General features: G+C 53.8%; 2 protein-coding genes across 10 annotated transcripts in view; one reads left to right on the forward strand and one right to left on the reverse strand.

Moving 5' to 3' along the window:
- Nucleotides 1-4,380: 4,380 nt before the first annotated feature.
- Nucleotides 4,381-52,602, reverse strand: PDE4A (phosphodiesterase 4A). 9 transcript variants are annotated; one of them, XM_043466673.1, is made up of 17 exons: nucleotides 52,500-52,602; nucleotides 51,669-51,868; nucleotides 22,541-22,732; nucleotides 21,671-21,703; nucleotides 21,456-21,492; nucleotides 21,262-21,332; nucleotides 20,440-20,489; nucleotides 20,168-20,280; nucleotides 15,411-15,504; nucleotides 13,673-13,896; nucleotides 11,534-11,632; nucleotides 11,257-11,421; nucleotides 10,923-11,022; nucleotides 10,617-10,771; nucleotides 10,159-10,281; nucleotides 9,113-9,295; nucleotides 4,381-7,002 (listed from the first exon to the last, which is right to left on the reverse strand). In XM_043466673.1, the coding sequence occupies exons 1-17, from the start codon at nucleotides 52,545-52,547 to the stop codon at nucleotides 6,298-6,300; spliced, it is 2,592 nt and encodes an 863-aa protein (XP_043322608.1). In that variant the 5' UTR covers nucleotides 52,548-52,602; the 3' UTR covers nucleotides 4,381-6,297. The 9 variants fall into 9 exon arrangements, with proteins under 9 accessions (XP_043322608.1, XP_043322610.1, XP_043322606.1 ...); XM_043466675.1 differs by lacking the exon at nucleotides 21,671-21,703 and having other exon boundaries at nucleotides 52,500-52,595; XM_043466671.1 differs by lacking the exons at nucleotides 51,669-51,868; nucleotides 52,500-52,602 and adding an exon at nucleotides 48,230-48,778.
- A 7,924-nt stretch (nucleotides 52,603-60,526) lies between these two features.
- Nucleotides 60,527-70,051, forward strand: part of CDC37 (cell division cycle 37, HSP90 cochaperone) — an 11,269-nt gene continuing 1,744 nt past the window's right edge. Inside the window, exons 1-7 of the mRNA XM_043466680.1 lie at nucleotides 60,527-60,726; nucleotides 67,204-67,485; nucleotides 67,809-67,917; nucleotides 68,024-68,139; nucleotides 68,491-68,613; nucleotides 69,212-69,394; nucleotides 69,485-69,556. Coding sequence (XP_043322615.1) covers nucleotides 60,625-60,726; nucleotides 67,204-67,485; nucleotides 67,809-67,917; nucleotides 68,024-68,139; nucleotides 68,491-68,613; nucleotides 69,212-69,394; nucleotides 69,485-69,556 — 987 coding nt within the window. The 5' untranslated portion in view covers nucleotides 60,527-60,624. The remainder of the gene's footprint in view (nucleotides 60,727-67,203; nucleotides 67,486-67,808; nucleotides 67,918-68,023; nucleotides 68,140-68,490; nucleotides 68,614-69,211; nucleotides 69,395-69,484; nucleotides 69,557-70,051) is intronic.

Consider the following 70,051-nt stretch of genomic DNA (forward strand, 5'->3'; position numbering starts at 1 on the left):
TGCGAAAAGCTAAGCGGTCGTGCCACTCATTGGCTGATTTCTTGACTAATGAGAACTAGATAGTCAATCGAAGCGCGCGGGAAGAAAGCCTCCCGCGCGTCCTTGCTACACCGCCTACCCAGTCGGCGCGTGCGCCTTTCTGTCTGCTGTAGTTCCTCAGACCCACTCTGGGGGGCGCACGGGGGTTCTATTGTCCAGTCCCACCTCCGTCCTCGCCTGTGACCCATTTTATAACAGCACACACTTGGAAGGGCTGCTGCCAGTATTAAGTGCAATCATTTATGTAAAATAAACAGCGCCTGGCACAAAGTAATCGCCTGGCAAACCAATTATTATTTGCATTTTACAGCGAGGGAAACTGAGGCACAGAAAGAGTAAGTAATATACTCAAAACTAAGTCATTAACTGGCAGTGGCAACCAGAATCCAGTCTGTGTGCTTATCTACCATGCTTTCGTGGCTCCCTGATAACAAATACTGGCAATTTCTTTCCTCTAATTATGAAATAACTTCCTCTTGATTATAAAAGTAATACATGCCTATTGCAAAAATTCAGAAAATATCGAGGACTACACAACAGAAGACACTCCATCACTGGAGACACTTAATATTTTGATGAACAAACTGTCTTTTCTATGCACATACATAAGATGGTATGATGCAGAACATTTTGAAGCCTGCTCTTCTCACTGTGAACATCTTGTCATTTCAACAAATATAGACCCAACTCATTGTTTTTAATAAGTGCATATTACTCCATCATACAGGAAACACAATTTAATGACTTCCTAAGTTTGGACATCTGGATTTTTAATTCTTCACTCTTCTGATCAAAACAATAGAATGGGCATTTGGTACCTGCAATTTTAGGTACCAGTTGGTTCTTTAGGATAAGTATTTTTTAAAGTGCAACATCTGTGTTGAATGCATGCAGCTACGTTTTTGATAAATATTGTCAGACCACTCCCAGAAAGTTTTATGTGCCAATTTCTACCAGCACTAATGAGCTATGAAAGTGCTTCACCCACCCCCTGGATGGCCCATTTTTTCATTATTTGCCAATAAATGAAAAAAGAAAACTGTCTTCATTTTACTTTCTCATATTTTCTGTGCTGAGAAAGGGGGAAATATTACCCACACCTCAGGATTTTGTGCATGTGAACTAAAATAGCAATAATAATATAAAAGTACAATGCAGCTGGGTTTTCCCGGGTGGCACTAATGGTAAAGAACCTGTCTGCCAGTACAGGAGATGTAGAGACACAGGTTCAATCCCCGGGTCAGGAAGATCCCCTGAAGGAGGGCATGGCAAGCCACTCCAGTAATCTTGCCTGGAGAATCCCATGGACAGAGAAGCCTGGTGGGCTACAGTCAATGGGGTCTCAAAGAGTTGGACATGACTGCACACACCAGACAGCTATCGTTGTCAAACAGGCACTGGGTGAAGTAAGATCCCCACCTTATTTCCCCGAATTTTCTCAACACTGTGAGATCACGTCTCAGCCTCAGTTTCCTCATCAGCAAAATGACAGTGCGTATCTCAAGGACAGCTGGAAAACTGATAAAATAGTCTGAGTGACGAGTCGAGCACAAGGCAGGGCCCTCTAAAGTTTGGGCAAGGCAGAGCCATTTGCCCCAGAACCCTGTAGCCTGCAAGTGGCTGATGTCAACTTCAGAGAATGAACTGACTCCACCCCTTGCCAGGGCCCCTGTCCTGTTCAGATTACAGAGCTTCTCTGACCTTGCTCATCTTTCCCCAAGGAAAGATGAACTCCCCAACAGGAGAATTTTAAAAGAGGCAGCTGACAGTCACATGCTACCTCTGTCCTTTAACCCACATTCTCACACTGTCACCAAGTCCCAACTCGGAGGCATATGGAACATCACACCTACCCTTTTACACTTGGGAAAACTGAGGCCCGGTGCAATGAGGCCCAGCCAATTGCTAATTGCTGCAGGCTGGGATTAATACTGTCGCCTCCTGACCCCCAGCCTGACACCCTTTCCCCGACTCTGCTTGCCTTAGGAACACCCTCGGGAAAACATCCGTGTCTCCTCAATGCTTCTTGCGCAAAATCCAGATTCCCTGGCAACTTCTGCCTAGTTTTCCAGCTTTGTTCCTCCCCTCCGGGTCCAGGTTGGTCCCTGCTCCTCTGGGCCACAATATCGACACGAATCTTTAAGCCAAAGTCAAGCAGGCAAAGCTTTGTGTGCATTCCATCTTCTACATTAACTCTCTTGCTTAAGTGCCAATAAGGAACATTCAGATATAGTAGCCAGTAGCTGCATGTGGCTACTTAACGTAAAAGAATATTAAAACTCCAATTTGATTGCACTAGCCGCATTTCAACTCCTTAAGAGCCACCTGGGGCTTAGTGCCTGCCCTGTTAGATACCGCAGACACAGAACGTTTCCACCATCATGAAGTTTCACTGGATAGCTCTCTCTAGTCTGGAACTTTTGTCCTTCCCATTTTACAAATGAAGCAATTGAAGGTCAGAGAGATCACACCCAAGGTCACACAGCTAGAGCTGAGATTCAAGTTAATCCTTGGCCACTAGAGACAACTAGCAGAGTAGGTGGTCACGCGTGCATGCTCAGTCGTTCAGTCGTGTCCGCCTCTTTGTGAACCCATGGACTATAGCCCTCCAAGGCTCCTCTGTCCATGGAATTTTCCAGGCAAGAATAATGGAGCGGGTTGCCATTTCCTACTCCAAGGGATCTTCCCAACCCAGGAATTGAACCCAGTCTCTTGCATCTCCTGCACTGGCAGGCGGATTCTTTACCACTGAGCCACCAGGGACGCTGGTCGATCTTTCCTCAAATCCAGGGAAGCTGCCATCATTTTGTTTCCGAAGACTCATGCTGTGAATATATAATGATCCCACCGTGCTTAACGGCTTAAGCACTGTGTGTGTACGTGTGTTTATTACACACCAGAGGCAGCCAGTATTCTAACCTGAAAGCCTGCATCACAAACACTTCCTCTATCTTTATCCACAAGGGAAGTTTTGCTTGTTAGCATAATGAATGGCAGAAACTCTTGGTTTTACTTGTGAAATCGGGGCTTCTTAATTACCCTGATAAAGGTTGGAAAAATGGGCTCCCATGGGTGGGATTAACAGTATTCAAACGTGCATTGTTTAAAATATATCTGAGACTCACTCACTCCCAACCTTGTATGAAAACACTAGAAAAACAAGAGCTAAAATGTGGCAGCCTGGATGGGAGGGGAGTTTGGGGGAGGATGGATACATGTGTTATGTATGGCTGAGTCCCTGTGCTGTCGGCCTGAAACTATCACAACATTGGTAATAGGCTATACTCCAATGCAAAATAAAAAGTTAAAAAAACAAAAAAAGAGCTAAAATGCTGAGCCGGTCCTGTGTGAACTTGGGAGGATTCAGCTTGCCTGACACACAGCATAAGGTTCACAGGCTTTAGGGTATTAATTTTTGTTTTGTTTTGTTTTAATGCAATATTGAGAGGGGCTTCCTAGGTGGCACTAGTGGTAAAGAATCCACCTGTCAATGCAGAAGACATAAGAGACTCGGGTTCGATCCCTGAGTTGGGAAGATCCCCTGGAGAAGAGCATGGCAACCCACTCTAGTATTCTTGCCTGGAGAATCCCCATGGACAGAGGAGCCTGGCAGGCTACAGTCCATGGGGTTGCAGAGAGTCAGGCAAGACTGAAGTGACTTACCATAGCATTGATGGTTGCAACACCATAATGGCTAGAATTCATGAAACTTTCAGATGTCAATTCTCTTGTGCTGGTGCATCAAGTTTACTGTCTTCACAGCAGAATTTGACCCAAGATCTTTTATCATGACCTGGCCACCAGATGTTGGAGGCGTGGTCAATCAGATCCTCTCGGTTTCCAGGAATGACTTTGTGGTACCAGAAGAACCCGAGCTGTGTCAGATACGCTGCACGTTCAGAGAAACAAGGCTTACCTGGGTCTGTGTGCTCAGTCACATCCGACTCTTCTGTGACCCTATGGACTGTAGCCCACCAGGCTCCTCTGTCCATGTAACTCTCCAGGCAAGAATATTGGAGTGGGTTGCCATGCCCTCCTCCAGGGGATCTTCCTGACCCAGGGATCAAACACTTGTCTCTTATACTGGCAGGTGGATTCTTTACCTGGGTTTCCTAGCCTCCAAAAACTGTGTAGTCTGAACCCGCGCTTTATAACCCGCAGCAGTCCCTGTGTCTGGACCTGGCCCAGGCCTGGGGGCTGCCTCTTGCCAAGCTCTCAGAACCCCCTCAAGTTCTATCTGCCCAGCGAAGGGCAGGGACTGAGTCCATTCCTTACCCCTACCTGGCCCCAGACACACCTTGAGACATAGGATGGGAAAAGAAGCCACATCAGCCATGAAGATCGGTGAAAGCCTTGGTTTAATTGGAGACAAGATCGAAGGGTTGAGTATCGATCAGCGGACCGACTGACTGATCGTTAAACTGGACAACACTTGAGCAGCTCCCGGGGGGGTGGGGGTCATCCTGGGCTCCCCTCCCCTGGGTACCTGGGGACAAGGAGAGGGGCAGGTGCTGCCCAGCCCTCACCTCCCCCTCTGATCACATGACTCCCTGTTAAACAGCACTGACTCCACGCTTCTGGGGGTCTATGGTACAGTTTGTATAATACAGCAGGAATGGAGACTCCCCCTGGGAGACCCCCACCCCTCTTTCCCCTGACTGAGTCAGTGGAGGAAGGGCAAGTTTATTTTCCCTTTTTGCCTCTGTAGAATAATTTACAAACCAACCTTACAGTATGTACAAAACAAAACAAAACAAAAATAAAAGAGAAAGAAAGAGAACCAAAAGAAAAGGCCCCCTCCGGTCTCCGGCTGGGACTGAAACTACTTTCGCTACAAAAATGAACCCTGTACAGCATCTTGGGGGTGGGAATGGGCGGTACTCCCCACAGGGAAGGACAGACAGATGGAAGGCTGGGGGGAGCTGGGGGCTACAGTACCGTGTGCTCAGAATCGGAGGGGAGGAAGATGAGAGAGGCCGGTCCTGCCCCGCTGCAGAACCAAGCTGAGGGGCAGAGCGGATGGGGGAAGTGGGAGTCCTTCCTTCCAAATAGTCCCCCCATGGCTTGAAGAAAAATGGCCTTGCATCTGTCCGTCGTATTGCTCCAGGGAATAGCTAGGGGAAGACAGGGAGGCTTGGCAAGGTGGGGGATGAAAGGAGAAATGACTTTGATGCCAGGGTGGGGTGGGCTGCCCAGAAAGGGGATGTGGGTGTACACCGTTATTGCTTCCTCCTAGGGCAAAGAGTTGGGGGTGGGCAGGAGGATGCTGGGGAGGGGGCATACCCAGGACAGGAACTCTGGGCCTGGCCCCGCCCCACTCGAGGTGCAAGTGGGAGCCACTGCAACCCCCTCTCCTATGGCCGTGGGAATCATTAAGGCAGAAACAAGAGGAGAAGCAGCTGGAAGGAAGGGGGGTGGCTCCAAATCATCCCCCCTCTCCAAACGGAGAAAATTCAAACCAAAACCCAGAGTGGAAGAGGAAAGGGGTGATGGGTGGAGGGAAAGTGGGATCAGGCCCTCCTGAAACCTCAGACCCCAGGTTGGTGGTGTGAATGTCCCTCTGACACCCTCCCCTTGCCTCCTGAAGCCCCATGGCTCCCTCAAGTCAGTATTGCCAGGTTTGTGCAAAATGAGGCGGAAGACTTCTGGGGAGGGGAGGGCAGAAAGCCAGAGTAGGACTGGAGCTGGGGCCCCCGCTACATTGGGCGACCCCTCCCCACCCCCAGGGGCCCCATCCAGAATGGCTATTCCTGGCTGGGTTCTAGAGATCCTCCCAAAATTCAGAAGAAGTCTGGAGGGAGATTCTACACCAGGCAAAGAGCCCCAAGAGGCCGGAAGACTAAGCCTGGAACCTGGGCGACGGTGGTGAGGATTGGGGGCTGACGAGGTAGGGTTGGGGGGTGGTTGGAACTGGACAAGGGGAGCCGGGAACAGGAGCGTCTACAGTTGCTGTGTTTCATCCTGGTTTTTTTTTGTTTTTTTTTTTCTTTTTCTAAAAATGTAACAATTAAAATTCCAAAAATAAAATCACTTCCGGGACCTCAGCCCCTGGTTCCCCAGCCCCCACCTCCAAAAAGAGGCCCCTGGGTGGGGGTGGGGGGGAAAGAGGAAAAAAAGAAAAGAGAAAAAAAACCCACTTTTCTGTTTTCTTTTTTCTCAGGAGGCCCAAGAGTCTTTGAGGCAGTGGAGGAGGTCAGGGGGTGATGGTGGTGGCGGTGGCGGGTGGCACGGAGGCCCACCGGGTGCAGGGACTGACGCTCAGGTCGGGCCACCAGCTGACCCCCAGCCTCCGGGAGCTGGAAGTGCTCCAGGAGTGGGCTCCTCGCCGGATGTCCCCGTGCAGGCACAGCATGCCCTCTTGGCAGCCTGATGCTCTTTTTGGGCCCCCACCTCGGCTGCCATGGAGGGGAGGCCCAGAAGGCCCGGGTCGTCCTCTGGAGGGGGCGGTGTCCTCAAGGCAAGCGGAGCAAGGCTATTAGGAGACAGGGCAGGGATGCTGCGGCAGCAGCCCACGTAGACATCCACGGATGCGCCTCGGGGCATGGACACATCCTGGCCAGCTGCTGCCACACTACCTGTGGCGTCCACTCGCCGGGTCAAGTACATTTCCTCTATCTCCACCTCCGCAGACGGATCCTGGCCATCAAGCTCCAAAGGGCCTTCAGGCGGGGAGGCGTCCTGGGCCGTGTACAATTCCTGAACTGCAGCTGCGCCTGGGACACTGCACACCTCCTCCTCCTCTTCCTCGTCCAGCGTCAGCTCGAACTGGAACTTGTCTGGTGGTGGGGGGTGACCCGGTCCCCCAGGCTCCTCCTCGGGGGGTGGCGAGGGGCTTTGCCGAATGGCGCTGTAGTACCAGTCCCGGTTGTCCTCCAGAGTGTCCAGGATCTCTTGGGCGTCTGGGTGGACCAAGTCAGCCCACGTCTCCCACAGCGGGTGTACGATATAGTCGATGAAACCCACCTGAGGGAGCGGGAAGGAAGCAGAAACCAGAGATGGCACCACCGTGCTGCGGGATCTGATAAAATTTACAAGATGCTGGCGCAGGGAACTTCCCCGGTCATCCCAGTAAGGTTAGGACTCTGCACTTCCATGGCAGGTGGACAGGGTTCGATCCCTGATCTGGGAACTGAGATCCTGCATGCCATGCAGTGCAGCAAAAACTAAATAAAAGTAAGAGATACTGATGCCATTTGACCTAGCAAGTTTGCTTTTCCAGACCCACCCTGGAAAAACTCTTGTGTAAGTAAGGGGGAAAATAATCATATGAGATGTAAACAAAAACTGGAAACACCTCTATATACACCTCAGATGGGAATTAGTTTTTAAAAATGGTGGTAAGTCACAGATATTCATGAAAGCCCCCCCCTTTTTTTTGCCTCGCTGTGTGGCTTGCAGGATTTTAGTTCCCAGAATGCATGTGTTCTCAGTTGCTAAGTTGTGTCCAACTCTTTGAGACCCCATGGACTGTAGCCAGCCATGCTCCTCTGTTCATGGGATTTTCCCAGCAAGAATGAAAAAAAAAAAGAATATTGGAGTGGGTTGCCATTTCCTTCTCCAAGGGATCTTCCCAACTCAGGGATCAAACCCTTGTCTCCTGCATTGGCAGGCAGATTCTTTACCACTGAGCCACCTGGGAAGCCCATGGGAATACTACACAGCAGTGAAAAAGGATGAGCTTAATTTATGTGTAATAAGGTGGATAGATCTCCAAGTCACTGTTGGGAAGAAAAGGTAAGCTATATAAAAATAAGAATATACTGACACAGTTTATATTTTTAACAAAGCTAAGCCTACAAACTATTCCTATTAAGTTACCTGTGAATATAAATGCATGACAAAACAAATAAATCTGGTTTTCATCAGGCATTAGGGGGCTACGTGGATGACCAGGGGATATTTGGAAGTGCCTGGACACAGTTTCGGCTATTACCACAGGAAAGGGAGGGTGCTCCTCGCATCCCATGGGCAGAGGCCAAGGATACTGCTCAACACCTTACAATGTAGAAGGTGGGCCCACCACAGAGAATGAGCCATCCCCAAACTTCAATAGTGCTGAGGCTGGGTAACCCTGCATGGGAAACATACACACACCAAGACAGGAAGAGATCTCACCAGGGAAGAGGCTAGGAGCAGGAGGAGTGAGAAACTCTCATGCTCAGAAGCTTTATCCTTTTTATTTTTTTAGGCCAGCTGCACGGCATGTGGGTTCCTAATCCTCTGACCAGGGATGGAACCCATCCCCCCTGCACTGGGAGAATGGAATCTTAACCACTAGACTTCCAGGGAGGTCCCCTAAGTGTTGTCCTTTACAAGACCATCTTTCCGTCCCTTTTGTTAAACAGGCAGATGACAAAGCTGAGTCATTTCAGTTCCTTTCAAAATCCATCAGGACTTCCCTGGTGGCACAGTGGATAACAATCTGCCTGCCAATGCAGGGGATGTGGGTTCAATCCCTGGTTTGGGAAGACTCCATATGCCATGGAGCAAATAACCTGGTGCACCATAGCTTCTGAATCCATGGCTCTAGGGCCCATGAGCGGCAACTACTGAGCCTGTGTGCTGCAATTACTGAAGCCCACACGCCTAGAACCTGTGCTCCGCAACATGAGAAGCCCAGACACCTCAATGAAGAGTAGCCTCTGCTCACTGCAACTAAAGAAAGTCCGCAAGCAGCAACGAAGACCCGTGCGACAAGGAAAAAAAAAAAATCCATCAAAACTCAGGCCCAAAATGAGTGGCCAGATCATAGGGGAACCAAGAGGCTGAATAGACACGAGGTCTGTAACTAATGGTCAGATGAATATTATTACTGATGTTATGGCAGTCACAACAAATGAGTTAGAACTGTCTGGGTGCAAATCTACAAATTAAGGAGTTGGAGGTTCAGTTCAGTTGTTCTGTGGAGCAGAAAATGTTACCTATTTCTCATCATGATAGAGAAGGAAAAAAAAAAAAAAACCTCGACACTGTGGATGGGCAGCTTAGGGCCTCCTGGGGGCCTTGGAGCTCCAGGCCAGGATGTGAGGTAGGGGGGCTTTCCCTGCTCCCTCCCAGCACCCCAAGACTCTACCTGAGACTTCTCCACTGAGGCTGTGTGCTTGTCGCACATGGGACTGATCTCCATGCCTCGCTCACGTTCGCGGTCGCCCTGCTGGAAGAACTCGGCCATGATGCGGTCGGTCCACTGGCGGTAAAGCTCCAGCGGCTTGGTGGGGTTGCTCAGGTCTGCGCAGTGCACCATGTTCCGTAGAACCTGCGTGGGGTGGGGGGACCTTTAGAGGCCATGGTCCCGACCCAGTTTCAGGCCCCAGGCTTTCTTACTTTCCCTTTGGAAAGAGAGTAGGGGGTGGGGGGGTGGGTAAGGGGAGAGATGGATGGAGGAAGAGGAGGTGAGGGAAAAGGGAGATGAGTAGAGGAGAGAAGGGGAGAGATGAGAGGTGAGAGGTGGCTGATGAGCAAAGGGCAGTGGAGGGAAGGGAAAAGAGGCAGTGGGGGAGACAGAGGTGTGTGAGGAATGGAGACAGGGCTTGATGAAGAAAGGGAAAAGCGGGGCTTCCCTGGTGGCTCAGTGGTCAAGACTTCACCTGTCAGTGCACAAGACAGAGGTCTGATCCCTGGTCCGGGGAGACCCCACAAGCTGAAGGGCAACTGGGCCTGCGTGTCACAACTATTAAGCCTGTGCTCTAGAGTTCGGGAGCCTCAACTACTGAGTCCACAGGCCGCAGGAACTACTGAAGCCCGCGCACCCTAGAGCCTGTACCCTGCAACAAGAGAAGCCACCACAATGAGGAGTCTGTGCACTGCAACTAGAGAGTAGTTCCCGCTTGCCCCAACTAGAGAAAAACCTGTACAGCAATGAAGACCCAGCATGGCCATAAACAAATAAATACATAAAAATTAAAAAAAAAAACACATTATGTTAAAAAAAAGAAAGGGAAGAGGGAATTGGGTGAGATGGGGGAGATGGGAGTTGGAAAGAGTTAGATGGCAGAGGAGAGAAAAGACAAGGAAGATGGGCAACCTGGGAGCTGAGGGCAGAGTGAGGGACAGCAACCCAGACCTAAGGGAGGACAGGAGGGAAAGAGTCCTTATATGGTGTTTGTGTGGGGGGGGCACCTGGATGCGGTCGGAATAGTTATCCAGCAAGAGAACCCCCGAGCTGGTCACTTTCTTAGTCTCCACCATGGTCTTCAGGTCAGCCAGGAGGGTCATGTGCTTGGACATATCCGTGGCCAGCACCTGTAGGCAAGGAGTTGTCCTGGGGGCCCTCGAAGCCTGGCCACCCTCTGTACTCACCCAACCCAAGGTTTTCACAGAGCACAATCAGCCCGTGGAATTCCCTGGCAGACCAGCTTCCACTGAAGGGGGCACAGGTTTGATTCCCGGTCAAGGAACTAAGATCCCACCTTATGCAGGGGGTGGGGGGAAAAAAATCCAGCCCCCACAACCCCCTCCCAAAGGACGGCTCTCCTAACTCGGGGCCTGTCTATCCCAGACTCAGACCAGACCCTCCCCAAATTCCCCTCGGCCCAAAGGCGACCTTTCGCACTGTCCCCGCCCCTCGCCCCGCCCACCATGTCGATGACCATCTTGCGCAGGCTCTGCCGCTGGCGCTTGCCGAGGTTCTGGAAGATGTCACAGTTGTCTTCCTGCAGCAGCTTGAAGCCCACGGCCAGGTGGTGATTCTCCAGCACCGACTCGTCGTTGTACATGAGCGCCAGTTCCGAATCTGGGGCCCAGGTCAGGTTGGGGCAGTCAGAGGAAGAGACGACCCACCCAGGACGTCCCCCGCGGGGGAGGGACCATCGTAGGCCCCGCCCCCAACCCAGCGGGCCCCACCTCCAGCCCAGCAGGCCCCGCCCTCACAGAGGGCCACTCACTGGTGTTGATGAGGAACTGATTGGAGACTCCAGGGTGGTCCACGTCGTGGATGGCGGCCGCGAAGAGGGCAGCGAGAATCTCCAGGTCCGTGAACACGGCCTGGGGGCGGAGCAAGGGGGTCAGAGAAAGGCAGGGGTTAGAAAGATGGGCAGTCAGAGAGACAGGGTAAAAGAGAAATGGGAGAGTCAAGAAAGATGGGGGTCAGGAGAGAGAGGCACAGGATCAAAGAGAGATGAAGGTCAGGGACCCAGGGTCAGAGAGAGAAACAGGAGATTCAAGATGGGCAGTGGGGGAGGGGAGGCTGGAGAGACGGGGTGCCCAGGTGGTGCTCACATCCAACGCCGGTGTGGCCAGCAGCACATGGGTGGACTGCAGCACGTCGGCTGCATGCAGGCTGTTGTGGTAAGCCACATCCGGGTGGTAGTGGTCCTCTAGGGTCAGCATGTATGTCACCATAGTGTCCACCGGGATGCGGAACTTCTTCAGGAGGTCCCGCTCCTGCGGGCAGATGTCAGGGGACGGTGACCCTCCCTGGCCCTCAGCTCCTCACCCCTCCCCCTCCCTCACAGCTGGCCCCGCTCAGCCCGCCCTACCAGGAATCTCACCCTACCTGGAATATCGTGTACATGATGCAGCTGAGGGAACGGCCCCCAGCGTAATCTGACACGCGAAAGATGTTCAGGCCCCACTTGTTCAGGTTTTCCAGTTCCTGGTGGAGACGGAGGCCACAGGTCAGGAGCCCCTGAGGCCAGGACCCTCTAGACTCTTTTCTAGGAGTTCAGAGGTGTTAGGTGCTCTGTCGTGGCCAACTCTTTGCAACCCCATGGACTGTATGTAGCCAGCCAGGCTCCTCTATCCATGGAATTCTCCAGGCAAGCATACTGGAGTGGGTAGCCCTTCCCTCCTCCAGGGATCTTTCCTACCCAGGGATTGAACCCGGTTTCCTGTGTTGTAGGCAGATGCTTTACCGTCTGAGCCAGGTGTTCAGAACCCTGGTCTGAATAGTGGGACCATTATCACTCAACCAGTGGGTAGGTGTGCTCAGCAGTATAGAATTTACCACTCAGGTCCTACTGGGCCAGAAAATAAGAAAGCAACCCAGTGTCTACTGAGTGCCTATGAGCTACCCAGCATTGCACGAAGCGCTTGATTTCACATGGCAGGTGAAGGAACCCAAACTCCAAGCAGTGACAAGACTTACCCAAGACCTTACATCTCACAAGCGGCAAGGCTGGGATGTGAACCCAGTGTGACTGACCCAAAAGCACGGTTCAGCCTCAGTTAAACTGCTCTTGGGCACCGGGAGGAAAGGAACATGGGCTAGTTTTTCATGTCTTCCCAGAATTCAGAACAGTGCCAGGGACTTCCCTGGTGGTCCAGTGGATTCTGCACTTCCACTGCAGGATGCGTGGGTTCGATCCTTGGTCAGGGAACTAAGATCCCTCAGGCCCTACTGCATGGCCCCCCAAAAAAGTGCCAGTACACAGTAAGTGCTTAATAAACACTGGGTAACTGCATATAGCACTGGCCAGTGCTGGCACACGGAGGGTTACAAGAAAAGCCAGCTGAGGGAGCCGCTGAGCTTGTGTCAAGTCCATTGTACAAGTCAATGTGGGAGTCCTTTGGCCTAAGACTTCACAGAAGAGCCAGGAGGCAAATCCGGGTTTGGTCTGTAGTGGATGCTGTTGGATTCTATACAGATTCCTTCCACTGGTAAGCGTGTCCACCCCCCAGCTGCTGTAGCTGTCACACATTCTCACAGCTGTCCCTTCTCAACAACCTGCTCTGGGGGGAACACGAAGATCCCACATGCTGTGTGGTGTGGCCCCCCCCCCCAAAAAAAAACCCCTCCACAAAACTGCTCTTTCTGCACTACAGCTATGTAGAAGGGGTGAGGGCATTCACCCTGGGGACAGCCTCCAGTCTATGACAAAAGGCCAGTGCAGCCAGCACAAGACTTTCCTGGTGGTACAGTGGATAAGAGTCTGCTGCCAATCCTGGTTCGATCCCTGGTCTGGGAAGATCCCATCTGCCACAGAGCAACTAAGCCTGTGAGCCACAGCTGTGGAGATGGTGCTCTGGAGTCCGAGAGCTGCAACCACTGAACCCATGTGCCACAACTGCTGAGCCCCCGTGTCACAACTACTGAAGCCCGTGTGCCTAGAGCCTGTGCTCTTCAACAAGAGAAGCCACTGCCATGAGAAGCCCACGCCCCGCAACAAAGAGTAGCCCCCACTCACTGCAACTAGAGAAAGCCAGTGCACAGCAATGAAGACTCAGTGCAGCCAAAAATTAACTGATTAATTAAAAAAAAAAAAAGGCCAGCAGGCTTGCCTCAAGGTGGTTCAACTCAGTGGTGCTGTTCATACTCCAGAGCCTCGTTGATTCCAGCTGAGACCACCCACCTCTTTGCTCATTAGCTCCTTCCTATATTGCTTCCTGGACTTCCCAGATAGCACTAGTGGTAAAGAGCCCGCTTATCAATGCAGGAGATTCGGATTTGATCCCTGGGTGAGGAAGATCCCCTGGAGGAGGGCATGGCAACCCACTCCAGTATTCTTGCCTGGAGAACCCCATGGACAGGCACACAGCGCATACTGCTTCCTTCACTTCTCTCCTGAAAGTCTCAAAAGGCAGGTATACCGGAATCCTCATCTCAGTCTGACCCAAAGCCCAGTCCTTCCCTGCCCCCGCCCCCAGAACCCCGCCCCGCCCTCCCCAGCCACGCCCCCGCTGAGGCCCCACCCACTTGGGCCAGGAGCTCCTCTTGCTCAGTCTTCACCCCAAAGCGGGGGATGCTGGAATCACTGAGGCTGCTGCTGTGCATCAGCTTCTTCACCCCAGTGATCTGAGACATGGGCTGGAGCTGTGGCCCAGGGGCCGGGGGCTGCTGGCAAGGTCTCTGCCGTGGGGCTTGCTGTTTTTCCCGATCTTTGATCGTGGGTGATGGGATCTCCACTTCATTCCGCTTGTCTGCGGAAGATAGCGGAGAGGCAAGCATGATTACCCCACAGAAGCTCCCTCATTTGGCTCTCAGACCGTGCTGCCTTACCCCTCAAGCCCTGAAAATTCTCACCCAGGAGGGCAGACCTAGTCCTGGTGTCATGCTGTTGGTTGCTTATAGACTGGAAACCAGAGCGGAGGTAGGAATTCTTCTGGGAGGTGGTGGGCTGGAGTGGGGACCCCAGGGCCAGACGAGAGCTGTGGGGTAGTCCCAGTCCAAGCACCAAGTTAGGTGAGGGGGTGGCATGGGAAGTCAGGAGGCAGGGTGGGGGTGCTAGAGAGGGCCTCTGCCTGCCTCGGATAGGCAAGGACCCTTCTCGGGCTGGGAAGAGAGCCCCATGGTGACCCAGAGGGCTGGTGGGGATGGACAGCGCTGGGAGGTGGGAAGGAAGGGTGGTGTCTGGCTCCATGGGCCCACCCCTACCCTCTGGACATCAGCCTGCCTGGGGGCCAGCCCCAGAAGTCTCTTTTCCTGAGCTCTTTAGGCCTTCCAGAGTCCAGCCAGGGCCACCCATTGTGACCTGGGTCCCACCAGTCAATGACAGGGCCCAAGAGGGCTTATTTGCATGCTGTGCTCCTATTGGCTGGGTCTTTGGCATTCAGGCACTTCACACCCTCACTGGCAGGAATGTTTGAAACTCTGAAACCTTCTTTCCAGCTTGGTTGGGGGGGGGGAACAGGTAGCCTGAATTTGGGGAACTTTGGTGATCAATTCTGAAGGTGAAGTTACCCTGACTTTGTCAGGGATAGTCTCAGTAAAGGCTCTTGGCTTCAGGATGAGGGGGAGGCGGACCTTGGAGGTCCTTGTAGGCTGAAGGGTTCCAGTGAATCTTGGGTATTCTACCTTTAAGTTTCTGAGTTAAGGAATTCTCCAGAGTTTGGGGAATCACTGTATAGGTTTAAGCTAAGCAAGAGAATCCTATTGAATTTGGATATCTAAAGTTTGGGGGTCTACTGAATTTGTGGGGATTGTACCAAGTTTGAGCATTCTATTGAATTGGGAAGATTTCAGCTTGGAGGTTTTTAAAAACTTTGGGGGTCTTTATTGGCTTTTAAGGGCAGGAATTCCCTTAAATTTGAGAATCCCACTGAGTCCAGGCATCTCTCTTGAGTTTGAGGGGTCTTGTGAGTTTAGGGCAAGGAAATTCAAGGTTGGAGATTCTACTGAATTTTGGGAGACTTTGAGTTCTATTTGAGTTTGGGGGTTTCTTGGGGTCCTTGAGTTTGATAGTTCCAATGGGGTCCCACTGAGTTTGGAGGGACTTTTCAGCTTTCAATGTAGGGGTTCTACAGGAGTTGGGGTCTCATTAAATTGGAGGGTATTGGAGTGTAGGAACTTTTGAGTGTGGTGATTTTGACCTTTGGGGAGGTGAGTCAGGGTCCCTTGGAAAAAGTGTGCAACAAGACCCAGGGTCTGGGGTGCCCCCCAACAGTCCAGTTATGCATCCCCCCCCAACACACACACAATGCTGCCCTTCACTCACCCAGGAATGTGGTGGAGATGTACTCAGAGACCTGGTTTCCTGACCTGCTCATCTCTGACAGGTGTGTGAGTTCACGGTTTAGCATCCTCTTGAACTAAGGTGAAGGAGGCAAGAAGGAAGGCATGATAGGGTCACGGCAGGGGTTTGGGGGGATAAGGTCAAGCCTTCCCAAGAAACCCCTTAAGAACCCATAAGCCCCTCTCACTTCTCTGCTCAGCCAACACAGCCCTCAGCAGGCTGTGAGGGGGAGGGGTCAGTCCTTCCTCTCCTCCCAACTCTCGATGGAGGTCCCCAGGCTTGGGGAGTGTAGACCTCCCTCTCTGAGGAAGGGGGTTTCCTCTCACCATACTCCCTCTTTCTGCCCCCAAGGAGGAGCCAGAGGGGCACCTGTGGAAGGGAGGGGCTCCTGCTTAACAGGGAGCCAATGGGGTGTCAGGAGAATCCCGTCACCATGGTGATGGGAGTCTCCTTAGCAACTCCCCCTCCAACCAGCTGCTGAGCTGGGGAAAAGGGGGCAGGCCGTGGGCCCCTTAACCCCTGCCTTCCCAGAGCTACCCCTGGCCCAGGTCTTCCCAGACAGGGACCCCATATCCCAGGGTCCTGCCCCCCACCCCCCACCCCCAGCCCTCAGCCTAGTTTGGAAGGAAGGAATGCAGTCCTGAAATTCTGGGTGAAGATGTTTGGCTGGGGCAGGGAGAAGGGTGAGCAGAGGAAACCCTAGTTCAGTCACCAGGGGAGGGGGTGGTTCCCATCATAGACCCCTCTCCCCCAACCTCAGAGGGGTGGACAGATGCACAGACGGACAGGGGACGCCTAGAACCAGGCCTGGGGGCTCCTCTGGGTCTCCCTATCTCTCTTCACACAAGTGGCCGCTGTGACATTGTGCATGAGGAGAAAGGGCATCGGCTCCCCACCCCCAAGCTCCACCAAAGCGCCCCCTGAGCTGGAGCTGACTGTCCAGAGAGGCAGGAGGGACTCTTGGCAGGAAGGGTGAGCCCGCCCGGCCCACATCGGGAGGGGCACTCACTCCTCCCAGGGCTGCCAGAGGCCCCGGGCACCTATAGAGAGACACACATCCACACACAAGATGGACCCACAAAGTCACACAACCGCACACAGAGTCACAGACCTCCCACTTACACAGTGCTACACAGCCCCCAAACACACACATCAAGGAGCACACACAATAAAGCAGTCACTGAACCCGGGGTCACATGCCCCAGAAAAATCATGCAGCTCTGGGCTCATAAACATGGCCCAAAACACACCACCACAATCAGAACCGTGTGATCTCAGCCAGGGCCATCCCCCGGTCCATGACCCAGGCACATAAGCCCACGGGCCTCAGGCGACCCCCTACCACTCCAGACACACACACACACACACATGCACGCTGACGGTCACACCCAGAGAGAGACCCACACCCCCAGCCACCCACCTTCCACGCCCAGCCCCGGGCCACACACAGAGACACAGTCACCAGGCTTCATCTCCAGGCCACACACGTGCACAGATGCACACACAAGCCCAGACCGGGGGCTGGAGGGTGCGAGGTGGGAGGGCCAGAGCTGGGTCTCTTGCCCATCCTCCACCCTGAGTTCCCCTACCTGGTCCCACCAGCCCACCAGCCACGGCTTGGAGCAGGTCTCGCAGAAGAAATCCACCAAGGGCATCGTGGAGTCTTGGCCCCGCTCAGGGCTGCCGCACACAGAGGCTGGGCTTGGGGAGTCCCGGGGTTAGCAGCTATTGTGGCAGGGGGGCGGGGTGCTGGGCAGTGGAAGGGGGAGCCGCGGAGGGGCCCGGGCCGGCCCAGCAGGGCTGGGGGGCTCCCTTCCCCTCCGCGCTCCCGGCAGCAGCCCTGGTTACATGGTCCGCCTGCCGTGGGCTCCGCTGGGCCCCCCTGCGGCAGCAGCAGTGGCTGGAGGTGGCCGGGGACCCCTGCCCATGGGGGCAAGGTGCAGGGCGAGGGTCCCGGGAGGAGGCTTCGGAGGCTCTGGGCTCCGTGTGTTCGCCCGTATGTGTGCGTGTGCGTGCTCACTGCAGCACTGGCAGGCTGCATGCGATGTCAGGTGGTGCTGGGGGTGGGGGGGGCGTTAAAGGGGCACCGGAGCCCATGGGCCTCAGGCAGGACCCAGGTGAGGTTGCCAGGGACAGGCGGGGGGGCACACGCACCCGGCAGAGGGCATGCCCCCTCCCCTGTGGACACACCCAGCGACAGACACACACCCCCACATGCTCCACACACCGACACACAATCAGACACAAATTCCACCCCACACCACTACAGCCAGACACTTGGCACACCTGACCACACTCTGACCCCCAAATGCTTTCAGTCCTACGCTAACCACACAAACACACACACACAGTCACAACTCTGTTGTTCAACACATTTCTAGGTATAAAATTGGGCACACAGAGGTACAAATGCCTCCAGATACCCCTTCCCAGGATATGGATTCACAACCAGAAGTGCAGGCGCACACTAAGGGATAAACACCCAGATACTGGACACACTTGCAGACACACTCAACACACCCACAGACACACTTGTAAACAAACATGAATACCCGCATGGCCTCAGACACAAATGTGGCCTGACTAATCTATAAGGGAATACGCACACTCACACCCACGGCTCCACACGCACACACCCCATCGCAGAAATACACCCGCAGACCTTCATTCAGACACACAGTCACATTCTCAGATGCTCCACACATACCCTCAGGGACACAACTGCCCTCAGACTCACATGTTCCCAGACAAACCTCCACCCACGGGTGTGCGCACCCCCCAACACAGACGCCCCCACCTGCACATTCATTTCCTGACAGGCATCCTCCCCCCAAGCTGTACCACTCCAGGCGGCATCATTCACATTGCCTGCTTTCTGAATGGCGCCCCCTGGAGTTGTGCAGTGCACAGTCAGCACAACTGTACATCGATGCCTTGCACCCACTCCTGTGGCCTTGCAAGCACACACACACACACACACAGAGTCACAGACACATGGAGATACACACTCAGATTCACATCTGGACTAACTCACACCTCTAGAGATACACATCCCCCCGGCACAGCCCTCCACACTGACAGCCCCGCATTGTCAGCTGTGCATACTCTTACGTCCTCCATAGATACACTTGTGCATGCCACTCCTGACCGATCTTATTGGGATACCCCCCACTCCCCTCCCCTCCTCCCTGCCCAGCACTGCAATCGGGTAGCCAACAGACAGTCATATAGCCACAGATACACACTCATAGACCATACAAACATACAACCTGCTCCCCCCAGGAGAGAAGGTCGCCTAGGGACACACACACACACACATACACACACACCCCCACACACACACACACCATACACACACCCAGGTCTGTAGGAGATACAAAGTCAGATAACACACACCACTCACACACACACCCAGGTCTACAGGAGATACCAAGTCAGATAACACACACACACACAGAGACACACCACTCACACACACACACCCCCCCCACACACACCACACACACCCCAGGTCTACAGGAGATACAAAGTCAGATAACACACACCACTCACACACACACACACATCCCAGGTCTACAGGAGATACCAAGTCAGATCACACACACACACACACACACACACCCAGGTCTACACCCAGGTCTACAGGAGATACCAAGTCAGATCACACACACACACACACCCAGGTCTACAGGAGATACCAAGTCAGATCACACACACACACACACCCAGGTCTACAGGAGATACCAAGTCAGATAACACACACACACACATCCCAGGCCTACAGAGATACTCCAAGGTCAGATACACACCAAACACCAATTTACACACACACACAGCACACACAACACCACACCCAGGTTACAGGAGGGATACCCAAAGTCAGATCACACACCCCACACACAACCCAAGGTCTTACAGGAGATACCCGAAGTCAGAATCACATCACACACACACCACCAGGTCTACCAGGAGATACCAAGTCAGATAACACACAACACAACATCCGCATGGTTCTACAGAGATACAAGTCAGATAACACATCACTACACAGCCGCATTGAACCAGATGACACATCCAGGTCTACAGGAGAATGAGCCAAGTCCAGATAAGCACACACACACACACACACACACACACCCAGGTCTACAGGAGATACCAAGTCAGATCACACACACACACACACCCAGGTCTACAGGAGATACCAAGTCAGATCACACACACACACACATCCCAGGTCTACAGGAGATACCAAGTCAGATAACACACACACACACACCCAGGTCTACAGGAGATACCAAGTCAGATAACACACACCACTCACACACACACACACATCCCAGGTCTACAGGAGATACCAAGTCAGATAACACACACACACACACATCCCAGGTCTACAGGAGATACCAAGTCAGATAACACACTCACACACACACACACACACACACACAGACATACCACTCACACACACACACACACGCAGGTCTACAGGAGATACAAAGTCAGATAACATACACACACACACACACACACCCCCCAGGTCTACAGGAGATACAAAGTCAGATAACACACACACACACACACCCCCCCCCAGGTCTACAGGAGATACAAAGTCAGGTAGCTGACACCCAGGGTCTGACCCCACCCCACAGGCTCTAATCCCAGGTCGACCACGCCCACTGGCCACGCCCATAGCTAGCCCCGCCCCCAACCGATGGCTCCACCCCGCTGCTCCTACTCACCTTGTGGGAAGCCATCTCGCTGACGGAGCGGTAGGTCTGCATGGTTTCCAGCTGCTCCAGACACCAGTCCAGCTCCTCCAGTGTCTCCCGGGCCAACTGCTGACACGTCTCCTCTGGGGAAGGGGCAGCCGGGGCGGTGACTGCGAGGGTTCGCACGGAGACCCCCAGAGGTGATGGGGGCCCGTCAGGTGAGTAGGGTGCCGGGAAAGTGGGTGAGGGAGCCCGCACTGGGGCACCACGAGGGGCCTTTCTCGCGCCCCGGGCTTAGTTACCTGATAGCGTGGCCTTGCAGACGGGGGCTGGGCCGCCCAGTGGGGACCGCCTGCAAAAAATCGGGCCCCAACCTCAGCCTGGCCCTCCCTGCGTCTCTGCCTCCCTCTCTCCATGAAGAGTACTGACTTTCCTCTTTATGAGCCCTCTCTGTGTGTCCCGGGCATGCTGCATTTACTCTGCCCACTGCCTCTCACAGAGCCCCACAAAAACCCATTTTACAGATGAGAAAACTGAGGTTCACAAAGGTGGAGCCAGCTTCCTTAAGACTATCTGGCTGGTTAGGTCAGACCCCGTGTCTCCTGCTTCCCTGACCATCCCTTCCCTGAGTTCCTTGAACTCCAGGATAACTCTGCCCCGCCACTGGGCTCCCAGAGGAACCAGCGGCTCTCAGCCTCACCCCTGCCTCCAAATAAGAACTACTTCTATTCAGTGAGCACTTACTATGTGCTGGGCAATATTCTAGCACTTTCTATACATCACCTTCTCAACTTCTTACAGTGGTTATCCAGTTGACAGAGGCAACACAGGAGGCTAACTGCCTGGCAAGCTGGCATCACGGCCAGGAGTGGCCCAGAGGCTGGGGTGGCTGACCACTCATGACCTCAGCCTTGAGTGTCCATACCCCTCCATCTTTGTTTATATAAGTTTCCCCGACTTAAGAATTTGAATCACAATGGTTTACTGGCTCAGTGGCAGCTGTTGCCTAAACAGAGTCTCAGAGAGGTCAAGTGCCTGCCTGAGGTCACACAGCAGCTGTGAGAGTTGGACCCAGGTGTGTTGAGCCTCATGATCACAGACCCTGGGGCCCAGCCTCCACTTACTTGTTGCTGGGAATGGGCACATTGGTCAGGAGGGAGAAGTTGCTGCGAACGCTCCGGAGACTGGCCAGCACCTGGGTGGGGGAGCCAGGGTGAGGAGAGGGGTCCACCCAGAGTGGGGAGCTGGGGCTGGGCCCCTGTCCCCACGTGTGGGGGAGAGTCAGAGCCCCGTCCCTTCTTAGGGGAGGGGGTCTTACCTGGGCAAACGGCGTGACGATGAGGTCCTCTGCGTGCCTGCAAGGACAGGGGCAGGTCAGGGGTCCTCACAGTGGGGGCCCCAAGGGTCTGGGGTGGATTGGGGCTGGGGCTACCAGAAAAGCAAGTCCCTAGGGTGTCACTCTGGGGGGGGCTGAGCCCCCGGAGGCTGGTGGACAGGAAGGAGCTCTGTGGGGTAGGGGAGGGGTGCTTATACCTTACAAGGATGGTCACGCTGCAGGGGCTGGTTCTGAAGGAAACAGTCAGGGAGAAGGGTTCAGGTGGGGCAAGGAGGGAGGGGCGCGCAGAGACAAAAGGAGGGCAGTGAACACACCTCAGAGGCTGAGCTTAGAGAAACCAGTAGTGGGGAGGGGCGGAGGACAGGAGCTGGGGGGAAGGGGTGACAGGGATGCTTCACTGGATAGGGACAGGGCTGGAGGGTTCAGTGAGAAGGAAGAGGGCTGAGGAGATGGGGTGCTCACACCTCTATGCTGTTGTTGTTTCGTTGCTTCAGTTGTGTCCGACTCTTTGCGACCCCATGGACTGTAGCCCACTGGGCTCCTCTGTCCATGGGATTTCCCAGGCAAGAATACTGGAGTGGGTTGCCATTTCCTTCTCCACATACCTCTACAGGTGGTCATGATAAGGGGGGCTGGTTTAGGGAAGCCTAGACATGGGGAGGAAGAAGAGGGTCAGCCGAGGTGGACCCTCTGGAAGTGGTGGCCAGCAGGGGCTCAAGTGGGGTTCCCTTCTTGCTGGAGAGATGGGATAAGGTGGGGCCAGGCCCCTGAAACCAAGGGGTAGGAGTGGGCATGGGCAGGTTGGGTGGGTGGGCACTGTAGGGACATGGGTGGCGCTGGGCCTGGGCTCAGAGTGGCCGGGTGGCGGGGCAGAGACGGGGTGGGCACTCATACCTCACTGGGTGGGTACGCTATAAAGGGGTTGAGTCCTCGATAGGGAATAAGGGTGCTGTTTAGTTTTTGCTGAGGACCATGGGGTGGGGTGGGGGTTGGACAGCCCCTGCCCCCCCTTGCTGGGGCCAGGAGGCCTGGAAGAGCCAGCCAGGCGGGGGGTGGCGGGTGCTCACGCCTCGCTGGTGACCGACGAGTTCCGGGACATGGTCTTGGGTGACATGTCATAGTCGCTGTCCGAGCGGTAGAGGAAGGACTCCCGGCGCTGGCTGGTGGCCGCCCCGGCATGCAGCACAAGGCCCGGGCTCGCCTGCGAGTCCAGCGGGCTGCGGCCTGGCGACGGTGTCGGTCCATTCTCCGCCTCCAAGCTGCAAGGGGTGGGCGGGAAGAGGGGTCAGGGGGCTGAGGTGACATTGAGTGGGGGAGGTCAGGAGGAATGAGCGGACCCAGGAAATTCCTGACAAGAGAGACAGACACCTCAGAAAAGATGGGAGACAGGAAATGAGAGAGACCACCTTTGTACGCCTGGTCCTGCTGCCAGAGCTAAGGGACACAGCCGTGACCAAGACAGACTGTGATCTGTGCCCTTCACAGACAGGACACCGGGAGGGCTGGTCCAGAAGCAGGCTAACTGAGCTGCACTGCACACCCCCAGAAGTTGTGGGGTCCTCCTTGCTCTGTTCTTTCCCTTGCACCTCAAAGCAATCAAATCTACTCAAGGATAATCTGTCTGCTTCATACCCCTTCCTTGGCCAGCTCCCCATCATCACTTGCCTGGGCCGGGATGTTTGTCTTTGCTTTGGCCCCTAGCTTCTGTCTATACCCCTGTCTGCTTCCCTCAGCAGCCAGAGGGAGCCTGTGAATACCTGAGTTGGGTCACACCCCTCCTCTGTTTAGAACCTTCTATGGCTCCTAGTTCACTCAGAGCCAAAGCCAAAGTCCTCGCTGTGGCCCACAAGGCCCCACCCCCATGCCCACTCTGCCCTTCACGGACTCTGCTGCAGCCATAATTGCTATCTGGCTGTTCCCTAAATATTCCAGAAACATTCCTGCCTCAGGGCCTTTGCACAGGCTGTCTCCCTGGCCCAGATCTCCAGTGGCTCCCCCTTCACCTCCTTCAGGCCTCCTCTCAAATGTCGCCTCTTCAGGAAGGCCTCCCCCAACCAACCCATCTGAAATGTCATCCCCTGCCCTTATATTTCATATTTCCCTTCCTTAAAATAAATACTACTTACCCGACACATTCTATGTTTTACTTCTCCGCTGTTTGCCTTCCTTCTAGAACTCTGCAGAGCAAGTATTTTTGCCTGCTTTGTTCACTGCTGAATCTCTGGCTAAGAACATGGCCTGGACGCCCAATAAATGTTTACTATATGAATCAATCTATGAATGAATGAATGAATGAATATACGGGCTGGATGGTGCCATCCAAGGAATTAAAACTAGGTGGGTGGCTGAAAAGGTGATTTTTAGCTGCTGTGGTGGAGGCAGGTCTCTCTGAGGAGGTGGTATCTGAGCAGGGCCTGAAGGATGAGAAGGAGCAAGCCATGGGTCAGGAGGTGGGAGAAAGCACTCCAGGGTGAGGGAACAGTAAGTAAAAAGGCCCTGTGGCAGAATCTGGTTTTTGTTGGAGGACCAGCAAGGAAATTGGTGTCACTGGGGTGGAGATACAGATAGATAATAGAGACACAACTACACAGAGGATACAGCAGGACTCCATTCTGCTGGCACTGGCCAAGACAGAGCCTCTGGATGAGGCAGGGAAAAGCTGGCCATGCCACTTCCCAAGTGTACAACTTGGGGGAAAGACCGAATTTCAGTTTCCTCTTCTGCAGTATGGGGGCAACCACCGCCTGCCTCAGGTCATCCAGGTAACCGGAGTTAACACAGGTAACATGCTCAGGATGGTGCCTAGCATGGAGCTCAAGAAACACTGGCAGCTGTAAATCTATCAGCCCCCCAACTGTAAATCTGTCAGTATCCCTGGGGAGGGAACTCAGCTAGGCAATTGATATGAAGGTCTGAGGGTGAGCGTGGGGAGCTGTGTGCCTGTGACACGCTGTGTGACCTCAACAAGGTCACTGCCCTCTCTGGTCTGTGACTCCGTTAAAATGAGGGTGTTAGACTGGTCAGCAGATTTCAGGCTGTGCTCTGGTGAGTACAGAGGGTAGGGAGAGAGGAAATAGAATCCTCCCTGCACTTTCTGGTCCTACTATTGAATGTCGGTCTAAGATTTTATTTGAATGTTCCCTCTGCTAAGAAATAAATCTGAGGGAATTCTCTTGCGGTCCAGTGGTAAGGACCCTGCATTTCCACTGCAGGGGGCCCAGGTTCCATCCCTGGTCAGGGAACTAAGATCCCACATGCCATGTAGCCTGGTCAAAAAAAAAAAAATCTGAAATCTCCTAGACCAGGAAGGACAGCAATACCAGCTTCTATAAATGGACTCTTTTTCTTGGGCCAGCCCTGGGATGGGGGTGTGGAGGGTACTTCACTGCCTCCATTTTACACATGAAGAAACTAAGGTTCAGAGGGGATGATTGCTTCCAGGTCACACAGTAAGGTCATAGTGCAGTCAGAATTCCACCCCAAGTCTCAGATCAAAATGTTTTAACTGCTGCCCTCTGTTGACGACCCCCATCAGAGCACATTTCTCTCATTAGAGCAAATTTTTCCAGGGGCCAGGCAGCCGACACAAAAAGCAGAGTGGGGCTGGGGGCCCTGGGTTCCAATTTTAGGAAAGAAACCAGAAATTTTTAATAGTTGAAAACTCAAACGTCTTTTGAAAACAAACTTCAGAAAACATTTTAAAAACACTGAACACAGCTCTGCAAAAGACACTGTCAAGAGAATAAAAAGACAAGCCACAGACTGGGAGAAAATTTCTGACAAAAGACTGGTATCCAGAATACATAACGAACTCTGAAGATTTGATAATAAGAAGACAGACAACTTGGACTTCCCCGGTGGTGCAGTGGTTAAGACTCTGTCTGCCAATGCAGGGAACACAGGTTCGAACCCTGATCCGGGAAGATGCCACAAACCGCAGAGCAACTAAGCCCACGCGCTACAGCTACCAAGCCCAGGTGCCTAGAACCCGTCCGTGCTCCACAAGAGAAGCCACTGCAATGAGAAGCCCGCGCACTGCAACTAGAAAGAGCCCTTGTGTGGCAATGAAAACTCAGTGGAGCCAAAAATAGATAAATGAAAATTTAAAAAAAAGAAGACAACTCAATGAAAAAATGAGCAAAGTATGGACAGTTCACCAAAGAAGATACACAGATGGCGCATCAGCATAGGAAACATCATCCCTCCTTAGGGAAATGCAAATTAAAACCATAAACTATCCCTTCACACCCACTGGGATGCTAAGCAAACAAAAACTGACAAGGATACCAAGTGCCGATGACAAGGATTCAGAGAAACTGGAACTCCCATTCACTGCTGATGGGAATGCCAAGTGGTACAGCCACTCTGGAAGACAGTTGGTTAGTTTCTTATGAAATTGAGCACACCCTAATTGTACAATCTGACAACTGCACTTCTATATATTTACCCAAGATAAATGAAAACATGTCTGCTCAAAAACTTGCTGACTAGGGACTTCCCCAGTGGTCCAGCAGCTAGGACTCCACGTTCCCAAGGCAGGGGGCCCCGGTTCGATCCCTGGTCAGGGAACTAGATCCCACATGCTGCAACTAAGAGTTCGCATGCCATAACTTAAGATCCTGGATGCCACAACTAAGACCTGCCCAGCACAGCCAAAATGAATGTGTGTGTGTGTGTGTGTGTGTGTGTGTGTGTGTGTATGTATATAGGCCTGCTGACTAGTGTTTATAGCAGTTCTCTTCATAATCACCAAAAACTAGAAACAACCAAACCAAACATACATCAACAGACGAATGGATAAATGGTAACAGATCCATGCCATGGAATGTGTTTATGCTTAGTCGCTCAGTTGTGTCCAACTCTTGCGACCCCATAGACTGTAACCTGCTAGGCTCCTCTGTCCATGGGATTCTCCAGGCAAGAATACTGGAGTGGGTTGCCATTTCCTTCTCCAGGGGACCTTCCTGACCTAGGAATTGACCCCAGGTCTTATGCGTTGCAGGCAGACTCTTTACTGATTGAGCTACAGGGGTATTCAGCAATTTAAAAAAACACAAAAATAAACTACAGACCTTCTTTGACTTTTCTAAATGAGGTGTTTTATTAGTGGCTTGGACTAAGATGGTTGTGGTGAGTTACTGAGAAATGGTTGTATTTGGAACATATATTTAAAATAAAACCTAAGGGATTTATTTATGAATTATTTCTATAGGATGAAGGAGAGGAGTCAGTGATTTCCTTGACTTACGATAAAGTCCTGATAAACCCATCGTAAATTGAAAATATCCAGATAGCTGAGGGCTTCCCTGATTGTCCAGTGGTTGAGAATCTGCCTTGCAATGCAGGGGATCCCTGGTCTGGGAAGATCTCACATGCCACAGGACAACTGCACCCAACCACCACAACTACTGAGCCTGTATTCTTGAGCCCACAAGACTCAACTGTTGAGCTTCTGTGATGTGATTGTTGAAGTCCATGAGCCCTAGAGCATGTGCTCTGCAACGAGAAGCCACAAGGAGAAGCCCCATGCACTGCAATTAGAGAGTAGTTGCTGATTGCTGCAACAGGAGAAAGCTCTTGAGCAGCGACGAAGACCCAGTGCAGCCAAAAATAAATACATAAATATGAAAAGGATAGAGAGCCTAGAAATAAACCCTCACATCAGTTCAGTTCAGTTGCTCAGTCATGTCCAACTCTTTGGGATCCCATGAATCGCAGCACGCCAGGCCTCCCTGTCCATCACCAACTCCCGGAATTTACTCAAACTCATGCCCATCGAGTCGGTGATGCCATCCAACCATCTCATCCTCTGTCGTCCCCTTCTCCTCCTGCCCCCAATCCCTCCCAGCGTCAGGGTCTTTTCCAATGAGTCAGCTCTTCACATGAGGTGGCCAAAGTATTGGAGTTTCAGCTTCAGCATCAGGCCTTCCAATGAACACCCAGGACTGATCTCCTTTAGGATGGACTGGTTGGATCTCCTTGCAGTCCAGGGGACTCTCAAGAGTCTTCTCCAACACCACAGTTCAAAAGCATCAATTCTTCGGTGCTCAGCCTTCTTTATAGTCCAACTCTCACATCCATACATGACCACTGGAAAAACCATAGCCTTGACCAGCCAGACCTTTGTTGGCAAAGTAATGTCTCTGCTTTTCAATGTGCTGTCTAGGTTGGTCATAACTTCCTTCCAAAGAGTAGGCATCTTTTAATTTCATGGCTGCAATCACCATCTGCAGTGATTTGGAAGCCCAGAAAAATAAAGTCAGCCACTGTTTCCACTGTTTCCCCATCTATTTGCCATGAAGTGATGGGACCAGATGCCATGATCTTAGTTTCCTGAATGTTGAACTTTAAGCCAATTTTTTCACTCTCCTCTTTCACTTTCACCAAGAGGCTCTTTAGTTCTCCTTCACTTTCTGCCTTAAGGGTGGTGTCATCTGCATGTCTGAGGTTATTGATATTTCTCCCAGCAATCTTGATTCCAGCCTGTGCTTCTTCCAGCCCAGCGTTTCTCATGATGTACTCTGCATATAAGTTAAATAAGCAGGGTGACAACATACAGCCTTGACGTATTCCTTTTCCTATTTGAAACCAGTCTGTTGTTCCATGTCCATTTCTAACTGTTGCTTCCTGACCTGCATACAGGTTTCTCAAGAGGCAGGTCAGGTGGTCTGGTATTCCCATCTCTTTCAGAATTTTCCACAGTTTATTGTGATCCACACAGCTGAAGGCTTTGGCATAGTCAATAAAGCAAAAATAGATGTTTTTCTGGAACTCTTGCTTTTTCGATGATCCAGCAGATGTTGGCAATTTGATCTCTGGTTCGTCTGCCTTTTCTAAAACCAGCTTGAACATCTGGAAGTTCACAGTTCACGTACTGCTGAAGCCTGGCTTGGAGAATTTTGAGCATTACTTTACTAGTGTGTGAGATGAGTACAATTGTGTGGTAGTTTGAGCATTCTTTGGCATTGCCATTCTTAGGGATTGGAATGAAAACTGACCTTTTCCAGTCCTGTGGCCACTGCTGAGTTTTCCAAATTTGCTGGGATATTGAGTGCAGCACTTTAACAGCATCATCTTTCAGGATTTGAAATAGCTCAACTGGAATTCTATCATCTCCACTAGCTTTGTTTGTAGCGATGCTTTCTAAGGCCCACCTGACTTCACATTCCAGGATATCTGGCTCTAGGTGAGTGATCACACCATTGTGATTATCTGGGCCGTGAAGATCTTTTTTGTACAGTTCTTCTGTGTATTCTTGCCACCTCTTCTTAATATCTTCTGCTTCTGTTAGGTCCATACCATTTCTGTCCTTTATCGAACCCATCTCTGCATGAAATATTCCCTTGGTATCTCTAATTTTCTTGAAGAGATCTCTAGTCTTTCCCATTCTGTTGTTTTCCTCTATTTCTTTGCATTGATCCCTGAGGAAGGCTTTCTTTTCCCTCCTGGCTATTCTTTGGAACGCTGCATTCAAATGGGAATATCTTTCCTTTTCTCCTTTGCTTTTCACTTCTCTTCTTTTCACAGCTATTTGTAAGGCCTTCTCAGACAACCATTTTGCCGTTTTGCATTTCTTTTCCATGGGGGATGGTCTTGATCCCTGTCTCCTGTACAATGTCACGAACCTCCATCCATAGTTCATCAGGCTCTCTGTCTATCAGATCTAGTCCCTTAAATCTATTTCTCACTTCTACTGTATAGTCATAAGGGATTTGATTTAGGTCATACCTGAATGGTCTAGTGGTTTTCCCTGCTTTCTTCAGTTTAAGTCTGAATTTGGCAATAAGGAGTTCATGATTTGAGCCACAGTCAGCTCCCGGTCTTGTTTTTGCTGACTGTATAGAGCTTCTCCATCTTTGGCTGCAAAGAATATAATCAATCTGATTTCAGTGTCGACCATCTGGTGATGTCCATGTGTAGTCTTCTCTTGTGTTGTTGGAAGAGGGTGTTTGTTATGACCAGTGCGTTCGGCAGAATTCTATTAGCCTTTGCCCTGCTTCATTCCGTACTCCAAGGCCAAATTTGCCTGTTACTCCAGGTGTTTCTTGACTTCCTACTTTTACATTCCAGTCCCCCATAATGAGAAGGACATCTTTTTTGGGTGTTAGTTCTAAAAGGTCTTGTAGGTCTTCATAGAACCGTTCAACTTCAGCTTCTTCAGCATTACTGGTTGGGGCATAGGCTTGGATTACCGTGATATTGCATGGTTTGCCTTGGAAACGAACAGAGATCATTCTGTTGTTTTTGAGATTGCACCCAAGTACTGCATTTTGGACTCTTTTGTTGACCATGATGGCTACTCCATTTCTTCTAAGGGATTCCTGCCCACAGTAGTAGATATAATGGTCATCCGAGTTAAATTCACCCATTCCAGTCCATTTTAGTTCGCTGATTCCTAGAATGTCGACATTCACTCTTGCCATCTCCTGTTTGACCACTTCCAATTTGCCTTGATTCATGGACCTAACATTCCAGGTTCCTATGCAATATTGCTGTTTACAGCATCGGACCTTGCTTCTATCACCAATCACATCCACAACTAGGTATTGTTTTTGCTTTGGCTCCATCCCTTCATTCTTTCTGGAGTTATTTCTCCACTGATCTCCATTAGCACATTGGGCATCTACCAACCTGGGGAGTTCCTCTTTCAGTATCCTATCAATTTGCCTTTTCCTACTGTTTGTTGGAGCAGCTGTGAAGAGATACCCCACGTCCAAGGTAAGAGAAACCCAAGTAAGATGGTAGGTGTTGCAAGAGGGCATCAGAGGGCAGACACACTAAAACCATAATTACAGAAAACTAGCCAATCTGATCACAGGACCACAGCCTTGTCTAACTCAATGAAACTAAGCCATGCCGTGTGGGGCCACCCAAGACGGTCGGGTCATGGTGGAGAGGTCTGACAGAATGTGATCCACTGGAAAAGGGAATGGCAAACCACTTCAGAATTCTTGCCTTGAGAACCCCATGAACAGTAGGGAAAAAACCCTCACATATATGTGGTCAAATGATTGTCAACAAGGAAGCCAGGACCATTCAATGGAGAAAGGACAATCTTTTTAAAAGATGGTGCTGGGAAAACTAGTTTACCCACTTACAGAAGAATGAAGTGGGATTCTTACTTTATACCATATACAGAAATTAACCCCAGTAGATCAAAGATCTAAATATAAGGGCTAAAACCACAAAACTCTTAGAAGCTTCATGACATTGGATTTGGCAGTGATTTCTTGGACATGACATCAAAAGCACAGGCAACGAAAGAAAAAGTAAATTAGAGAGTTCATCAAAGTTAAAAACTTTCGTGCATCAAAAGACTATTCAGGGAGTACAAAGGCAATCTATAGGATGGGAGAATATTTTTTTAGTAGTCCTTTTTTTCTTTTTTCGGCTGCACCATGGGGCACATGAGATCTTAGTTCCCTGACCAGGGATTGAACCTGTGCCTCCTGCAGTGGAAACTTGGAGTCCTAACCACTGGACTGCAAGGGAATTTCTGGGAGAACATTTTTGCAAATAACATATTTGATAAGGGATTCATGTCTAGACTGGGCTTCCCCGATGATCCAGACTGTCAAGAATGCAATGCAACTCCTGCAATGCAGAAGACCTGAGTTCGATCCCTGCGTCGGGAAGAACCCCTGGAGAAGGAAATGGCAAGCTACTCCAGTATTCTTGCCTGGAGAATTCTATGGACAGAGGAGCCTGGTGGGCTACAGTCCATAGCATCACAGTTGGACCCGACTGAGCAACTAAGCATACACGCAATGTCCAGGCTATATAAAGGACTCCTAAAACTCAACAACAAAACAAACAACCTAATTAAAAAGTGGGAGGGAGTTCCCTGGTGGTCCAGTGGTTAGGATTTGGAGCTCTAACTTCTGATATCCTGGATTCATTCCCTGGTTGGGGAAATAAGATCTCACAAGTCATGGGCATGGCAAAAAAAAAAAAGGGTATAACCCTTAAACATTTCTTCAAAGAAGACATACATATGGACAATAAACAGACAAGAATTGAGTGATGCTCAACATCACTGGTCATTAGGGAAAGTGAAGTGAAGTCGCTCAGTCGTGTCTGACTCTTTGCAACCCCGTGGACTGTGGCCCACCAGCCTTCTCCGTCCATGGGATTCTCCAGGCAAGAATACTGGAGTGGGTTGCCAGTTCCTTCTCCAGGGGATCTTCCTGACCCAGGGATCGAACCCAGGTCTCTCACATTGCAGGCAGACGCTTTAACCTCTGAGCCACCAGGGAAGCCCCTAACATCACTGGTCATTAGGAAAATGCAAATAAGAACCCCAATGAGATACCACCCATCAGGATGGCTATTATTTAAAAAAAAAGGAAAAGGAAAATAACAAGTGTTGGCGTGCATGTGGAGAAACTAGAATACTTATACACTGCTGGTGAGAATATAAAAAGGTGCAGCCACAGTAGAAAAGAGTTTGATAGTTCTGCAAAAACTTTTTTTTTTCTGACACTGATACATTTTATTTTTTTTTAATTTTTTTTCCATTTATTTTTATTAGTTGGAGGCTAATTACTTTACAATATTGTAGTGGTTTTTGCCATACATTGACATGAATCAGCCATAGGATAGCTCTGCAAAGACTTTTAAGTCTAGAACTACCATGTGATCCAGCTATACGCCTTCCAAGTACATATACCCAAAAGAATTGAAAGCTGGGGACTTCCCTGGCCGTCCAGTGGCTATGACTCCACACTTCCAATGCAGGGGTCCTGGGTTCGATCCCTGTCAGGGAACTAAATCCCACATGTGGCAACTAAAAGACTCAGCATGTGGCAACTAAGAGCCAGCGCAGCCAAATAAATACTTTTTTAAAAAAGGAAATTCTGACACAGGCTACAACATGCATGAACCTTGAAAACATCACACTAAATGAAATGTCAGACACAAACGGACAATATTGTACAATTCCACTTACATGAGGTCCCTGGAGGAGTCAAATTCATAGAAAAAAGAAAGTAGTATGGTAGGGGCCGGAGACTGGGGGAGGGGAATGGGAGTGTGTTCCATGGGGACAGACTTTCAGTTTAGGAAGATGAAAGTGTCCTGGCAATGGATGGCGGGGGAACAGTTGCACAACAATGTGTGTGTACTTAATGACACTAAATTGTACAGTCAAGTTAAACTGGTAAATTTCATTACATATATTTTACCACAATTAAAAAAAAAACCTTTCATGCAACACATACTAAAAAGGTTGAATTTTGGAAATTCCCTGGTGGTCCAGGGGTTAGGACTCAGTACTTTCACTGCCGGGGACCTGGGTTCAATCCCTGGTCGGGGAACTAAAGATTCCACAAGGAGCAGGGCATGGCCAAAGGGGGGGAAAAAAAAAAAGTCGAATTTGAGTATATGTTAATTTTTTAAGTCAATTTAAAAAAAAAACAGGAGTAAAAATACTCTTCGATCATGACCTTGGGCCTTTGATGATAATGCCCATTTATTGAGCACCTGCTGTGTACTGAGTGCCAGGCTAGATCCTTTTAGATTTATAGGAACAATAAGGTGGTTGTTTAGTTGCTCAGTTGGTATCCGACTCTTTTTGCAACCCCCTGGACTACAGCCTGCCAAGCTCCTCTGTCCATGGGCTTTCCCAGGCAAGAATATTGGAGTGGGTGGCCACACCCTCCTCCAGGGGATCTTCCCCACCCAGAGATCGAACCAGCAGCACTTGGATTCTTTATCCCTGAGCCAACAGGGAAGCCCCAATAATAAGATACTCAGTATTGGCCTTGTGTCTGGTACTGTCTGTAATTTTGTGTGTTTGTCATTGATTTGCTTTTTATCTTCTGGCCACACCACATGGCATGTGGGGTCTTAGTTCCCTGACCAGTTCTTGAACCCATGTCCCCTGCCTTGGAAGCACGGGAGCTAATCTCTAGACAATCGGGGAAGTCCCCTCCTGGTACCATCGAAGTGCTTTGTACACATGAACTCAATCAGGTCTCCCACCAGTCCTGTGAGTTGGGTTCTATTAATGTCCTGGGTCACTATGGAGGCTGAGGTGCAGAGAGGGAGCGAGGGGCTGGTGGCCTTCCCTCCTGTGAACAAGGTCCCGTCTCCCAAGGCCCTGGCTGGATTTGGGGGCTCTGCTGAGTGCCATTGGGGAGGGGAGGAGACGGACACATACCTCCATCCTGAGGACCTCAGCCCCACCCCAGGAACTGAAGCTGCAGTTGGGGGAACTTGAGACCTAAGCCCAGAGGACACCCAGCTAGATTTGTGGGCAGATCCCACAGCCCCAGGGGGACTCGGCTCACGTAAGCAGGAGCCCAGAGGCTCAGATGGGAAGAAGAGGTTCTCTGGGGCCCTGCTGTTTGTGCTTCCAGGAGCAAATGTCCCCTGGGCTGTGGAAAGACAGAGGAGAGAAGATCAGGTGTGTTGAACAGCAGCCGGAGGGGGACAGAAAGTGTGTTTTGGGGGGCGGGCAGGTGTCTCAGCTACCCCTCAGAATCAGACCCAGAGCTGCCGGCACTCACTCCTCCCTGACCCGCCACTGCTCACGGTAGCCAGTCAGGCTGGAGGTGGGGCAGTGTCCCAGTGGGACCCAAAGCCGCAAACCAGAGTCAAGGGCAGCCAACAGGCCCTGACCTCACAGGCACATACCCAGACACTTCATCAGAAAGCAAACTGAAGGACTTCAGGGACTTCCCTGTTGGTCTGGTGGTTAAGACTTCCAATGCAGGGGGCGCAGGTTTGATCCCTGCTTGGGGAACTAACAGCCTACAAGCTGCACGGTGCGGCCAAAAAAAAAAAAAAAGGAAATGATTTGCCCAAGACTCTCCTTTGGACAGGCTGACCACTTGATGGCATTCAGATGGAGTTGCTACTTGCCTCTGCCTCTCTGAGGGCCCTGGGCCCGCCCACCTGGGCTCCTGGGGCATCAAATTGGGCCCCTGGAGGACTGGGCAGCCCAGGGACAGATCCAGGCTTCGGAGCTCTGCTGCACAGGCCGATACGAAACAAACAAGCGGTGAAGGTGGAGGGGGCAGGAGAGGGGACACATCCCTGTTGGTCAGTCTCACAGCAATCACAGTAGCCAAGTGCTATCAAATGTCACATGCTAGGCACTCTGGTACGCCCAGACGGGTCCTCATGCCCCATTTTCCAAGACAGAAACTGAGGCACAAATAGGGTAAGTAACTTGGCTCATGGTAAAGCACAGTTTGAACCAGGGCCACCGGGCTACAAGGCTGCTGCTCAGTAAATCACTGGGTGTCCATCTCCCCCAGGCAGGCCTGGCGTCTCCCCGGGCTCCCTGCCCCACTCCACCTGACTCCCTCACAAGAGGTGCCAGGCAGCCTTCATGGAAAGGCCTGGCATTTGCTTTGTGAAGGTCACACGGAGGTTGGGGGCGGGCGGCGGTGTGTGTCCGCCAGGCCGGCACACGGTGCCAGGTGACATCGCAGTTTGTGGGGCTGGTTTGCAAAGAGGGTCTGTATATGTGGGAATCCAGGGTGTGTGTGCGTGCTCTGGAGCCCCCATGTGCATACACTTGTCTGTGTGGATCTGTGTGTATGTGCGGGGTCTCTGTGCTGGAGTCTGCGTGGATCTGTGTGTCTAGGTGTGTGTGACCTTGGGAGAGGGTACTTGTCTGCTGCGTGTGTGTTGTGATTGTCCCCGACTCCTCAGGGGGTATGAGGCGTGAATGCTCCTGTGTGTAACAGAGAGCAGGTGGAAATCGGTCCTGAGTGTGTGCTGCAGTGCGAGTGTGCTCCTGCAGTCAGTGTAGTGAGTGCAAGGGGGTGTGAGACCTGGGTTTCTGTGGTGTGTTTGTCACCACGGCCACGGCTCACTTGTGCTCCATCAGCCAGAAGACAGACCTTGCACAGACCACACCAGGTGACCTCAGTTACCCTGTGTGGGGCTGTGTCTGTGTTTGTGTCTCATGTGGCTGCATTTGTGGACTGTGTGCATCCATGTGGGAGAACCTGTGTGTGTCTGGGTGTCTGAAGGGGTCGATTCAGTGGAGCCAGAACAAGACTGGAGTACTCTGAGAATTCTGAGAACCTAGAGACCACGTCTCTGCCCCAGTGCTGTCCAGCAGATTCTAAATGCCCCCCTACCCCAGGAGTTCCAGCAGGAACCTCCTCCCCACCCCCACCCAACTTGGTTTTCAAGCCTGGCAGCCCAGCAAGGAAGGAGAGAGGGTAAGGCTGGAGGCACTGAGCAGACGGGCCAGAGGGACCTGGCTTGAAGCCAGTGGCCTGGGAGTGGAGCCCAGGTGACGCGGGACACCCATATTTGCTGCCAGGGTGAATGCCAGAAGCCCAGGTTTAGGGGCACAAGGAGCGTGGAGGAATCCTGGGTAGGTGGGAAGCGGGCAGGACCCAGCACCCATTCTGGAGGCCACCACCTGCAGGAAGCCCTAGGCAACACCCAGACAGTTTAGGGCCAGAGAAAGAGGGTGAGGCTCCAGGCAGAAACTAAGAACCACTTTGGGGACTCCCCCAAGGCAGACTGCTCCCTGCACCCCTCCCCACACAAAACACTCCGAGCCCTCCAACGGCAAAGGAGGGGACTGGCCGCGGGCCACCCACCTGACAGATCTGCCTGGAGGGTACCAACAGGTGTCCTCTTCGCTGAAGGAGAAGTGGACCAGTGACTCGGGGCCCGCGGGAGGCAGTGCCAAGGCAGGGGGCCGGGGCCGGACCCGGGGTGCCGCACTGGAGCGCATGAGTACCAAGCGCCTTCGGCATGCGCATGGGGACTACCGCGCGAGGTGGCACGCACTGCTCGCCAGGCCCGAGGTGTTTGCGGCGGCTACTGCCGGCGCCGCCTCCACACCCGCCCTCCCGGTGACCCCCCCAGGGACGTCCCCGGGAGTTCGGGCGTCCCCTCGTCCACTGCTCCGGGGAGGGCTCCGCGCCTGCCTCCTCCCGCGGGGGGCCCTGCGGAACTCTGCGCATACTTCCCGCTTGTCTCCCTTCCCCCGGGCCTCGGAGGGTGCCCCAGGCTCCGGTTTCCCGGGCTCCGAGCCCGCCTCTGACCCCGCCTTCTCTCCCGCTTCCCTGACGTCGAGCTGGGCCCGCTGGAGGTCTCTGAACGCCGCGTGTCCCCGGGGGGGAAACGACTTGCTCGCGGGTGCAGGACGGGGTCCGGTGACCAAACCCGGGAGAGGGGCGATGGATGCGGGGGAGGAAAAGTTGGGGGCTTGGGGGCGGCGCAGAGGTGAAGATAGAGACACAGAGAGAAACCGGGAGACAGGCACTGATTGCCCCCACCACACCCTTTCCAACCCCAAGCTGGGCTGCCAGGGACCTCGACCCCCTCCTCCTAATCGTTCCCCGCCCCATCTCTTCCCCAAGTCCAGACGCCGGGCCACCTCCTGTCCCTGCGGTGTCCTCAGCCTGCGTCCCCGGACTCGGGTTCTAAACAAGTTGCAGGCCTGAGAGTAGGGAGGACGATGGGGGCTCAGGAGAAGCCCCCTAGAGTCAGCCCCGCGCCTACCTCCGCTGCCAATCTGCAGTTGCCAAGACAAATGGGACACCGGAGAGTCACACCGGATGTGGCCTCCCGGCTCCGCACCCCGCAGGCTTCCCGCCCCCGCGGCCCACCCTGGGTCTGGGTACAAGGGAACTTTCATTTGCTCTCTTTGTGCCTCTTGGCAAGACAGCTACTACAGGGCAGCGCTGGCCCCATTTCACAGGCCGTTCCACTAAGGATAACACAACCCAACGCACGCTCCCAGATCATCCTGGGTGGCAGGTGGGCTCCACTCGGCCCCAAAGCCCGACCACAACGTCAGGCCTGCACAGGAAGTGGGAGGCACGTGGCGTTTATTGAGCGCCTACTGCATGCCTTATCAGATGTCTCCACGGCAACCCTGACGGGGCAGAGATGATTTTTATCGCTGCCCTGTGACGGAAGAGGAAAAAGTGAGGCTGAGCGAGCTAGTTGCGAACCCCAGAACCCGCGGCTCGCGCCTGATGGCCAGGGTGGGGACTCGAACCCACAGCCACCGGCGCGCACTTACCCGGCCCACGCCTGGCGGCCCAAATCCTGAAAGCCACGGAGAAGTCGAAGGCGCCTGCGGAAAGTTGGGGACGGGCTGGCAAAGAAGACCGGCGAGGCAGGCGGAGAACGTGGGCGGCGGGGCGCGCGCGGGGCGAGGGGCTCGGGCAGGAACGCCTCGTCCTCGGTGGCTGCCGCTGCCGCCGCCGGGAAGGCCTCCAGCTGTCGTTCAGGGATGCGGCCCAGGCCGCGCGGCCGCGCCATGGCCTCGGGGGGCGCGGGGCGGCCCCGCCTCGGCGGGCGCTGGAGAGCAGCGCCGCCCGCCCCGCGCGGCCCACGCAGGCCGGCCGCCCTACCCCGGGGCCCACGGGCCCCTCCCCTCCCGGCCGCCTCGGCCCTTCCGGCTATGCGCTGGGGCCGCCCCTGGGGCGGGGCGGGCCAGGGGCCCCCACGCGGCCGCGACGGGGACACCCCACACACCCCGGGGGCCTCCGCAGTTCCCCTGACGTCCTTACAATCTCCGGAAGTGTCTATACAAACTCTGGGGATGCCCCCTAGATTTCTGGGGTGCGCTCGCACACCTTCCACGATGTTGAGAGGCCCCACAGACCTCAGGGGCCTGAGACTGAGAGCCCCAGTATCCCAGGGAGTGCCCCTACTATCCCTGAGATGTCCCCACACAACCCAGAGATACCCCCCAAATTCCTGGGTTCCCCCACAAAATCCAGAGATGACTCCCATAGACCCACAAACACATTCATAGCCCCCCTGATGTCTGTTCTTTGTTCATGAGACATCCCCACAACGCCCAGGGGCACCCCAAGAATCCCAGGATGCACCCACAAATATCAGAGGTGCTTTGAGAGCCCAGGAGAAACCCCTTCAGATCCCAGAACAATCTCTATGGTTCCTCAAATGCCCACCAAACCCCCTAGAGCATTCCCACCAACCCTGCGTCACGCCGAGACCCTCCAGACACCCCCAAGAAACCCCCACAGCTAGAGCATTCCCACAGATCCCCATGAAGGCCTCCCAAATCCCAGGGTCCCTCACAGACCCCAGGAATGTTTCCACAGTCCCTCAGATTTCCCACCCCCATAGCTCCACATCACCCTTGAGATGCCTCTAGTGCCAAGACCCCAACATAAACTCAGGGATGCCTTAGGATTCAGGGGATGTTTCCATAACCATGGGGATGCCACCAAAATCCTGGGGTTCCCCATGGACCCCAGGGGCACAAGTAGATTCCTCCATAGCTCCTAAGACAGTCCTGCAACCCTGTGCTACCCCTGGAATCCAAGATGTACCCACAATCCTTGGGGCAGCCCCAGAATATCCCGCACAGCCTCCGAGACATGCCTCATAACTCGTAAGACACCCCTCAGAAGCTCTGAGTGTGCTCACAGCCCCCAGACACTCCTAAGGCTCCCCCAGTCCTGCCACTCCTTAGACTCTCTGAGGTACTCTTTAGAATCAGGGCCCCCTCAGCTCATGAGGTGGCTCCAAGAACCTGACCTCCCCTCAGCAGTGACTTCTGTGGGGCCCAGTGGTGGTGGCTTTGCATGTGCAGTCACTGTGACTCTGTTGCGGTGGCATATTATCCCCTTTCACAGATGAGGAAACTGAGAGGTGAAGATTCTTGAATAAAGTCAGCTCCGCCTCTGCTCAGTCGCTTCAGCCATGTCCGACTGCGACTCCATGGACTATAGCTGCCAGGCTTGTCTGTCCATGGGATTCTCCAGGCAAGAATACTGGAGTGGGTTGCCATTTCCTTCTCCAGGAGATCTTCCCGGCCCAGGGATCAAACTCAGGTCTCCTGCATCTTCTGCATCGGCAGGTAGATTCTTTATATACTGAGCCATCTGGGAAGCTTGAAAATCAGCTAACTAGTTATAATTCCAATGCCTACCCGACCTGTCTGTGACTCTTTGGGGTTAGGGAAGGGGGAGAAGTTTGTTTAAAATAAGAAAATGGACATGAAAAGATGCTCAACATCACTCATTATCAGAAATGCAAATCAAAACCACAATGAGGTACCATTACACGCCAGTCAGGGTGGCTGCTATCCAAAAGTCTACAAGCTGGAGAGGGTGTGGAGAAAAGGGAACCCTCTTACACTGTTGGTGGGAATGCAAACTAATACAGCCGCTATGGAGAACAGTGTGGAGATTTCTTAAAAAAATGGAAATAGAACTGCCATATGACCCAGCAATCCCACTTCTGGGCATACACACCGAGGAAACCAGATCTGAAAGAGACACGTGCACCCCAATGTTCACCACAGCACTGTTTATAATAGCCAGGACATGGAAGCAACCTAGATGCCCATTGGTAGACGAATGGATAAGGAAGCTGTGGTATATATACACCATGGAATATTACTCAGCCATTAAAAAGAATTCATTTGAATCAGTTCTAATGAGTGGATGAAACTGGAGCCCATTATACAGAGTGAAGTAAGCCAGAAAGATAAAGACCATTACAGTATACTAACACATATATATGGAATTTAGAAAGATGGTAATGATAGCGCTATATGCAAAACAGAAAAAGAGACACAGATGTACAGAACAGACTTTTGGACTCTGTGGGAGAAGGCAAGGGTGGGATGTTTCGAGAGAACAGCCCCGAAACATGTATATTATCTAGGGTGAAACAGATCACCAGCCCAGGTTGGATGCATGAGACAGTGCTTGGGCCTGGTGCACTGGGAAGACCCAGCGGGATCAGGTAGAGAGGGAGGTGGGAGGGGGGATCGAGATGGGGAATACATGTAAATCCATGGCTGATTCATGTCAATGTATGACAAAAACCACTACAATATTGTAAAGTAATTAGCCTCCAACTAATAAAAATAAATGAAAAAATAAATTAAAAAAAAAAAAAGAAAATGGGGCAAATCTCTATTTTAAATCTAAATCATCTCTGTGAATCTCTCTCCTTTCTACCTGTTGGGTCCAAAGTCAAGGGGCCCAAAGCTGGACTACCTAGGCTTGAGTCTGGCCTCCAGTATTTCTTAATCACCTGATCTTGAGCCAGTCACTTCATTTCACTGAGCCTCAGTTTCCCCACCTGTAAAATGGGTTCAATAGCATGACACACCTCATGGATGGACATGTAAAAGGCTCAGAGAAGTGTCTGGACATAATAAGCACTAACTGAATGTTAGTTACCTTTTCTTTTTTAAAGTTTGCTCCAACTACAAAGCGCTGGGGCAGCTGGTGACACTTCAGGGAATTTTGAAGGGCTGATCCTCAGAACAAGTGGTCCTGGCAGCTGGTAGGGCCTTACCCGAAAATTCCTCCACCAGGGCAGCAAGGCTCATGACTGCCCACACCAAAATTTGTTCCCGAGTCCAAGCTTGGACTTCTCGTCACACAACAGGCCAGTAAATCAAGAGATGAGTTGTTGGGGCGAGAAATATTGACATTATTTGGAAAGTCAGCAGGCCAAGAGGATGGTGCTCTTGCCCCAAAGAACCATCTAGCAATGATTATTATTGGATAAACATTTATGGAGAGCTTATAATGTGTAAGCCGTGCATTAACCAGAGGATATAGACAATGGTTATGATGATAATGATGATATAGCAGCTAACCTTCAGAATGCTTTGTGTGCATTCACCGCCTCTAGCTATGATCTCATTTAATTTTCACAAAACGCCCATGAAGTGACACTAGTGTCCCATTTTATAGATGGGAAATCTCAGTCTTGGAGAAAAACAACCTGCTCAAAGTCACACACCCAATAAGTGGCTGAGCCAGGCTCTAGGTCAGTGGCTGTCTCTATTTCATGACTGCCCCCGAGTGCCTTTTTAATTATTTATATTTTTTTTTTTTTTTGCCATACTGCATAGCATGTGGGATCTTAGTTCCACAACCAGGAATTGAACCCATGCCACCTGTACTGGAAGCGTGGAGTCTTTTTTGCTGTTGCTGTTGCAGTCCTGGGGCTTCGTTGCCATGTACTGGCTTTCTTTACTTGCTGTCAGTGGGAGCTACTCTCTACTTGTGGTCACAGGTTTCTCCTTGTGGCGGCTTCTCTTGCTGGGGAGAGTGGGTTCTAGATCGCAGGCTCAGTAGTCGTGGCACACGGACTTAGCTGCTCTGCGGCATGTGGAATCTTCCTGGACCAAGGATCAAACTTGTGTTCTCTGGATTGGCAGGCGGATTCTTCACCCCTGGTGCTGTGGGTGCTCAGTCTCCTGAGTCATGTCCGACCGCTTGCAACGCCATGGACTGTAGCCCGCCAGGCTCCTGTGCCCCTGGGGATCCTCCAGGCAAGAATACTGGAGTGGGTTGCTGCCAGGGAAGTCCTCCTGAGTGTCTTTTTAGATGCTCCCCTCCCCCCACAGTTGCCTCCTCCATGTAATCATGTTAATGGCATAGATATGCTATATATCTATTTATATACTGGGTGTACATCCAGGCTTTATACATAGAGCCTTTTTTCACAGATCCGCTCCAAGAACCAAATTTCACCCCCGTGGAGGCGATATCGCCTTGTTGGGAATGCAGGGTTTCCCTATCTTGACACAACTGACATTTAGCACCTCTGATTCTTTGTCCCGGGGGGCAGTCCTATGAGGCAGTAGCAGCAGCATAAAGTCCAGTGCCTCCCCTCTAGATGCCAGGAGCAGCCCCCACACCCAGTCAGGAAGACTGAAATGCCCCCAGCCATGGCAAATTGCCCCTGCTTTGGAACTGTTGCTGTAAACCCACTAAGACCCATGCCCTGGCCACCAGGATCCTTCAGTCCAAGTACAAACAAAAAGGAAGGGCCTTCATACTTACCTGCCCTCAGGGTTCCCTGCATTGTTTTGCTGATTCTTCAAACCAGACTTTGAGAAAATAGGGTTCACACTAGGCCCATTTCAGAGATGGGGAAGTCAAGCCCACCAATTCCCTGGTGATCCAGTGGCTAAGACTCTGCACTGCCAATGCAGGGGGATCAGGTTTGATTCCTGGTCAGGGAACTAGATCCCCCATGCCGCAACTAAAAAGATCCTGTGTGCCTCAGCTAAGACCTGGTGAAACCAAATAAAAATAAGTGTTAAAAAAAGAGAGAGAGAGATGGGGAAGCTCAAGCCCCAGAAAGGGAAGTGACTTGGCAGCAGGCACTCAGCCTGGAAGGAGCACAGCTTGATTATGATTTTTTTTTTTTTTTTTAACCACACCACACAGCTTGTAGGGTCTCCCACCAGGGATCGAACCCTGGTCCCTAGCAGTGAATGCACCAAATCCTAATCACCGGACCACCAAGGAATTCCCTCAATTATGTGCTGAGTTGTCTGATTCGGAGACTGGAATTCTGCCCAACAGGGCCTTCATGCTTCAGTTTCCTTCCAGCCCTTTGATCTTTGATCCTTCCTAGGAAGCCAGATATACACTGAGGTCTAGGGACTTCCCTGGTGGTCTAGTGGCTAAAAGTCCGTGCTCCCAATGCAGGGTTCCTGGCTTCAATCCCTGGTCAGGAAACTAGATCTCACATGATGCAACTAAGACCCAGCACAGCCAATGAAATTAATAATATTCAAAATAAATAAACAGGTCTAAAGCCAGCCCTGACCCTGACCTACAAGGCCCTACATGAGCTGCTCCATCACCTCTCGCCTCATTTCCTTCCAGCACCCCTTGCTCTGTGCCAGCCACACCTGCCCTCCATGTTTTTCCTCCAGCATGTAAAACAGGTTCCTACCTCAGAACCTTTGCTGTTCCCTCTGCTTGTTACCCTCATAGCATCTTCTCTCACTTCATTTAGGTCTCTGCTCAAAAGTCACCTCCTCAAAGAGACCTTCCCTGACTTCAGGGTCCCTCTTCTCTTCATGTCCCATTGTCACCATCTGAAATTACTGAATGCCTTTCTGTGCTATTACCTCCTCACTGGCTACTCTGAGAACTCCAGGATGGCAGGACTGGGTCCATTGCATTCTTCACCACAGCCTGAAGATGCTCAATCAGTGTTTGTGGAATGAATGGCCCTGTTGCAGATGAGGAAACTGAGGCTCAGATAAGGGAAATCCTTTACTGAGGTCACACAGTGAGTCAAGAGCAAAGGCTGGATTTGGGTTCTTACGAGTAAGAAAACAGCAGGCTCTGATGTACCCCCCAAACTCTCTCCTCACCCTGAAATCTGCAGTTCCCCAAGGCCCTAGTTTCTTCCTACTCAGAAGAGCTTGCTGGTCAGCGAGGGGGCACCCTGGCAGCCAGGATGTGAGGTTTGGGGGATGCCCCCTTTCTCTCTCTCTACTGAGGAAGTGCGTTTTGAGGAAGTGCAAGTTCTCAAAACACCAGCTCCAGACTGCATGGCCCCACTGTCAGCCAGCTCAGCCTTACCACAGCCCTACCCAGATCTACCCAGGGCAGATCTTTTTCAGCCCCCGTTTACTGAACAGGAAACTGAGGCACAGAGAGCCATGATGCTGGTCCCAGGTCACACAGCGAGCCGCCTACTGGTCTGGAGTCTCGGAGACCTGGTTTTTAACCTCAGTTCTGCCTTGCCCGTGACCTTGGGCAAATCACTTATCTCTCGGTTTCCTCGGCAGGAATGCAAAGCCAAAATGCCGGGAGTTAAAACGCAGGTTGGTGTTGGGAGGCCGTCGCATAGGCATCGGCTTGGGCCAGGGTGCGCGGGGGCGAGCCGGGAACTCCGCGTCCTCAACTTCGCCGCCAAATTCCTCTGCATCCGCCAGGCGGCTGTCTCCACGACGCTCGGCCCCGGGTGGAGGATGGAGGTGGGAGCCTGGTCTCAACCTTGGGTGGGCGAGGACCTCACTCGCGAGCCTGCGGTCAGCCGGCCTGGCGCCCGCTCTCCGGGGCGCTCAATATACATGCAATAATAATCCAGGGGCTCCGCAGCAGTGGCGGCGGCGGCGGCGACTTTGCTCGACTCGCGGGAACGAAGTCCCGGGGGCAGGTCCGGACTCGGAGCTCATACTCAGCCTGTGCCTCCCTTGTCACCCAGCAGAGGGCGCGCGGAGGGCGGGGCGCGAGGAGAAACCTACTCTCAAAACACACACGCAGGGATGTGGGGGCGCCAGGGACTGGGGGAGGCGAAGCCCCCAGTGGAAACCACTGGCCAGAGAGAGACCCCAATCCGGCTTCGTCCAACCCCTCCTGGGACCAGGCAGCGCCCTCTCGACGGGGAGCATCTGGAGGTACCCAAAAGGGGTCTCTACGCTGGCCTCGCACCCATTTCCGACAAGTCCCCCCACCTCACCACCAGAGTCCTCTTCTTCCCGCTCCATCTGCTTCTTGACAGATCGTGGTGGTGCCATGACTCAGCCCCACAGGGCGCCGGGAGCGCAGGCTCTTACATTCCCAGGTCTGGAGGGGGGTTGCGCATGCCATCGCAGATGGAGGCTGGAGTGCCCTCTCTTTGGAGGTGCCTGTGATTCAAGTCTAGAGGGCTCTCCGGATCCCTTTTTCAGTGGCTGCATGAACTCTAATGTGGGTAGCGCTGGAATCCCGCCTGTGTGCACCATTTCTGGGGAACTGAGCTGGCTGAATGCCCATTTCTAAGGAGTGCAGTTCCCACTGGCGGCCTCTCAGTTTCCCCTTCTTCCTTCTGCCTGGGGGTGGGGGAGGATGCTGGCACCAGTGCCCTCCCTCCAATCACTGGAGGCTGCACAGGCCCACAGTGAAACAGAAACCTGAGGCCCTGCCGGGATGTGGTTGAGGTTCCTGTTGTTCCCTCCCATACTAGAGGGGCAAGCTTCCCTGGTGGCTCAGATGGTAAAGAATCTGCCTGCAAGGCAGAAGATCCAGGTTTGATCCCTAGGTTGGGAAGATCCCGTGGAGAAGGGAATGGCAACCGACTCCAGTATTCTTGCCTGGAGAATTCCATGGGCAGAAGATCCTGGTCAGCTAGTCCATGGGGTCCCAAAGAGTCGGACATGACTGAGCGACTAACACATACTAGAGGAGCAGGGTCTACCTAGGTCCCAGCTCCTCTCCCAAATCCCGGTCCCTGAGTGACTACCTACCAAGCACTTGCTGTATTAAGTCCCTTACACACATCCCCAGTCTCACAGAACTCTCAAAATGAGCCCTACAGGGGACCTTCCTGGTGGGCCAGTGGCTAAGATTCTGCACGTCCAATGCAGGGGGCCTGGATTTAATTCCTGGTCAGGGAACTGGATCCCAAATGCTGCAACTAAGATCCAGCACAGCCAAATTAATTAATTAAATATTTTTTTAAAATGACCCCAGGTGGTCCAGAGGTTAAGAATCCACCTTCCGATGCAGGTGACACAGGTTTGGTCCCTGGTCGGGGAACTGGGATCCCACATGCTGTATGGGCAGCTAAGCCCAAGAGCCACAACTAGAGAGACGTCCTTGCACTGCAAGGACTTGAAGCAGCCAAAAATAAATAAATGTTTTTTTTTTCAAATGACCCCCACAAGGCAGTTCCAGGAACAGCCTTGCTGTGCACATGGGGAAACTGGGGCTCAGAGAGGGCAAGACACTTGTGCCAGGATGCACAGGAATCAGAGGGGACCTGCATTGGAATGAATCAGCTCTGCCATTTCCTGGTTGTGTGAACCTAGGTAAGAAGAAGAACTGGCTTTGCCCCTCTGGGCCTCTGCTTCCCATGTGTCCAACAGGAATACCTCATGGGTCACTGGAGATGAAGTGTGGAAAAGTTCCCGGCATGGAGCCCAAGAGCAAGCCATTATGAGTTGGATGCCACTAAGATAATGATGGTTATTATCACTCAGCCATTGTCCCAAGAGAGTCAGCACCCTAGAGACCAGGGTAGGAGGAATCTCTGGGGCCTAAAAAGGGAACAACGCTCTGTTCCTATTGTACCCCACCCCCTTGTGGGTGTCTCAGGACAGTGACCTGAGCCAGTTTGGCAAGTTGCCCCTGGTCTTTGGCATTTCCTGTTGATTCCAGCTTTGTTTTCCTTCAATTCCCTCTGGGAAATAGCAGGCTGTGAGTACTGGATCTATGACACTTGCTTCCTGGGATGGGGTCAGGGATGCTGAGGCTGGGGTGTGCCCTGAATGAAGGTGGGTGGGTGATCTAGAGGCTGAGGTGCCAGCTGGAGGTCCCCAGAGACGGCCAGAATAGGAGGGTCCCAGCCTAGAGGGGCCTCCCTCAGGAACGCTGGGAGAGGCCCGAACCTGACTGTCCCAGGGATGTTCCAAACTCCCATGGGACTCAGACAAAGCACAGAGCCAAAGCCATGAGTCACACATGTCACCAGGGCACAAGGTCAGATGCTAGAGCATCATAGGAACACCAGGCAATTAGAGCTTGGCACGCCAGGCAGTCGGAAGCACACCCCAAAAGTCAGAGCGCCAACACCCACACACGGGGCACACAAGCAGCCTAGAGCAATGTCTCAGTCACAGTGTCCCAGGGAGCACGGACGTCCTGTTGACACGATCACATGGCCCTCAGGAGTATACACATCACAGGGCAGCCATCACTGCATCCCAGAGACACTCCGTCACCATCACTACCCTATAGTCACTCTGTCTTAATGACGGTCCCAGGAGTCTGTTCCGGGTCTGTCACCATCCCTGCCCCAGAGACACACCATCACCTTGTCGTAATCACTGTCCCAGGAGCAGACAGTCACTCTGTGACAGTCACCATGTCTTACGGGCACGCTCAGTCAGTGACACAATCGCAGTGTCCTGTGAGCACATACAGCCATGCTGTGACAATGACAGTGTCCCAGTAACACGCACAACCCTGCTGCCATAATCCCAGCATCCCAGGGGCACACACAGTCACCCTGCAAAGTCACTGTGCCCCAGGGCTACATGAAGTCACCGTCACAGTCACTGTACCAGAAGCACATAGCCACATAAGCACAGACCCGGAAGCACACACAGTCATAGGGTCCCCCATCACCAAGTCCCTGAAGCACACAAGTCACACAGCCAACAATCACTGTCCTGGGAGCACGTAGTCAGCATGTCACAAACTACACTATCCTGGAAGCATGCACAGTTATGCTGTGGCAGACAGTCACAGGACCCCAGAAACCCAGGCAGAGCATGCAGCCACGGCTGGCCATTCCCAATAGCTGGACGACCAATTCAGGTCAATGAGAGGGTACCCAACACACCTCATCACTGTCACCAGAGGAGGCAGGGACTCCCTCACCCTGTGTTGGGACTATGCACCCCCTGAATACTGCTCCTTCCCTCTAGGCAGCTACTGAACCCTAACATTCCTGCCCTGAGATGGGGCTCCCACATAGCACACAGCCCCCCAACACAGGGCTCCCTCAGAGGCCCCCTTTAGATTACTGACCCCCGCTGCAGTGCAAGTCCAGGAATCCCGCTCCCAATAGGCTCTTGCCGGCTCTAGAAGGACTCTGAGAGCTCTCCAGTCTGCAGGAAGCATTGTTGTCCTAGAAGGCACCCCCTGCTACAGAGTTCTCCAACATAATGAATCTAGCCCTTAAAACAGCGTCCCCAGGAAAGCCCGGTCAAGTGGTTCCCAGCCTAGCCATTGTCCTGCTCTGTCACCGTAGACAGCTAAAGTTGCAGCCTTCAACTAAAATCCCCGTTAACAACACACACAGCATGGCGCCTCCTAAGTTGACCCCAGGATCAGCTTCAGTTGGACGCCTCGCTCGCGGAGCACGATCAGGGGGCCCAGGTCCTGGACGCCCCCGCAGAACTCCCCTTCGGTCCCCGTCAGTCACACTGACCCCACCCGCAGCACAGCGCCCCCTGCGGTCAGTGGGGAGAGTTGCGTCCTCTCTGCGCGCCTATCCGCTCCGCGCGCGTCCGCAGCTCGTAGTCTTACCGCCTGCAGCTGCCTCCGCCCGCGCTGCCGCCGCCGCTGCCGTGAAAGGACGAGGGCCAGGACATGCGAGATGTGCGCAGGCCGGGCCGGTCGCCGGTGTCCACGGCGTCGGCGCGCTCTATGGGCCGGTGTGGCGGCCGCTCGGGCTCAGCGCGCTCCGCGCTGTCCGAGTAGCCGCGCTGCTGGATACGGATGGGGGTCCGCGGCTGCCGCCACAGGTGCTGGGGGGGCGGCTTCAGGGTGGCCTGGCCCTCCCGGGGCCCAGGCAGAGACAGAGACAGGCTCCTCTCCGAGGGGACGGCCGGGGGCTCCATGGCCCCGGCCCCCACCTGCACCCCAGGGGGCCCTGGCCTCTCCAAAATGCACCCTGTTCAGCTGCGCGCGAGCTGATGCGCCCGGGGTCCCGCAGGTGCGCCTGGCCTCGGTGGGGCCATGGCGTCCCGGGGAGAGACCCGGGGGCGCTGCGGGCCGATCGCCCCCGGGCCGGGCGCGGAGGCTTCCTGTCAGCGCCTTGGCTCTCCGCTCGATGCTCGGCAGCGCTCTCGGCGTTCAGCGTCCCGCTCGGAACCAGCCCAGGCTCCCCCGCCCCGTCCCGCCTCTCCCCGCCCCGCGCCCGCCGCGGCTGTCAGCACCGCCCCCCTCCTCCTCCGTCCGGGCCAGTGGGGGGCAGCCACCCAAGGAGGGGGCCCTTCCCGCCCACGCAAAGCCCCGCTCCCCGCGGGGAGGGGGAGCCGGAACTCGGCTCTCTCCAGAGCGCCCAGCCTTAGCCGCGGTGCACACGGGAACCAAGGAGTTAAACGGTTAATCCGATCATGAAGGAGACACCCGACTGGTTGCCGGTGTGTCAGTCAGTCTGTCCATCATGGTGGGGGCGGAGCCCAGTGCGGACTTGTCCTCGCCGCTACCCCTGGCCAGGGGGAGCTGGTGAGGAGTGGTCCCGGTAACACGGACGCGGTCCCTGCAGCGGGCTGCGACGGTGTTCGGGGAGTCTCCTGTTGGTGGGTCGCGGGATGGCGATGGTGTGTGCCCGGGGCGGGATGTGCGCGCACGTGGCCTCTTCCGAGGGTTTGTCTGTGTTTTCGTTGTCTGCTCGAAGTGTGTGCGCGCACGTGGTTGGCTGCTGCGATCTGCCTGTTTATCTGGATTTCGCTGTGCGTGTATCTGCGCGTCTGTGTCTGAAGGAAGTGTGTGCACGTGTGCTGCCTGTTTGGAGGGTGTGCGCCTCTATAGGGTCTGTTCTGGTGGCCTGGGAGCTGTGCCTGTGTTCCCACGCGATTGGGTGTGTGTGTAATGTGGTCGGTCCGCGCTTGCGGAGTTTTGCACTCGACTCTGCCTCTGTTTGACCGGTGTCTGAGAGAGTCAACCTGTGTTGGGGTGTGTGTGTGTGTGTGTGGTCGACCTGGGGCCGCTTTGAGGTGTTTCCCTTTGGTTTCTGTGTGGCTCCGGGAGGATACCCGGTGGCTGATACCCCGACTGCCCGCCCACCGCTCTGTGCGTCGCTGCCTCTTCTAAAGAGCTTCTGCAGGAGGTAAACTGAGGCAGGTCCCGGGCAGCCGCGGGACGCACTCCCGTGCCCTTTTCAGGCGAGTAAACAGCCGCGCCTCCTCCCCGCTGCCCCCGCCGGCAGAGCCCCCCTTCCGGAACCTAAATCGGGAGTCGCCGTGACTCACGCTCCCGCCTCCCCCAGCGCCGCGCCGAGCGCGAGCGAGCAAAGAGCTAGCGGGATCCGAGAGCCCTCCCTTCCCCCCGCCCCGGCCCGGGGCGAGCCCTGGTGAAGGAGGCTGCGGGGCAGAGAGCCGTGCACACACCTCTGTGCCCCATCCCCCGCCCGGGCCCCGGGCCGATGCGCGCTCGGATTAAGGAGCTCGGAAGCCAGTCCACGAAATCAGGCCCCGCCCCCGTGCGCCCCCCTCAAGGGCTCCCCCGGGCAGGCCGTGCCGTCTGCCACCGCCCTCCCTCCGCACTGTTCTTATTAAAAAAAAAGAGAGAGAGAGAGAAAGCTCCAACCCCCACAGCCGCTTTTCTCCCTGCCAGAGGGGGCTCCAGGCGTGGGCGAACGCGGAGCTAGAACCGCCCTGCCATTAGCAGCCGCTGAATGTCCCAGAGGCCAGAACTCTGTCCCCCACTTCTCTCGGGGACCCTCCCCACAAGTGCATACCCAAAAAAGGCTTCTAGGGGATCCATAAGGGCTGTGGGTCCTCCCCAGATCACTTGAGCGTCTTGGGTTGGACCAAATTCTTGGGGCAGGGGTGCTGTTGGGTTGGTCAAAGCTCAGAGTGGGGTAAATGGGGCGGGGGGGTGGTTACAGCGGGGGTGGTAGAAAAAGGAAGGCCCAAGGCAGTGAGTGGGCCAGAGCAGGTCACTGGATCTGTGGCCCGAAGGAGGCTAGAGGGATTTGGGGGGGGGCGGTCATTAAGCCATTTGGAGAGGAGAATGACAGTCACTTCTTCCCTCATGTGGAAATGAATCACTGTAGCATGACCCAAGCAGAGACCCTGGAGCCCTCTGACTGCGTAGACAAAGGGGTGGGCGGGGAGATTGAGGCTGCAGAGAACAGTGGCCCGAGGAGGGCAGTAGGGCCCGCCAGCAGCCAGGACTAGCTCAGTCATCTGGCTTTCTAATTCATCCTTGGGCCGGGAGGAGGGTTGCAGTACCCTCTGAGGAGCTCAGATGAGAAAAAGCAAGGAAATTCAGTGTGAAGCTAGGCTCAGAAGAAAGAAAAATGCCAGTCCAGACCGCTTCCAGTGTCCCACCATCCCCTTTTAAGGCCTTGAAGAAACGACATCCTCTTAGAAAGGGAAATAGAGGTGCACACAGATTGGTGGGACGTTTACTCCCTAACCTGTCCCAGCTTTCTGATTATGGGAGCATTCTTGCAGACTGGAGGGTCCAAACCCTTTCTGAAACCCTGCCCCTTGCTGGTGGAGGCAGCTGCAAAATGGAAGAAGGGGTTCCTCTAAAGGCTGCAAGAGGTGCCACTTGGGGGTGGCGGGATGTCACAATCTGATCCACCAGGCTCCAGGAGAAGTTTCAGCTGGTTTTTGCAAAACTCAGGAAGCCAGGCTGCTGCTGCTGCTGCTAAATCATTTCAGTCGTGTCGGACTCTGTGCGACCCCATAGATGGCAGCCCACCAGGCTCCTGGGATTCTCCAGGTAAGAACACTGGAGTGGGTTGCCATTTCCTTCTCCAATGCATGAAAGGGAAAAGTGAAAGTGAAGTCGCTTAGCTGTGTCTGACTCTTAGCGACCTCATGGACTGCAGCCCACCAGGTTCCTCCGTCCATGGGATTTTCCAGGCAGAGTACTGGAGTGGGTTGCCATTGCCTTCTCCGCAGGAAGTCAGGAGCCTGGAGCAAAGGAAAGGACTGGTGGCTGGAGTTAGCCCCGCTGGCCCTGTTCCTCCATTCCCACCTCCCAGCCTGGTCCACCACCCACCTACCTGTCAGCTTTGGTGATGGAAATTCGCGGAGGGATCAGCAGCGGCAGAGTGGTGGGCCGCGGCGGCAGAGGGACTCCAGGGTCCAAGGGCTCAGGTTCAGCCCAGCCTAGGCCTGGACCCGTGGAGAGTCGTCGGCGAGGGCGTCGGAGGTCAGCCCCCAGCATGTTGGCTCGGCCCGGCTCAGGGGTCTCTCGAGGCCTCTGAGGTGAGACAAGGGCGGGATAGGGGTACAGCCTGGTCAGGCAGCTCTGAGTTCCTCCCCGCAGTAACGTGCCTCCCTGGCCATCTGAGAGAGTCGCCTATGGGGATTAAGGCTTCTGTGCCCCTCTCCCATCTTAACATCCCTCTCACAGAGGGGGCGTTCCCAGCTCTTACATCTGAAAGGTGCCCTTTCTCAGCCACAATTTTTGTGGGGTTCCCTTTTGATATCTCCATCCTGGGGCTTCTGGGCCCTCATGCCTGTAGTCCGTCCTCACCACGAAACCCTTCTAACACATCACCACCCTCCACGTCTTCTTGGTCTAAATGTATGTGGCCTCCTCCCTTCCTTACATCTGAGACCCTCAAGACCTCACCCCCAGCAACTACCCGCACCCACTCTACAATCCTCTCCCTATTGGGAAAACCCCTCGAAGGCCCTGCCTTCTACCCCTGGGCTAAGAGCCTCTTAATCCGGGCAGCAGCAAAATAATGAAGTCAAGGGAGTAAACTGAGGCACGAAGGGACAAGACTTGCTGCCTCAAGGAAGTGGAGCCAGGCTTAGGGAGTCACTAGGGGGCTCCAGACCCCCAACCCAAACCTCGTCCCCAGCCCGGGCCCCGCCCCTCGCACCTCGTCCCCGGTTCCAGCTACCGACAGGACACTGCGACTCCTCTTCATCTCGCCAAACTAGCGCGCTTCGGGTGCTTCACGCGCCATGTCAGCCCCGGCTAGTGCCTCCTACAGGACCAGGCCAAAGGCGTCTGCCATTAGAGCCCTGGGGCTCCCCCTGCGGGCTGAGCATGGAATCCACCCCCGCCCTTCGCCAATTGCCTCTCCCGGGGCGTGACGTCAGCGGGTGACTGACGCACTGCCTGTTGGTGACGTCGCACGCATGTTGCCAGAGCAACAGCTGACGCACGGCCGGGCTCTGAACAGTGTCAATGCCTAGATTGGCCACTGGGGGGCCGGGAGCCTCGGGCCCGGGTCGCCCCAGCCCCCACCGGTCCTCCTGCGGGGGCTTCCCCAGCCTGGGGATCCCTCAGAGAAGACCGGGAGCTCCCAGAGCCGGCCACGTGTGGCGCGTGGTCTGAGCTGGGGGCCGGAGGAAGCGTCTCCTCCGAGCTGTTGGGCTTTTATGCCTAAACCCGAAATAGCTCCGATGTGCGGGGGCCGGGCGCAGCGAGACGGCGGTTTGGGCACAGATGGGGGACGCGCAGGCAGAGGCGCGCGGAGACAGACAGGGACGCGTGGAAATAGAAACAGACAGACAGGGACACAGACGCAACTCCCGGTGATGAGTGCGCTCTGCTGCCGGCAATCCCTATCTAAAAGCTTGGGGGAGGGGAAGCCTGGCTCGCCGAACCTTTGCACCCAGGCGCTGCAAATTATGGCTGTGTGGCCGTAGGTCAGTGCATTAAACTCTCTGAGCCTGTTTCACCTCTGTGAAATGGAATGATAATTCTAACAGGTTCTATATGAGAATGAAATGAGATCAGACCATGTTGAATTCTTGAAGAACTGTTTGGCACTCAGTAATTGCTTAATAAATGCTATTGACATCTGAGCCTGTTGCTATTCAGTCGCTAAGTCCTGTCTGATTCTTTGCGATGCCATGGACTGCAGCTCACTAGGCTTCCCTGTCCTTCACCATTTCCCAGAGCTTGCTCAAATTCATGTACACTGAGTCGGTGATGCCATCCAACCACATCTCATCCTCTGTCGTCCCCTTCTCCTCCTGCCCTCAGTCTTTCCCAGCATCAGGTCGTTTCCAGTGTGTCGGCTCTTTGCATCAGGTGGCCAAAGTATCTGAGCCTGTGGGAGCCCGTTAGAACCCACATCAGATCATGACCCTCCTCTGCTCAGAGCCCTCCATGGCTTTCACCTTCTTCAGAGGAAACATCAAAGTCCTCAACAAGAGGCTCACAGAGTCCTGCATAATGTCTCTGTCCTCATTCCTCCCACTCTCCCCTAGGCTGACTCTGCTCCATCTACACTGGCCCCTTGACTGTTTCTGGACACACTCGGCATTCTCTAGCCTCAGAGCCTTTGCACTTTCTGTTCCCTCTCCTTAAATATCCACAGGTCCCTCACATCCTTCAGGTCTTTGTTAACATCTCACCTTTTCAGTATTTCTCACCTCCCCACTGCTGTTTAAAGTTGCTAGCCCCTCGGGATTCCTGAATTTTCTTATCCTGTTGTATTTTTTTCATAGAATTTATCACCTAAATACATACTATGTAATTTACTTATTACATGTATTGTTGGTCTTGTTCTACACTAGAATACCAGCTGCAGGAGGACAAAAATATTTTATCTGTTTTATTAATTGCTATATGCGCAGTGCCTAGAACTGAATCTGGAACATAGTAGTCTCTTAATAAGTTTTTGTTCAAGCTTTTGTTCAATATTATCTTGAGGACTCAAGAGCATATATATTAAGTTCCTAGCAAGTCTACTATGGACCAGCCACATTACTCCCTACCTTGGCTCTTATTACTTTTTCTTGCCTTATAGCTCTAGCTATAGCACTTCAGTTCAGTGTGAACTAGTGGAAATGAATATAAACATCATCTCACCCACGTAGTGCTTAGCACCAGGCAAGCTCATGACAGACAGCTGTTGAACAAATGGATGTATGTATGAATATTGTTCAATGGTCACCTTCACTTCTCTACCAGACTCAATCCTTCGGTTTTCTGGGCTCCCACTGCTGCTTATTCTACCCCTATTAAAGCACTCATCATTTGAGGTTATATTTTTATTTCCCACTACAGCTCTGTGAGGGCAAGAAATGGTACCCATTCATCATGGTCCCCTGCACATAGTCTCAATGAATGCTGAAAGAATACATGAGGGAACAATTAGCATAAAGAGAAAGAGGCACCTTCTCCTCTGTATGTAGACAGACCAGACACATATGCTCAGACAGGCAGAAAAGGGGTCACGTAGTAAGGGCCATGCTTAGGCTCCAGTGTTAACATTGACCTGTATTCAAATCGTGACTATACCTCTCCTCATTAGCTGTTTATCTGGGGGCAAGTTTCCCAGCCTCTTTGAGCTTCAGTTTCCTGATCTTCAGTTTCCATTGTAAAACGGGGATAGCATTCCTACCTACCTGAGGAGGTTGTTGTGAAGATGAAGTGAAGTGATGCATGTAAGGTTCTGAGCACAGTGCCTGGTTCGTAGTATGTGCTCATGGATCAGTAGCCACTATCATAATAATATGATCACTGTTGTTGATTCAGAGGAGCTATAGACATAGTCCCAGGTGACGCTAGTGATAAAGAACCCTCCTGCCAGTGCAGGAGACATAAGAGATGCAGGTTTGATCACTGGGCCAGGAAGATCCCCTGGAGGAGGGCATGGCAGCTTACTCCAGTATTCTTGCCTGGAGAATCCCATGGACAGAGGAGCCTGGAGGGCCACAGACCATAGCGTCCCAAAGAATTGGACACGAATGAAGTGACTTAGCAGCACATTAACAGAGATTCCTCCCATCCTCCCCCTCATCCCACTGGCCTCCTCCCTGTTCCTCAAACACTTGGAGCATATTTTGATCTTAGGGCCTTTACGCTTGATCTTCCCTCCCCTGGAAAACCACCCTCAGATATCCTGTGCTCTTCCCACCCCCAATCTCCCTGACTCTGCCTTAATTTTGTGTTAGAATGATGACATTCTAACAAGATATATAATTTACTTATTCTTTTATTAGCTATTGCCTGTCCTTTGATTAAGACATGAGGTCAATATGTTGGTCTGTTTTGTCCCCTGCTAAATCTCCAGGATCTTAGACAATGCTGGTAGACAGCAGGTGCTCAACAAATGTCTCTTGAGTGGATGAATAAAACCGCTTGACTCCCTTACCTCCTTCATCTCTCTGCTCAAAGTTACCTCTTTTCAGAGGCCTTCCTGACATGGATGCCTACCCCTACCCCATCTCCTTCTGCCTCTCAGTCAGCTTTGTTTCTCTCCTCAGCATTCATCGCCCCTGGGGTACTATATATTATGTTTTTGCTTGCCCTACCCCTTAATTCCATTAGGTCAGGGGATTTTTCTGTCTTGTTGTAGGTCCAGCATCATGGACACATGACCGGAGCAGTCACACAGGGCCCTGTGCTTAGAAGGTTTAATGTGCTACTGTCGTGGTCTTGTCGTGGTCTAAATTCTTACATTAAAAAATTTTTTTTTAATGAAAAAATAATTTTTGGCCACTCAGCATGTGGGGTCTTACTTCCCCAACCAGGGATCGAACTCACTCTCCCTGCATTGGAAGTTCAGAGTCTTAGACACTGGACTGCCAGAGAAATCCCTTAATAATAATAATTTTAAACAGGGGTCTTGCATTTTCATCTGGCCCTGGCAAAATTCTGTAGCTGATTCTGGCTGTATCCTCAGTGCCCAGAACAGCCCATGGTAGGTGCTCAAGGATTTGTGGAATGAAGGAAGGAGTGGAGGAGGTCAGGGGGTGGAGGTGGAGACACACACATGCCACCACTGCCTGGACACTTGTGCATCTTTGTAGAAATCAGCCCTGGCAGAAACCTGGGCATGGGAGGCAGGTCCTCAGAAACTGGCCTGAGTGCCCAGGTGGAGGGGGAGCTGCTAAACCTGCCTTCCCCCAACCCTGGGCAGCAGCCCACTGGGGAGGGGGTCCAGATGGCCAAGCAGGCTCAGGCTGAGGAGGGCCCTCCTGACTCACCCAGCTGCTCCGTGCTCCTGGACTGGCCTGACAGAGCACTGGCTTCACCCAGCCCCCACCGCCTTCAGGAGAACACGGTGATGGGTGGCCAGAGAGGGATGGAAATGAGGATAAATGCCCTTGTCTGCAGCTTGCCCAGATCATTCAGGTCTAAGGAGGGACAGTGACTACCCAAGCTCCATGCCTTGGAGCTGGGAAGGACTCTCAGCTCCACCCCCTCCCCAGGGGACATATGTATGTGTGCATGTGCATATATGTGAACATGAGATTTTGTACATGGCTGTCCATTTGCAACTGGATGGGGAGAACTCTCTGGGAGTCTGAGTATTGTGTAGATGAGATCAGACCATACTTGCAGGAGTGCGTGTATGTGACAAAGTGATACCACATCAGTCTATGTGGCGATGAGGCTGGCTCTGTGTGTGTGTGTGCACGCACACAGGTGAGGAGGGTGCATGCATATGGATGCAGCAGGAAGCAGCGTTTTACACTGGTCAGAAATGTGGATTCTGGGTTCAGATCTTTGTACAGCCACCCAGGAGCTATGCAGCCTTAGGCACTTTTGGTTCTCCAGCCTGTATATGGTGTTTGCGTGACTACATTGTCTGGATCAAAGTATGTGTGTGTGTGTTTGAGGAGTAATACAACTCTTCTGGGAGGTCTTCCTGGATACGCATCCCAAAGTGAACTCCTCAACTTTTCTCTTTTTTGTGAATTGAACTGTTCACTCAATCAGGTTTCATTCTTTGTGACCCCTGGACTGCAGCCTGTCAGGCTTCTCTGTCTGTGGAATTCTCCAGGCAAGAATATTGGAGTGGGTTGCCATTTCCTCCTCCAGGGGATCTTCCTGACCCAGGGATGGAAACTGTCTCCTGTACCTCCTGCGTTGCAGGCAGATTCTTTACCGCTGAACCACCGGGGAAGCAGTTTGTTGTTATATATTTATTTATGTTGTTTCTTCACTGATTCCTCTACTAAATGTCACCTCCAAGGGGGTAGGGGGTTTTGTTCTATTCACTGCTATGTCCTGAGCACTGGGTACATAGTAGACTCTGAGTAAGTACTCTTTGAATGGATGAACATAGGGCTGTGTCTGTGTGGTATGAGGAGAGATAGGGGCTGATAGATGTCATGGGTTCCTGGAGGGACCTGTGCTCAAGTCTGGTCTCTATTCTCTTCTATTCCTGGCTGTTCACAACCATTTCTTCAGCCATACTCACTTGTATGGGAATGACAACATCCCATCAACTTCCTGTACTGCCTTTGATGACATCTTTCCCCTTTTCTGGGTCTAAGGGACTCACTTGCCTCATCTGTAACATGGGAGAGAGGATGGGTTGGTTCATGACTAGCCTCCTACCTGACCTAAAGCACTATGAAAATAGTTTCAATCAAATTCCCTCTTTAATTAATTCAATATTTATTATGCACCTATTGTGTACCAGGCACTCTTCTAGACTGGCCCTGCCCCCATGGAGCAGAAAGTGAATGACGAAGGCAGATACAAACCATAAAATTTCATTGAATCTTGAACACCCTCCCCTGAAATCACTCTCCATGCCTCATGGAATTTTAGTCTTCACAGTCTAAAATCACTGAGGGGATTTCTCTGTTCACATACTGATCTTGCTCCCTCAGCAGTCTCCAGGGTCAGCCAAGCCGGGACCCAGCTGGTCTCTTTGGTTGCTGTAGTCTGACCACCCCACCACAGGGCCCTGGCATACAGTAGGCACTTGGGAAATACGTGTGGAAAGAGCTTGAAAATAAATGATGGACTAATGCAGACTGGAAAACAAGACCTCCCCCAATCCTGGGTGAGTCATAACCCACTCTGCAGATGAGGAAATTGAGGCTCAGGAAGGCAAAGCCGTTTGCCCAGTCCCACAACCGCAGCTAAGCAGTGTGTGGCTGTGGGATGCAGCAGAGGAAGCTTGGGAGCCCAGAGGAGCATTCCCAGCCCCCCACCCCCAGCCCACAGATACCACACATCCAGCTGGAGATGCGCTGATGGGGGGTGGGTGGTTGGGAGGGCGAGGGACAGTGCGAAGCAACTCAGGGGTCTCTGTCTCAGTCCCCAGGAGTGGAGATGCTGCGTTGGCAGGAGATTAGTAAAAGACTGGCGCTGATGCGGGAGCTTCCGGCGCCCTGTCCCCAGTTCTGGGAGCTGGGGCTCCTGGCACCCTGATTCATTGGGGCCAGGAAGCTCCAGTCTCCGAAGCTAGGTAGAGACACCCCCGCCCCCAACCTCCCCCCCCCCACGCGCGCCTACCCGGGAATCCCGATTCGGGGTCCTGCCTACACACCCTCAGCCTGGAGGCCAGCCTGAAGCCCTCAACCGGCTACGTGGGGGGCCCTGACTTTCTTGGGGGGCGATGGAAGTCCCCCCTCCCCGCCCAGATGCCCCCCTTCCTGGGCACCAGGTCCCCCTCCCGGCCGCAGTCGTAGTCCAAAGCTTACCTTGCAGGGGGGCTGGGGAGGGGATGCCCCGCCCTCTCCGACCTGGGGGGCGGGAGGGGACCGGGGTGTCCAGACCCTTTGTTTGCCGGTGTGTGTGTGTGTGTGTGTGTGTGTGTGTGTGTGTGTGTGTGTGTGTATGTGTGAGATCGGGAGCCCCGCTGGGATGTAGGTCCGTGCGCGCGCGTACCCGGGCCTTGACGGCCGCTGTGATGTTGAACTGCCAGGGTTGGAGGAGGAGGAGGAAAGGGGGACTCCCCCGCCCCCGCCCGCCTACTCGCGGGTTTGAATGGACCGTGAGGGGGAGGGGCGGCAGCGGGCGGGCGCTTTTGTCCGGATGGCCCCACCCCTTCTCGGGGCCGGGGAATCCCCCACACCCCACCCATTTAAAGACGTTTACTCCTTTCTCTCCAGCGGCCCCCCAAACGCCTGCTTGGTTGGGGGCAGTCTGGAAGAAGCGCCCTTCACTCAAGTGGCTGAATCTCCTCCCATTCTCCCTGTCCCCCGCCCTTTAATCTGAGATAATCCTGGCCCTAGGCTGCAACGCAGCCTTTTATCCCGGTATCAAAGCGTGGGTAGGGATATATGAGTGTTTGGCTGCGGTCGCCCAAGCTAAGTGTAATGGAGTTCTTAGAGTCCGGGACTAGGAAGGGGATCCCAGACGAAAGGGGGAGGGACTGCTAGGAGTCCCAGAGTACCTCGACGGAGAAAGACCCCCTGCAAGCGCACTTCCAAGCGCTCCCATCCCTCCCCCACCTGGCGCTGGGCCACCAGCACTGGCCGCTAGTTAGACACTAGCGACACCCAGCGGACGCAGGGGGAGCCGCCGTGGACAGGCTCCCGAGGCCCGTTAAGCGCGCTCCGGGTGATTCCAGAGGGGGCATGTATGCGCGAATCCCCGCTAAGGAAGTGGCAGAAGATGGGGGAGGCGAGAGGGGAAGCTGTGGTTCGAACCAAGGAAACACCAGTTCTCAGGGCAGGGCCACATCGCCCCCGTCTCGACTCCTCGAGGGCAGGGCCATAACCTTCCTTCACTTAGACCCTCCCAGAGCAGGGCCTGTACCCCTTGGACTGGGAAGGTCCTTTCCTATCAGGCACCATCTCCAGCACAAAGTTAAGTCCTTCTTCACAAGAGACGGGAGCGAGGTCTTTTCGCGGAGGCCGAGCCCCAGCAGAGGGCTCAGGGTGACGTCACTGTGGCGTGGCTAAAAGAACAATCCTCTTTCTCAGTCTCTCCAACTGCCCCCTCCCCCAAGGCTGCCGTAAACGCCCACCGTGGAGTTAGCAGGGGATGAGGGGGGCTCGAGGTTGGAGAACCCACCCCTAAATCCCCAGGAGGGGCCTAGCGGACGCCGGAAACCCGATGGGATGAGGTCTCGGCCGACTCCCGAGAGCCGAAACACGTGCTCAGGGCTCTTTAAGAACTCGGTAGCCAGTGCCGCTGCTGCGGTTACTAGGGATGTGACGTCACGCGCGGGCGGGGCGTGCGCGCCCGGGCGGAAGCGGAAGGGGCGGGGCTCCGCGGGCTGAGTCTCAGTGCTGCCGCCGCCGCCGCCGCCGCTGCTGCCACCAGAGCCCGGGAGGGCTGGGCCCCGAGGCAAGATGGTGGACTACAGCGTGTGGGACCACATCGAGGTGTCTGACGATGAAGACGAGACGCACCCCAACATCGACACCGCTAGCCTCTTCCGCTGGCGGCACCAGGTAGAGCGCGCGCGCCCAACCCCTTCCCCCACTCCCGGGACTCCGCTTTAGAGTTCTGACCCCTGATACTGCCGGGGGGCCCAGCCATTGATACCTGGGATTGCCCCCTACAGCCTTGACTTTCTGAATAGCCCAGGGTTCCTCGATTCAATTCCGGGGCCATAGAATTGCCGGGACCCCTGAGTTCCTTGCCCGCGATGCCGGCGCCCCCACCCCCACCTTCCAATTTCTTGAAACTCCAGGTTGACCTGTACGGCATCTTTTTAGAGTTTAGACTGCCAAGGCAAGCTTTTGAGGTGCGTCCCAATCCTGCTTGGGATCTTCCATTTACACCAGATTTCTACCTCAGAATCTGGATCCTGAACCTACTCGGGTACCCAGTTGAGATCTTGGCTGTTCCATGGCCCCTCGTAACCCCTGTGCACAGTCGCGTCAGTCGTGTCCAACTCTCTGTGACCCCGTGGACTGTAGCCCACCAGGCTTCTCTGTCCTTGGGATTCTCCAGGCAAGAATACTGGAGTCGGTTATCATTTTCTTCTCCGGGGGATCTTCTCGATCCAGGGCTCGAACCCGCTTCTTTTATGTCTCCTGCATTGGCAGGCAGGTTCTTTACCACTGGCCCCATCTGGAAGCCCTCCAAAACCCTATGGTTCCCAATAATTTAAGGCTATTCTGCGACCGGCTTTTCTGGATCCTTATGGTTCAAATCCAGAAGTCTTACTCCTCTGAATAAAACAACTCTGTCTTCCCCTGAGATTTCTATTCCTGGCTTGGGACTCCAACCCACATCCAGGACCCCTCCCCTAGAACAAAGATTGGTACCCCCCCAACCCCCTCCCCCCAGGGCCCTCAGTCTCATCTAGGCCTGGAATTTTGAAACCTGGGTCCTGTTCAGAATGAACTACCACCTCTACCCTGATGGAGCCTCCAATTCCGGAGGCTCTCCTTCAACCTCTGGTACGGTTAGACCCGATTTCCCATTACATCAGGAAACCCTACCCACGTGGCTTCCTGCCCAGCCAGAACCCCTGCCCCTCCTTGGTACTGCACACCCAGTCCCCGCCCACCCCCAAGACAGACTTCCAGTGGGAACTTTTGCCAGCTTCAGAATGCCTCATTCAAACCCAAACCCACCCCATCTCCCTTCTGATCCAAACTTGGTCTGCTGTTCTCAGACACCCACAATGACGCTGCTGTTACAAGGAACCCTCCCATCCTGATTCCAGATTCACTGCCCCTTCTTTTATCTATTTTCCCCCAAGTACAGACCCCCAGAATCCCAAGTCTGTGTGTTCTTTCTACCCCCCCGCCGCCCAGCTGTGCTTACCGGCCCACAGAATGACTCTCCTGAGACCTTGTGTGCTAACCTCTTGCTCCACCGACGCAGAGCTCCTGCATCCACATCCCAGGGCCTGCTATGCTCTCACACTTAAGGCATATACCTCCTAGAGCCTTCCAGTTAGGAAGGCCTCATAGATAGATAGAATAGAAGATAGAATGCTATCTTCCCATGTATCCGCTTGAAGTCATTTATCCAGAAACTCCTAGAAGCGCCCTTCCTCATCCTGCTGAGACACAGTATCAGGGCCTACATCTGGTCCCGGTTCTGGGTCCAACCCATTTCTTAAAGCAGCAGCCTCCTGGCTAGGACTTCCCTGATGGCTCAGATGGTAAAGAATCTGCCTGCAGTGCTGGAGACCCAGATTCGATCCCCGAGTGGGGAAGATCCCCTGGAGAAGGGAATAGCGATCCACTCCAGTATTCTTGCCTGGAGAATCTCATGGACAGAGAAGCCTGGTGGATTACAGTCCATGGGGTCACAAACAGTCGGATACGATTAAGTGACTAACCCTTTCCACCTGGCCAGTGTACCTGGTGGGCAAGCCACTGGAGTGGAAAAAGAAAGTTCTAGCATTTCTCTCTTGCCACGTGTGACATTTTATGATGAAATATTGAAGCTCTCCGCAAAGCTCTAAAGCCCATTCTCTGGAACACCTGTTCTCCTAACGTAGTTGATCTGTATCACCAGGTTTGGTCCTGCTGGTTTGGGAGGCCATGCCCGCTCTCATACAGCGTCCTCCTCCCACCACACCCTGCTCCCTCCTGGCGCAAAACCTTTTCCTGTCCAACCGCTGAGGGCCCAGGGCTGTCGTGGAGACGAGTGGAGGCAAGGAGCCTGGAGTCTATAGCATGAGGTTCAGCTGCCAGTGACCGGCAGCCTGGGCTCCAACCCTGCGGCAGGACCATCACTGCTTTGGGGGAGCGAGCCCCCTGCCTCCATGAGACCATCATGAAAACGAAATGAGATTAGATCTGGAAAGAACTTGGCTTGGGGCCTGGGAGGAAGGAGTAAGCAATACCAAGAGTGGAAGAGGGGATTAGCCAAAAGGTAGCCTGGTACCCTTGTGAGCGCAGGCCTGCCCGACTGGGTTCATATCCTGCTCCTTCTGAATATCACTGACTTGCTGCATGGTCCTCAGTGAGGTTTGTTTTGTTTTGTTTTTTAAATTAATTTGACCACACAGGGTCTTAGTTACAGTGTGCCGGATCTCTAGTTGCAGCGTGTGGAATCTATTAATAGTTCCCTGACCAGAGATCGAACTGGGGTCCCCTGCATCGAGAGCACAGAGTCGTAGCCATTGGACTACCAGGGAAGTTCCCTGAAGTGAGTTTTGATCCCTGTGTGCCTTAGTTTCCCCAGCTGGTGGTCTTAATAGTACCACCCAGTAGGCTTGCTGTGAGAACCACCTTATGAATTTAACGTGTATACTGCTTTCAGGACAGCACTGGAACGTAATAAGCTTTGTGGAAACTTTAGCTCCGGTCATCATCATTGCTTGGATAATTCACGCTCATGGTGAAAAATAAAAAATAATCCCAAGGTTCCAGAAAGGGACAAGTGAGTCTTCCCAGTTCCGGCTCCCTGGCTCCCTTGCCCAGAAACAGCTGCCAATCCTGGTTTCTCGTGGCTCCTTCCAGTGAGCCGGGCGGCATCCAGGTTCTGTGAGCCTCAGGTCCCCCCTCTCTGTGTAAGGCAGGAAACAGGGACACCTGTGGCCCCTTCTTGCCACTGAGGTTTCTGCCCTGCCCAGCCTGACACAGCCCCTCCTGGAGGTATAAAGCCCAGGTCGGGCAGGCTGCCACCCCCAGCAGCTCCAGGAGGCCTTTATTTAGCTTTGGCCTCCTGGCGGCTGCTCAGAGGATGCCAGAGGATTTTGATGGCTGCCCAGCAGACACCAGCAGTGTGGTAGGTTCCTGCTGCCCCCCTGAGGCCAGCGGTGATGCCGACCACCAGTAGCCCCTCTCAAGGCAGGGGGAAGGTTCCAGAAGGACACAGGCCTATCATGAAAAAAGGGAGGCAGCAGCGGCTGCAAGGCCTTAAGGGTCTTGTCCACCCCTTAACCAAATGGGAAACATGAGGCTCGTGATTGGCCATGCCAGTCCAGTGGGGTGTGAGAGAACGGCCCGAGTCTCTCGGTTTTCACCCATGTGTGCCTGGCCCTGTGCTGGAGCCTGGAGATACAACCTCAGGTAAAGCACAAAAGTAAGTTAGCAAACCATTCTGGTGACCTTGGCCATGACAATGGTGAGGAGAGTAGGACACATATACCGAGTACCATGTTGCAAGCGGTTTCCTTGGGGTAGCTCATTTAATCCTCACAACAGCCCTGTGAGGCCCCATTTCATAGGGCTTCCCAGGAGGCGCTGGTGGTAGAGAACCTGCCTGCCAATGCAAGAGACATCACAATTGCGGGTTCAATCCCTGGTTCGGGAAGATCCCCTGGAGAAGGAAATGGCAATCTGGAGGAGCCTGGCAGCCTGCGGTCCATAGGGTCACAAGAAGTCGGACACGACTGAAGCGATTTAACACACCCATTTCATAGAGGGGGACACCAAGGCAGGGAGAGGTGTAAGCGACTTTGCTAAGGTCACATTGCCAGTAGGTGTGGATCTGGATGCTCTGATGCAGTAGCAGCTGCTCCCAGTTACCAGGCATGTCCTGGCTATCTAGCTAAGCACTTGAAGTGCATTTTCTTGTTTGAGCCCCAGTACCATCCTCAGAGAGGGAGACTGTCCTGTTGGACAGACAGTGATGACAGTAGCCAGTGTGGTAATGGAGCTGACCGAGCGTCCAGCACAGCTCTGGACTGTACAACCTCTTTCGTGTCTTCCAGTGCAAGCTCGTGAGGTTGGCACTGTTGTCCACCTCTGACAGATGAGGAAACTGAGGTTTGGGAATTGGCCCAGAGACACCCGGCTATTATGTGGTGGCCATGGGATATGACCCCAGGTCTGGGGTCTCGAGGCTTTCCACCAGCATCTCATCACGTCACCTGATGATCACCGAGGGGCCTTTGGGGCTCAATGACTCCAGGGGTCTCGCACTTGGGGAAGGCTTTGTTGAAGCTGAGACCTGCAGACAAAGCAGATGGAGCAAGGGGAGTGCCAGCAGGGAGGAACAGCACGTGCAGAGGCTAAGACGCAGGAGAGAGCTGGTGCATTCGGGGAGCCACAAGGGCCAGCATTGATCTGAGACCCAGCCCCCCAAGGAACATTGGTGCCATCTGGGCAGCTTGGGGCAGGAGTTTGGGGTCCCCTCTGAACAGGGAGGGCTGTGGTCAGATGGGTGCGTTTCCAGGACTCCTCTGGTAGCTTCTGAGCCTGGATTGGGGGGATGGTCATGGCATGTTTCGGGGTCCAGTGTGTGACTCCGGGTTGAGCAGACACTGCAGGGAACCAGGGGCAGGTGATGGAAAGCAGTGGCACCTCTCAGTGTTCAGTCTGTGGCTCTGGCTTGAGCAGACATTGCAGGGAGCTGGGGGAGGTGATGGGGAAACTGGGGCAGGGGTGGACGGTGAGACAGCCCCGTGATCCAGAGAGGGTCCTGGATGAGGAAGCTGAGATGACATGCTGTCACTGAGCTTGGGGTGCAGCAGAAGAGTTCTGAGGAGCAGCGTCTAGGATAGGAGGTATACAGGAGTCTGGTGGGTACCACGCTGGGCTCTGGAGGCATGCTGGCCTGGAGACAGAGCTGAGCGGGCCCTGCGGATCCAGGTGCAGCGCGTGGGGTGGAGCACATTAGAGGAACGACTGGAAAGGAAAAGCATGGTGATTTGGTGGCAGAGAGGGAGGGAATGACTCACAGCAGGCCTCTGCTGGGGGCAGGAGGCAGGGCGAGGGTCTTCCCTGAGGGAGGACACAGCAGAAAAATAGGTTTGGGGGAGCTCAGGTGGGGAGTTCAGTCTTGGGGCACAGAGCTGGCGGTGCCTGTAAGACACGAAGACAGCAGTGGCCGGAGGGCCATGTGGCCAGGGTAGGGTGCCTGAGTGTTACTGAGGGTGCTCCAGGCAGGAGGGGGAGCCTGAGATCCTGGGGAGCAGGGAGGCCTCCTTCCAGCGTGTGATTATTAGATCCAACAAGTCTTTCTTAAGTCCCTGCTGTGCACCAGGTTCCTGACTCTGGAGTCACAAGAGTGATCAGATCCCCATCTTTGTGGAGCCAGTCTCCTTGGAGGTGGACAGCACCCAAAGCAGGAGAGAGAACTGTCACAGAATGTTGTCAGGTGACAAGTGCTGAGGAGGAAGATCAAGCAGAGCAGAAGACGGGGAGATATCGGCAGTATCAAGGAAGGCCTCATCTGGAAGGGACCTTTTGTTTTGATTACACTGCATGACTTGCAGGATCTCAGTTCCCCATCCAGGGATCCAAGCCTGGTCCCCAGCAGTGGAGCCTCAGAGCCCTAACTACTGGACCACCAGGGAATTCCCTGTAAGAGGCATTTGAAGATGATGAGGATGCAGGGTTTGGGGAGGTGGGGTGGATCTGAAGAGAGAGCATTCCAGACCAAGGGAACACAGAGGCAGTGCAAAGGCCCTGAGGCTTGAAGTGAGTTCGGGAAAAGGTGAGGCAGCCAGTGTGGCTGGAGGGAGAGGGTGAGCAGGAGGAGATGAGGCCGTGGAGGGGACCGGACAGGTTGTGCTCGGCTTTATGGGCTCCGGGGAGGACTTAGGCTTTTGCTCCGAGTGAGGCAGGAGTCATAGAAGGTTCTTATTTTAAAAAATATTTATTTATATACTTGGCTGCGTTGAGTCTTAGTTGTGGCACGCAAGATCTTTGTGCCACACGATCTTTGATCCTGTGTATTGCAGTACACAGGCTCTTTAGTGACCCGCGGGCTTAGTTGCCCCAAGGCATGTGGGATCTTAGTTTCCCAACCAGGGATCAAACCACTTTCCCCAACATTGGAAGGTGAAGTCTTACCCACTGGACTGCTGGGGCCGTAGAAGCTTCTGCGCAGAGGAGGAACCCGCCCTAGCTCAGGCCTACCTTAGAGGTGAGAGCAGGAGCCGGGAATCCAGTGCGCGGAAGTTGGTGTGGACCTTCTCTGGGGTCATCCCAGGTGCGACTGTGGAGAGCCTGGGGCTGGGGTCAGGGCCAGGCTGTTCCCCAGAATGACGGGCCATGCCCAACCCGCAGGCCCGGGTGGAGCGCATGGAGCAGTTCCAGAAAGAGAAGGAGGAGCTGGACAGGGGCTGCCGCGAGTGCAAGCGCAAGGTGGCCGAGTGCCAGCGGAAGCTGAAGGAGCTGGAGGTGGCCGAGGGCGAAGGCGGCAAGGCCGAGCTGGAGCGGCTGCAGGCTGAGGCGCAGCAGCTGCGCAAGGAGGAGCGGAGCTGGGAGCAAAAACTGGAGGAGATGCGCAAGAAGGAGAAGAGCATGCCCTGGAACGTGGACACGCTCAGCAAGGATGGCTTCAGCAAGGTGGGCGGGGCCTGGGCGTGACGGGCAGCGGGCGGGGGCGGGGAACACTGCGCAGGTCCAGGAGTGGGCGGGGGGTGGGGCGGGGGCGGGGGCCCCGGCAGTGAGGCACCCCACCAGTACCCCTCCCTCTGATCTGCCCGAAGGCCCCAGTCCGAGGCCACACCTGGCACGCCCACGCTCCCGCCACACTGATGTGCACGGCGCCGTCACCGCCTCCGCTGTGGATGGGATGGGCCTTGCGGCCGCGGCCCACCCGGCCACGTTCGAGGCGCCCCGCGGCCGCAGCCTCGCCCCAGCCCACTCCCCTTCTCGCCTCACCACAGAGCATGGTCAACACCAAGCCTGAGCAGGCGGAGGAGGAGTCGGAGGAGGTGAGGGAGCAGAAACACAAAACCTTCGTGGAAAAGTATGAGAAACAGATCAAACACTTCGGTGAGTTGGGCCGGGGGTGGGCTCTAGGTGGGTGGTGCGCGTGAGAGAGGGCTGCCCCTCTGCCTCCTGGGGGCCCTTGGAGCACTTCGCCATTGCCTTCTGGCAGGCATGCTTCGCCGCTGGGATGACAGCCAGAAGTACCTGTCAGACAACGTCCACCTGGTGTGCGAGGAGACAGCCAACTACCTGGTCATCTGGTGCATTGACCTAGAGGTGGAGGAGGTGCGTGCAGACACTGCAGGGTGGGGGGTTGGGAGGGCCCAAAAGGTTCTGCCTTTTTTTTTCTCATTTTTTTTATTCTCTTTTCATCATTCATGTTTGTTCAGAACATTGCAGTAGGCATGAAGGGAAAAAGAACTGCATTTTTAAACACTGTCTGGAGTCTAATATAGGAAGCTGTACCATTGTCTCTTAGGGGGGAAAGGCATTAATTTTACATTGAAGTTAAATATTAAGACCAGCGTCCAAGCAAGCCACGGATAAGGTTTAAGTGCAAGTTGTGTTCTCACACAACGAGGGCTGGGGAAAGGAGCCCGCCACTCGGTGACGCCATGCAACGTCCTCCCTTGGCAGAAATGCGCCCTGATGGAGCAGGTGGCTCACCAGACCATCGTCATGCAGTTCATCCTGGAGCTGGCCAAGAGCCTCAAGGTGGACCCCCGTGCCTGCTTCCGGCAGTTCTTCACCAAGATCAAGGTAGGGAGGTGGTCCTCCTCAGGGATCCAGCCTGCGGTCCACTGGGGGAGGCAGACACGGGTCCACTTGGACTCAAGCCCCTGTGATCCACATCTCATCCATTAGCAGCAGGTTAGTCTGCGGAGGAGCTGGGTAGTGGATGGCTCTCGTGGAGATTTGGAAAGCTGAGCTGGCAGGATGTGCTGAAAGTACCAACCTAAGTGAGGGCCAGAGTCATGGGCACCTATGGGTTTCTTACCTGAGCACCTGAAGAGCAGAGCTAGGGGAGATTGAGGGCAGACCGGAGGATGATCGAGGGCAGCTGTACTGAGTTTGAGGTGCCTTCAAGGCTCCACAGGAGGACCTGGAGGAGGTGGGTGTCACGAGTTTGCAGTATAAGGGGACATTCAGTCAGATGATTGTAAGCACAGGGGTATAAGGTTGAGCTCAGAGAAGACGGAGGAGGCTAGACAGAGCAGGGGAGCGGCCTGAGCCCCAGAGTACCCGTCCTTTAGTTCAGGACCAGCTGTGGGGAGCCCTGGGGCGTCCCTGAGGACCTGCATTGGAAGGGTCCTGGGCTCCCCAGTCTCCCCTGGTGAACACACTCCCTCCCCTGCAGACTGCTGACCGTCAGTACATGGAGGGCTTCAATGACGAGCTAGAGGCTTTCAAAGACCGAGTGCGGGGCCGTGCCAAGCTGCGCATTGAGAAGGCCATGAAGGAATACGAGGAAGAGGAGCGCAAGAAGCGGCTTGGCCCTGGCGGCCTGGACCCTGTTGAGGTCTACGAGTCCCTCCCTGAGGTGAGGCTCCCCAGACCCTGGCAGGTGGCAGGTGGGCTGTCTGCGGGATCCCTGGGACCCAGGCCCTGACCCCGCCCCCTGCACCCACAGGAACTTCAGAAGTGCTTTGACGCGAAGGATGTGCAGATGCTCCAAGACGCCATCAGCAAGATGGACCCCACCGTGAGTAACCACACACCCAAGCCCACCGGGACAGGCAGTGTCTCCCCCCCACCTCCAGCCCCGCTGACCACATTGCTGCTGGCAGTGCCCCTCCTGGGCTTCTCAAAAGAGCCAGGGAGGTTCTGTCACCGAGTGGCTGGCACCCAAGACAGCCCGGCCTCATGCCCCATGCTTTCTCACGTTTATTGAGCAGCTGCTGTGTGCCCAGCATCTAGATTGAGCGTCCCTGTCCCTGTGGCTGTTTATGAGCACACCCAGCTGACTCCACCTTTGCCAGCAACTCAGAGTGGCCTGCTCCACAGTCTCAGTTACCCCATCAAACCAGTATCTCTCAAAAAACATATTAACTCACAAAATCCGTGAGGAGGGCCAAGTATGTGGTTGACGCTGGTTGAACCTCAGCTCTTTGGAGCGGTAACAGCGCTGGTGGATAAGAACCCTGTGTCTCAATAAACCTCTGTCTAAGCCCCTTCCTACTGCGTGGCTCACTGGTTG

The sequence above is a fragment of the Cervus canadensis genome, chromosome 4 (assembly GCF_019320065.1).
Source record: "Cervus canadensis isolate Bull #8, Minnesota chromosome 4, ASM1932006v1, whole genome shotgun sequence".
Classification (NCBI taxonomy): domain Eukaryota; kingdom Metazoa; phylum Chordata; class Mammalia; order Artiodactyla; family Cervidae; genus Cervus; species Cervus canadensis.

Excerpts from the sequence above, each read along its gene's own strand:
- PDE4A (XM_043466671.1), bottom strand. The coding sequence starts at position 48,543 with ATGGAGCCCCCGGCCGTCCCCTCGGAGAGGAGCCTGTCTCTGTCTCTG. Across the intron at positions 13,897-15,410 it reads CATCTCCACCACATTCCTGG|ACAAGCGGAATGAAGTGGAG; the intron begins GTGAGTGAAGGG and ends TATCTTCCGCAG. Across the intron at positions 11,023-11,256 it reads TGGCCACACCGGCGTTGGAT|GCCGTGTTCACGGACCTGGA; the intron begins GTGAGCACCACC and ends CTCCGCCCCCAG.